Source organism: Arachis stenosperma, chromosome 6, assembly GCF_014773155.1.
Source record: "Arachis stenosperma cultivar V10309 chromosome 6, arast.V10309.gnm1.PFL2, whole genome shotgun sequence".
Lineage (NCBI taxonomy): Eukaryota > Viridiplantae > Streptophyta > Magnoliopsida > Fabales > Fabaceae > Arachis > Arachis stenosperma.
The window spans coordinates 140,653,071-140,725,159 of NC_080382.1; the positions used below are offsets into that span (position 1 = coordinate 140,653,071).

A 72,089-nucleotide genomic window follows, 5' to 3' on the forward strand; every position below is an offset into this window, starting at 1 on the left:
TCCGCAAGGCATCACTTTATCCTCGTGACCCCCTTAGAATTGCACCATGATAGTTATACCCAAACAATTGCAGTGTTGGAAACCCCATTGTTACATATTTTCTTACCGCAAAAATCTCATTTCCTTTGAACTAGCAGTGTTGGAGCTGGTGTCGAGCACTTTACACAGCATACTAATTTTGGTGGACTTAATGTAGCTGCCACTTTGTTTGTTGAATGCACCCTCAGAATGTTCAAATTTTCCTTTACTCACTAACCAGCAATTATCTCATGATAAATGGATCTGGATGCACTCTCACCAAGTATAACTATAAAAATTCAAAGAACAAAAGAAAATGTATTCGATTAAACCAAAGACTAATTTGTCGCAGATCGAAATGGTTTATTGTTGGCTAATGAATTGCTTCATACACAAAATAGGATTCGAATTACTCACACTTATTTAAGTGGACTAGTAAACTAACCATTAGATCCATCTAAATAGGGGTGTCCATGGATCGGATCTGATCCGCATATCAGCAGTGTTTATCCGAATCCGATCCGCAAGGCTTTTGGATCGGATTGGATCGGATCCGCACACTAATCGGATCGGATTGCGGATTTTGTGTTGGTATCCGCATATCCGCGTATCCGCAAAATTAAAGAAATAAATAAATAAATATTTTTTTATGTTTTATTTCAATTAATAATTATCATATATGTTATATTATTTTAATTTATTATTTAAGAAAAGTATGTTTAATATTATTTTAAGAGTAAACATATTTAAAAGAATAGAAAAAATAAATTTTATTGATATTTTTTTAATAAAAATAAACCTTTAAAAATATTTTTGTGTTTTGCGGATATATCCGATATCCGATCCGATTCGCAAATGTGCGGATCGGATCGGATCGGATCCAACCTTAAAAGCTACGGATATTGGATCCGATCCGATCCGATGATTTTAATGCGGATCGGATCGAATTTTTGGCCATATCCAATCTGATCCGATCCACAGACACCCTTACATCTGAATTGATCCTGGTGTGTCAATTTAGTCATTAATAACCTAACCACTGACACTTGTTTAAATTTTTTTCAGGGTTCAAAGAAGGTCTCCACACCTACAATAGTAAATTTGCCCGAGAACAAATATGATTAAATGTCAACTTTTCTAATATATTATATATAGGTGTTTGTACATGAATGAGATGTTATTAATTAATATCAAAACTACTTATCCTTCAAAACTAAGAAAGACACTCTATCTGACACGTAAGAATGACTTGTAATTTCCAAACCAAAGATATAAGAATCGCCAAAGGAAGACCCAACGCAGTTGGTTTGCTTGGTCTACAAAGTAATCCAAAATAATAATAAAGCCAAAGTAGCATCGCATTTTATCTGATATGAATTTAATTTTTATATCAATTTTGCATATTCAATTAGTTTTGACAAGAAAAGGTGTTAAATTGTATTGAAAAATTATTTATTAGGATCATTATTTTAATTTTTTCATATTGTTTTTATCTTTTTGAATATTTATTAGTTGATATTGCAAAGTTTTAAAATTTGTTTATATTATTAATATAAAAATTTTAAAGTGTACGTATGTATCTGCCAAATTAAAATAATAAAGTCTCTTGACACATATTGACACACGATGCTTTTAACTTTTTAAGTAGCCAAGCGAAAGAGTAAAATAAGCTATGCACATCTTGTTGAAAAATTTTCGTATCCATATGTTGGATATATTTCAGATATAATATTTATTGATATTTGTTCGGGATATGTATGTATTTTATGTTAAATTGTGTCTTAGTGAATTTTTTTTTCAAATATATTTAAAAACACTCAAATATGATTACCTATTCATGTATTTAATATCATTTGAGACGTATTTTTAAAATAAATTTAAAAATAAAATGTATTGTTAACAAAAAAACTATAATATTTTTAATATAAATAAAATATTAAAATATTATTATAATTTATTAATAATTTTATTTTATATATATAATATGTCATATCCACATATCTAACAAATCTTTGAAATTAACATGTCCATATGTCTCAAGTTATATCTTATGTGTTTTGCAGAAACCAACAACAATGTAAATGGAAGGGCTGAAAATGACAGTATAGTCTCTTATATGTAAATTGCGCATGATTTTGCTATGCACATATTCTCATTATTCATATTAGTTATGCTAAAGGGGTAAGAAATTTTGACAAATTGTTTGATCATTGATCAGTAATAATTTATTAATTTTAGCTCAATAATTATTCTTAGCGAGCTATCTGTATGTTGCTATAGGTGAAAATTTAGGTGCAGTCGACTTCACGAAGTTGATAGCTGAGAGCCGCCGTTAGATGAAAATTTAGTCAAATCAGTCAAATCATCTAATGACTCTCAATTATCAACTTTACGTAAAGTCGACTGCAACTGAGTTTCTACCTAAAAGCATTTGATGATACTAACATGCTATACGTTTTGATGACCTGGTACTTAAATTTTTCTCGGTGCGTAAAAAATTTTAATTAATTAGGATAATAAACTCCTCATATCATATGAAACAGTAGCAATGCTTATGATGTTCCCCTGTCGTTCCCCTAGGTTTTTAGATGTTCATATTATTATTTGTTATATGTGTATGGAATATTATTGTACACATTGATTATTAATTAGTGTTTGGTAGGGATGTATGAAGAGAGAAAAAGCATGGTACAGTGAGAAAACTATTGTTTCAAAAGCTACGAATAGGGAGAATATTTATTTGTTCAAATTAAAAGAATATGGCGTTCAGATTAATTGACACTTTAAAGTGATTTCTTTTCCCGTGTGTCTAAGATTTCCCAAACCCAAAAATATGGGTTAATTTTTAAATTAGTTTATAAAAGGTGGATATTTTTAAATTTATTTAAAAAAATTAATTAAATTGATCATTTAAATAGTATAAATTAATAAAATTTATTATTCTATCAATCTATTAATAATTTTCATCAATAATTAATGATATGAAATATTAATTAGGACTTTTAAATAGAACTGACTCATTTAGATTCGATTTGTTTAAACTTGTTTATTTTATTCACAGGTCATACATTTTTAATCCGAATAATTCGCTTGATGGGTTAAATGAATTGGCCCATCTACTCTTTTATTTTAGTTTTTAAAAAATATTTTGACAAAACTATTATTTTTAGGTTAAAAATCTTAAATAAACGGTATCTTTTTTAATTTGATGGGTTAGATTTTTGAATCAAATAAAAAAAACATTGGTTGAAAGTGTTAATTTTTTTTTAAGATTGTAAAAAAAATAAACAGCTTGCTCATTTAACATGTCATTTTTTTTAGTTAATCGAGTTTTGTCTATTTAATCCAAACTTTAAATAGGCTTAATTTTAAAGGTAAAATTTATCTATTTAAATGGATAAACGAACTGACAATGAATTCAGCTCATTTTAACGTTTTTAATGTTAACTGACAATATATATGACACCGAACATATTTAATTGGATGCTGATTAAATATATTTATGAAAAGTTATCAATTTAGTCTTTTTATTCTAATTACATAAACGCTAATTCTAATATAACCTAATGACACTAAATTGATAGATTTTTATAAACATATTTATTTAATGTTCAATTAAATTTGTTAAGTGTCATATATACTGTCGGTTAATATTTCATATCATTAATCGGTGACCAAAACTGTCAATAGAATAACAAAAAACAAAAATAATTAATTTATAATTTAAAAAAAACTAATTCAAAAAATAAATTAACTATTTTTTTACGAATTAATTTGATTATTATCTCCAAAAAATATATATCTTGTAAGTTATAACAATTCATGCTTTATGTGGGCATGTGGCTTGTGCTTTGACACATATTGACCGAAGCTTTTATTTGTGAAGATATTATTCAAAGCAAGAGAAATTAGATAAAGTACGTATGAGGCAATATGAATGCAATAAACACGGATGCATGTTCATGAATATGACATTAAATTATCTCGGGCTGGAAATTAAATAGAGTCAAATTTATTTATATTTATTAAAATTTTTCATAATCGAAAGATATGCACGCTCTTAAACTAGCTATAATTACGTTCAACATAAAAAATATTTATTTTTTTTAGATTTAAATCTAATATTTTCTATTATTACCTATTTATAAGTATCGTTTAACTATTTTTATGAATAAAATTTTGTTCTATATATATAAAAAAAGAAGAAGCAAACTTTAGCAAGTAAGCACTAAAGCACATACGGTATTGAACGAACCTCATCATAAAGTTTTAAAATTTTTTATACCGACATATAGATTGATAATTCATTTCAGTTACCTGCCAACAAGTGTGAAGCAAATTAAACTAACTTCCATATTAGATGTTCATATTGGTCTTTTTGCACATGTTTATATTATAGGAATGTGCATTAATATTAAGAGTAAAGTATCGTTTTTGTCCTCAAAGTTTGGGGTAAATCCTATTTGTGTTTCTAACGTTTAAATCGTCCTGTTTGTGAAGTGATTCAATATTATCTTGCCGTCAATTATACATCATGAACACTTTAGTTTGAGTTATAAAAATCTCTTCTTGAAGTTATAATACAAATGTCTGGGATAGAATCGATGATCCACTCCGAAAAATAGCTCATCAAAAGTTGAAACTAATTTCTACAACATTTATATAATTCACTTTTCTAGGGACATAATTGAATTTAAACACAAATAGTGGGTATAATATTAAAATCGAACACATTCAGGTGAGACCTAATTAACAATGAATACATGCAAGTGAGAATAATTAAAAAATATAATCTGATTTGTTACTATAATTGATAGTAGGATAACATTGAATCACTTTTATAAATATTAGGGATACAAATAGGACGATTTAAACGTTAGGGACACAAATAGAACTTACCCCAAACGTTGGGACAAAAACAACACTTTACTCTAATATTAATTAGCATAAAACTTATTCATGCAAAGCATGGCGAGAGAAACTGCTCAAAAAAGTGAAAAACTGCTGTGGCTTTTAGTTGTGCAAAACATGCTGAGAGAAACTGTGCACCATCAAAAGAGAATTGTTGTAAAAAAAAACCGTTAATAAAATTACTTATTTTCTCTTTTTTAATTAAGATTCTCCAAAGCCAAAAGTATATGAACAATTTAACTTTTTATTGTCTATATGAGCTGGATATATGTATTCACAGCCAATAACACTGTTGTTAGTTATAATTTTTTTAGTTAGAATTTAGAACTTCTTACACCGTTTAAAACATGAATTTAATTTTAATGTACCGTCATCGGTATAAAATAGTTTTATATGTGCATTTAATTACATAATGACATATCAGTAAAAATAACTATCTTTATTTTGATCACATGAATAGTCATCTAAAAAAATAAATGTAGTTACACAACTGTATAAAACGTTTTACACTATTAATGTATCAAAATTAAACTCTTAAAATATAGAGTGAAATAGTATCATTTCATATTTCTAAAAAGATCAAATTTGATAACAAATACATATATATTTGTAGAAAATAATCAACTTGAATTTTTTTTATGATATTTCCATATTAATTCAAGCCTATAAATTAATTATTTGTAGACAATTTTTTAAGATGTAAATTCAAGTTCAGTCAATTCCACACGAATTTGATAACTGAAAGTTGTTAGATAAAAATTTAATCAAAGTATTCAAATCATTTAACGACTCTTAACTATCAACTTCACGTAAAGTTGACTGCATTTGAGTTTTCACTATTTTTTTAATTATTACAATTTAAAATTTTGTGCCATCCATTGATTATTGGTCTGTGAAGTGCACATTTTGTAATTCTTATTTCTATCTAATTTTTTCCCTGTCCATTAAATAATCAACGTCGATCACAACTACACACTGCATGCATGATACTTTCATAGAAACGAAATTAAGTATCATTATATCATCAATCAAAAAAGAGATAATTTTGATATAAAAGAGCACAGTAATATAACTAAGGCAAATTCTTTGGTACCAAAATTTGCCAAATTTATTTTTTATGATAAATTTTAAATATTAAAAAATTATTTTTAATATATTTTTTAGTTTAAATATTAATTTTTATTTTTTTTTAATAAATTAGGTAAGTATATATAAACATCATATCATACCTCTATAACTAATATGGCTTATGTCAGCTTGATTAGGGGTGTTCGCGGTGCGGTTTGGATCGGTTTTGAGTCAAAAACTCATCCGATCCTAACACTAATTTTACTTGCGGTGCGGTTTGGATTGGATGATGTTTTAAAAAAAATCCGATCCGATCCGATCCAATTTCAAGCGGTTTGGATTGGATTGGATTTGCGGTTGGTAAATTAAAAAAATTAAATACATATAACAAGTCTTAACATCAAAATTTTAAATAATTAACAATGACATAATAAGTCTCAACAATATCTTAAAAAACTAACGATAACATAACATAAAAATAAAATTATAGGTTAGTTAAAATAAATAATAAATAACATTTTGAACATAAACTATTTATTAAATAATAATAATACATGAATAATATAAAAATATATAATAAATTAAACATGTTATAAGTATAATTATAAATATAATAATAAAATAATAATATTATAACACATTGTGCCGTTTGGATTGGATTGGATCGGTTTTAAAAAGTAGATCCGAAATCCGATCCGATCCGATCCAGCGGTTTGTAAAAAATAAAATCCAATCAGATCCAAATTAGTACGGTTTTAATCGGTTTCGGTTTGGATTGGATTGGATGAGCGATTTAATTTGGATCGGTTTGGATTTGAACACCCCTAAGCTTGATGACGTCAATCCATAATGTAAAAGAGATTATTATGATTTTATGCCTAGACTTGACTTTCCCTTGATTTTGAAAGATACTTTTGAATCTCTTGGAAAATTATTTTTGATTGACTATCTAAAACCACCACCAATTTATAGTCTTCCACGTACATTACTTTATGCAGCATCAAAGGTCCACAAACTTATGTATTATTATTATTATTATTATTTTGGGCTGGAAAATTTGTGTATCGCTATAAGTAGCTCCGTTATGTAACGGACACATTAAGAAAACACAATAAATAAATAAGGTGAAAATTCACGTGAAATCGACTTCACGTGAAGTTGATATCTGAGAGCCGTTGGATGAAAATTTAGTCAAATCATTTAAATCGTCTAATGGCTCTCATATATCAACTTCACGTAAAGTTGACTTCACCTGAATTTTCACCTTTTAATTATACCTCGGCATTAAGGAAATACACTTTATTATCCTTAAATTTGTCATCAAACTTTAGCCAAAAAAAAAGGAAGAAGAATTAACGTCAAAATTAAATTATTTAATGAAAATGATCAAAATAGAGGAAGCAATTTCCATGTAAGAAAAAAATAGGCGTACAAACTAAAAAGATAGAAGGGTTAGTTGGAAAGTTCAAAACAGTTGATTAAGTGGAATCATGTGGAAAAAGTGGAGAAATTGAAGACCAAATATAATGTTAGGTGATGACGTCATACAGTGACGTTGTGAATTTGAGGTCACTGATGAGCAAATTTTAATAAAAACAAGAACACACGAAGTGCACGTTTCAATCATAATCAAAATAATTAAACCAATCACATTATTATGACATGACAATGTATATGAAATTATGAATCACTTTCATGAAGGATTCAAAACCATGAATAGTAGTGTGCCCGGTCCATATGTAGCAATTAGGCCAAAGTTATAATAAGGACTAAACTAAACTTGACTTGAGAGCTTAGCTTGACTTGTATAGATATTTTAATAACCGTTTATTTGTTTCAGTCACCTTTAGTTTTATCAAAATTATTAATTCATTAAAGCTAACTAAGTAGCAAAGTATTTTTTGAATTTAGCAAAGTATTTTTTGAATCAAATTCAACTAAGTTTTTTTTTGGTCTACACACACAATTTTTTTCTGTCTTCTTTTATTATTATTATTATTATTATTTAAAAAATCAAAGCATGTACATTTTTGTATATAACACTCATGTATAACACAAAAAATTTAGTGTCCAACACAGAAATTTTTGAATAATCACATATCTAAAATATTGATATCTAACTAACAAAATGCACACAATATATAAATTTTAGTATATAATATTGAAATCTTAGTGTATGGTACAGAAATTTTGGTGTGCTGTATATAAATTTTTAGAGAATCACATATTTAAAACATTAACTCATTTAACTAATAAAATATATTTATAGTTATTATGTGCAAATATTTTTGTGCTATATCAATAAATTGTATACCATCTAACAAAAATTTCTATGCTATAGAACCCTAAAAATATAAAAGCGATGACGTATATGTGTATTCTCTTTTTTCTTAAACTTATATTAACTTAGTTAAACTTTATTATAAAAATGCTTGTATATCTGACATCTAATTAATCCTTTTTATACTCTTTTGATGATCTCAATATCTTCCAACCACACTCATTTAAAAAAAAAAAATAAAAATTAACACTAGTTAAATGAAATAAATTATTTTATATATTTTAAATTTTAAATTTTAAATAATAAAATATTAATTTTAAATCTTAAATTATAAATTTTAAAATAAAATTATTTAATATTAATTAATTAAAAATTAATTTTATATTTTATTTTATTTTGTTCGTTTCTTTTCAAAATAAAACATAGAGTGCGTTTGGGAAGTAGTAGAAACTACTTTTTTTTAGATTATGAAAAGTCACGATCTGCGTGTTTGGCACCATTTTAAAAAAAAGCTTCTAACTTTTCGAAAAGTTAACTTATAACTTTTTGAAGAAGTAGAAATATATAACTTCTCTACTTCTCAGTAAGTCATTCTACCACTTCCTTAAAAAAAATTAATTTCAAAACAAAAAAATCTACTTTCCTTCTTAATTCTGTGAAAAATACTGACCATTCATCACCATTTTCACTCAAGGTCTGCTAGAAGTACTGACCTTTTACCATCATTCCACCATCATTCTCACACAATGTTCCAAACCTCACCATTTTCAGGTAATGATTCATCTGATGGAAGTATTGATCCTCTACCACCAATATTACATCTGACTGCATATATTTCTTCTAAGTATTTTTTTATCATTTTATCACTCTATTTTTTATTATTAAATTTGTATTTAACTCTCGTATGAAATTTCAGTTTTAATTTTATTTTTTTCATAAGTGATTTTATAGCTTGCTATTATTTTCATAGTTAATTATAGCAAGTTCTTGACCTCAATAAAGGAGAAGGGAGTTCTAATAGGAGTAAAATAAAAAACAGCAACATAATATACATTGACACACATTTTATAGTTAGGTAAAATCAACATTCAATATTGGAAAGTATTTGTTATCATCGTTATTTTAATATTCATTATCTTCTGTAAAAAAAATTATTTTTTGAGTTATTTATCCAAACGCTACAACTTCAAAATAAATACTTTTACAACTAAAAATTCAAACACAGAATAACTTATTTATAAGCTGCTATTAATAAAAGTCATTATACTTTAAGTTCTTTTTTCAAAAGAACTTATTTAAGTTATTTACCCAAACTGGGCCATAGACAAATCATTTTACAAAAAAATGTTTGCATTGGAACGTAACATTTTATTTTAAGATAATCAATTTTAAGTTTTAACAGTTTATTAAAATAAAATTAACTATATAACAATCTAATTCGAAAAGATTAATATAACAGTTTTATATTACAAAAATAGTCTTTGAAAACTAATTGATAAAGTCATAAATTATAATTATGACAGAGAAATTTACACACACGCACAGCATGTATGTATAAACTAATGTATCTAAATAATCCAAATACTAAATTTATTTTGAATGTACTAAAAATTTCATAACAATTCTATTCTATACTTTTTATCTGAAATTCTAGCTTATATATCATATTCAATAGTATTTATCACGCTTAATATTTTTTTATATTAAAATCAATTACACCTTGCTTTAATCTATAAAAATGTTAAAATTGTTATAACACTGTTTCTCTTTTCACCACAAAAGTTGATTCACAATATTATCTTTAAAGTAGTATTTATTTTTAAAGATTGAAAATGAGACTCAGCATTGTATTTGGTGATAAAAAATTATTAGAACTAAAATTTTAATCTCGCAATACAAAATTTTAATCTTTTCAGTACTTTTAGGTGGCGTTTGGTAGAGAGATAGAGACAGAAAGACTGAGATTGAGAGACAGAGATTAAAATAAATTTCAGTATTCTGTTTAGTGTAAAATGAGAGACAGAAATTGAAACAAGAATGAAACTCTAATTTAATTTGCACAAAAGATAAAATTGAAATTAATTAATTGAAATGAGAGTATTTTATGTATAAAATGTTATTAAAGTTTCAGTCTCCATCTCTACAAATTTTAGTATCCTGTGTCTCCACTTTTTGAAGATACTGGAATACTAAAATTTTAGAGATAGAGACAGAAATTTTAGTAACAGTCTCAAAACAAATGCTACCTTAAAAAGTAGAGACATATCTTTTAAAAAAATACTTTTATTTAACTTTTTAAATTTTAAATTTATCTTTTAATTTTTATATTTGTCTTAAACTAAATATATAATACTAAGATATAATTCATCAGTATAATATATTTTATACTAAATACAATACAAAAATTTAATTTAGTCTTATTTTTTAATATCTATCTTCTAGTCACATCTCTCAATTTAAGTCTTTCTTCCAAATGCAGCATCAGGGTAATCCAATTTTTTGAACTCTTGTAGTTTCCAATAGTCCAAGTTCAAGTCAAGGTCTGTGTTTTAAGTCATCAAAAATTCAAAATCTCAGTAAATTATGTAGCAATTTTTTTTTTTCAATTTGCGCGTTGCAACTTTAATTTCATGATTCATCCCCCTCTAACTAAACGCACGACGGCACGAGTGTTTCTAGAGGGCACTTGAAAATTGTTTTTTTTTTATCATTTACTTATATTTTGGGTCCCTTTAAAAAACTTTAAAAATAATTTTTTTGAATTTTTTTATTTTTAAAAAATAGTAATATTAATATTTGATATAATTTTTAAAATTAAATTGTAATTTTTTAAAAAATTATTTAAGAATTTATAGAGAAGTTAAAAAAATGACTACTTCTCTCATAATATTACTACTTTTTATCACATTTCTATAAAATAAATACTTTTAGAACTAAAAACTCAAATACAAAATAACTTATTTATAAGCTACTTTTAATATAATCATTAATTGTTTAAGCTATTTTTTTAAAAATAGTTATTTAAGTTATTTATTCAAATTAGATCTTATGGTAACATTATTAGCAGGGAACGTTCTCATTTGTTTTTGTTTTCATAATTATTAGAGAAATACTTTATATTTTTTTATAGAAATAAATACTTATAATTATTTCATTTTCTGAGCTATTTAGTTATGTTTTGTAAGAAAATAAGTAAATTTTTTGTGTGTTTGTGTTTCTACTTGAGAAGCAGAAGCAGGATGAAGAGATAATATAAAAAATTGTTACCATCAATTCTTACAATAATTATTTTTTCAAATTTATCCTTAAGTAATCTTATTTTTAATAAGTTAATATATTTTAATCATGTAAGAATATAATATATATATATATATATATATTGATTCATAATTAATGGATCTTTTGAAATAATTATCTAATCCTAAGGTAGTAGTATAACTGCACATAAGGGTACGTACTATATTCATATTCGAGGAAATGTCCAAATTTGATTTTTGAAATTTTTACCAATCACTAGAATAGTCTATAACTTTTGAAAATAATTAAATTGGTTATTAAATTTTTAAATTATATTTTTTTGTTCTTAATTCAACTATTGTTAATATAGTATATATTGACATAGAGTATTAAAGTGTATGTTAGTGTAATATCATCAATAATAAAGTGTCTCAAATTATTTAATTGGACTCATTTTAATCTCTTTATCAATATAAAATTAATTAATTAAAATGAGTCCAATTAATTAATTTAGAATACATATTTAATCATACTGAAATTTTAATCATGTTATTTATTGTTGAAAATATTATGTTCATACTGAAAAATAAGATTTTTTTTTATTTTTATCTTTAAAGTATGATAATTTTATGCCAAATGACCTAAAACTTTTTAAAAAATAAAAAAATAAATTTTTTTGAACATTTATCTAAATGTTTATACAAAAAAAAATGTTTTGCCAAATATAAAATTTTCTACTGATAAAAAAAGTTTTTTTGTTATGTTTGTCAATTTTTTTTTTGTAGAGTTCATTTGTTATTTGCTTATTATAAGATTATTTTTGTGAATGATATAAATTTTTAATATTATTTTGATAATTTATCGTAAAATAAATAAAATAAAAAGATCTGTTTCAGACCTTAATTACATACAGACGTTAAGTCTATCAAGCTTGAAAATGGGAATCGGAATATTTTTTTTTTATATATATAAAGAGAATCTAAATGAAGACAATTATTATACAAGGTGTTTAAAGGCTCAAATAAATTGAAGTACACGGTCAACAAGAAATTAAAGAAAGACAAAGAAGATGCTTAATGCTTTGGCAGTTTAGCGTTCTCCTTATAAATAAGAAAAAAAGTAGAATATATTCTTAAGTCTTAAGGTGATGATCAAAGCCAATTACATAATTATATTAGTTGATAGAGAAACATCATAAATCACCATAAATCTTTTTCTAAGCCATCAAAAATTTATTAGCGCTTTGAATATTTAAGGTGAAAACTCAGATACAGTCAACTTCACGTAAAATTTGATAATTAAAAGTTATTGAATAATTTAATTAATTTAACTAAATTTTTATCTACCAATTTTATATAAAGTCGACTGCGTTTGAATTTTCACCATAAAATATATATAACGGCCCAATCATGTCTCCATATCCACACGTTTCTTCCCCCGATTTAGTTTGTTTATGTCGGGTGGGAAGGTTCGTTACGTGGACACATGTTAAAATATAATTAAATATTAATAAACTAAGATATTAAAAAGTTAAAAGCCTTAAGCATAATTAAATATTAATAATGACGAGAGTATGGTGACAAGAGCACAGCGAACGTTGCTGTTTCACACTAATTTCCAGCAACTTTCCTTCGCTTCCCTCTCTTCTATAATCAAACTTGTCACTTTCTTCCTCCTAATTAACCACCTTTGATTCTTTCTCTATATAATTCCCTTTCTGTTGCTCTCTCACTTCACTTCAAGGTTTTAGTAATCAAACCAATTAACAACCATTACTCAGCTTAATTAATTAAGCTTGTTCGCTACATGATCCAATCCCTTTGATTTCGTAGAATACAGACAGATTCAGATCAGCAAATTAAATGGATTCAACATGCGTTGATACTTCACTCAACCTCAATCTTTCTCCTTCTCCAACTCATATGAACCCTACTGTGGTTAGTTCTTTTTTTTTTTTAATTAAAGATTTAAACAGTCCCTATCTCAGTAGTAGAACATTCGAATGTATATTGTTGGTGAAAATTCATGTACAATTAATTTTATGTGAAATTGATAGTTAAAAGCTGTTAAATAATTTGAATTATTTGATGACAGCACCTGAGTTTCTACCTCTAACAATTGTTATAATTACGATTGTGACCTTGTGATTTTCAGGCAGAAGTAGTTTTGGTTGAAGAGCTACATCGTTTGAGTTGTGAGAACAAGAGGCTTACGGAAACGTTGACTCACATGTGCGTTAGCTATGAAGCTTTGCAGAAGCATTTGAACAAATTGATGAACACATCATCTGATTGTTATAATCATCATCAATCGAGGAAGAGAAAAGCTGAAAGCTATGAAAATTGTAACGATGAGGAGGAGTCATTATTACTCATTAAAAGGCCTAATAACATTGTTCATCATAATAATAATAATAAGGTTTCCAAGGTTCTTGTGAAGACAGATGCATCTGATTCTAGCTTGGTAAATTCCTCAACAACAATCTGTTTTTTTTTATAAATAATTTTATAACAATAATAATATTTTTACTATTGAATTTTAACGTATTAGTTAAGAGTTTAATTTTAATATATTAGTAATATAAAATATTTTATACAGTTATTTATTCGTATTTATTTTTTAAATGATTATTTGTAAGGTTAATATAAAATCTAATTTTTTTTATCTAACGATACGTAATTAAATGTACGTAAAAATTGTTTTACAAGTGATTTTTTTATTTTTTTATTTATAATATATTAAAAAAATTTATGTTTATTTTCAAGTAGTAAAGTTTTTGGATATTTAATGTAGTATGTGATGGATGGATATCAATGGAGGAAATATGGTCAAAAGGTGACTAGAGACAACCCTTCTCCAAGAGCGTACTTTCGTTGCTCCTTCGCCCCAAGTTGTCCAGTGAAAAAGAAGGTAAATAAATATCTAAAAGAATAATACTTTTGATTTTTCCATTTAATTTTCAATATTCTCATCTTTGTTTAATTATATGGATTATTAGGTGCAAAGAAGTGTTGAAGACCCAACAATACTTGTAGCAACATATGAAGGAGAGCACAACCATGGGCGTAGCCAAACTGAAATATCACTTGTCTCATCCCAAAGCCATTCAAGTGAAACACTAATCCCTTTAGTTTCTTCACCATCATCACGCATTACGTCATCTCCAACTACTCTTGACTTGGTCAAAAATTCAATAAGTTCCGTTGACATTAATCACAATGCTCAAAACAAGTCTTCTTCTTTTTCTTATATCCATAAGTTTTTGGTTCAAGAAATGGCCACTTCCTTGACAAGTGATCCTAACTTCACGGCAGTACTTGCCACTGCAATTTCAGGAAAAATTCTAGAACACACTTCTCTGGAAAAATTGTGATTATATCCGTTTTTATATTTTGTTTTTCTTTATTTAGAATTTTAGGGTAAATTAAAGGCCAAATTGAATTTGGATTATTTCAAATTAGTAATTAATGCTAGTTATTATATAATATATAAACACATACATAAAATGAGCATATAGGAGTAGAGACTTATATAGGGAAGAAAAAAAAACACTTTTTTATATATGGGGTAATGAGTCTAGGTAAAGATTCTGCACCTTTTTCTTTTAGATGGCATCATGTCTACTCTTTTGTTAATTTTGTAAGTGTAAATTATATATATAATATGAAAAAGTAAATATTTTGGAATTTTTGCTTATTTATGGACTCGTCGGCTGTATATTGATGATTATAATTACTATGGTATTCATATATAATATACTTTTAATTTGTGCTAATATATATATACGCAAAAATCAATTAAATATCTTTTTAAACAAAAAAACTTAACACAACAAAGTTGATCAAAAGAGAATAGAATAAAATAAAAAATAAAATTAAATAATAAATTTATTTCGTTATTTTTAATATTGTTATCAATAATAAAAGAGATCTATATTATTTTATTTTTTATAGTTCAGAAACGATCTATAGATTATTATCGCAACACCAAAAAATTCTCGTCAACCACTATTGTTGCGCACCACACCTGTCACAGCCAAACAAATAAGTGATGGATATTTTTAACATTTTTTTTACATAAGACAAATATTATTCCTCTGATCAAGAAGTCTTAGTTAGGGGTGTGTATGGTCTGGTCCGACTCGAAGATTTGGTCCGATTTTAAATATATTAGAAACTAATTTGGTGTGATTTTATTGGGTCTAAAATCGGGTAAGGATATCAAAAATAGATCCGGTCATTATTTCGAGTCGAGTTCAGACCACAGCTCGGGTCGCGCGAAATCGATCCAGTGGCCCGATCATTATACACAATTAATATTTTGTGTTATTAGTGATGGATGATGGCTATTCTTATGTGAAATTTAAGTATTGTAAACCTTAATATTTTGTGTTATTAGTTATTATAAGACTATAAGTTAATGTTTTATGTTTAAAATGCATAAGATTTTAGACTAATTAATGCATAATATTGTGTTATTTGTATTGATTTAAATATTTGGCGTTAGTAGACAATATTAGTATTGATTATGGTTATACTTTAATTTTAGAGAAGAATTGGTTCTAGTTATATTTTTCTAAGTGAATTTTACCATGTCAAATAATACTTAGAGTCTTGAAAATTTGGATATTTTCACATGCTAGTTTATAAGAAGGTATCAAGGTAATGTAATGTTGATGGCCCAATTTTCACCCAGTTTTTACCTGATATAATCGTTGGCCCGAAAATGTATAAGTTTCATCGGATCTAGGGTCGAATTCGGATCTCATAAATAAGCTCGGTATATATTTTGGGCCGAATTTAAGTCACATCAAACCCAGTTTTATCTGACCCATACACACTACTAATTTTAACGTACTCAATTTTTCTTTAATATTTATCTTGTCAACCAAGATAAACTAAGTAAATAATTTAACGGTTGACGAAATCAAAACTCTCCAAATAGTTCTACTTGAGCTAAAATTTATTATGTTCTCCGAAAAAATTTCAGCACGTAAAACATGCACAGAAAAAATACATATTTTTTTATTAAACTTTCACATAACTTTATTTTCCTTCTAGTTACATATAATTTTGGTTGTGTTATATTTTTCATTTTTGTGTCATAATTTCAATCTTTCCTTTTCTATAACTAATTATGAATATATAGTTAAAAATAAATTATTTGCGTGCTTTTTTTATTAATTTAAATTTTTATAATAAATAATTTTATAATATGATATAAAATCTTTTTTGACTAAAAATTTAGAGTTTAATTTTTATTATCTCAAACAAAAAAATTAACATAAGACAAACAATAAGACAAAAATATTAAAAATTGAGAAAAATATAGTAAGATAATTTATAAAAATTGAGAAAACAAAAATCAAACTCTATCTCTTTTCACTATAAAAACTTTCTTATATATAGTAAGATAATCTCTCCATAAAATTTAAACAAGTAAAAAAAAAGAAGACTAATAACTTACGTCGGCCAGTATTTATATATGGCTCAAAATTGTCTTCAAAGATTTCTGCTAGAATCGGGTAGGTTAAGAGTTCACGCATTCAGATTTCAGACTCCTATAATTTGTGTGTTATATTCAACAATGTATAAATGCATTTTTGGATCTCCATGGACACACTCACACAGAATCTGGTCACGTACGTGCGAGTAGGACTCTATGCTAAGAGTTGATTTGTTAAAGTTTTTACTTTTTAATAATAATTTATAAAAATTAATTTTTAAAAGATAAATTTTAAAAAATTATAGTATTTATGTCCACTAAATTAAATTAAAAATAATTTTTAATAAATATAAATAATAATAATTATATTAATAAAATAGTTTTTAAATTTTAAAAATATTATAATAAACATAAGTGTAAGAGTTAAATTTAAAAATTAATTAATATATGGAGTTATATTATATTTTTTAATTTTGATAAATATAAATTATTTTTTTGAAATTTACCTTAGATTATTTCAAAAACACTCCAATCTTTCAAGAATTACAAACATAAATACATAGACTTTTTAATTTACCAAACACAAAATAAATAAAGAATTTATATTTTTGAAAAATATAAGTGCCTCACTAGCTACTGCCAATTATTATTATTATTATTATTATTATTATTATTATTATTATTATTAATAAAGCCAATGATGATATAAACTATTAGGAGGAACTTTTATGTTTCATGAATAAGCTCTGTAGTTATTTCGGCTCTCATGTATCTTGGTTCATAAATTCTTTTGTCTCATGGTCCCTGGCTTCTAAAGTTCAAAGTAGTGTATGTAAACTGTGTAAAGTACATTTTATTTTCTTCAATCCTATATATATTATGGGAATCGGATTACTCACACGTTATGTCGGCATCTTTCTCAATCCATATAATTTGGAGATATGTTTATAACTTTTCTTCACTTTAATGTGAATAATTAAGCATGCTATTTTGAAAAGAGAAAGGAAAAAGAACAAAAACAAAAAACAAAAGCTTCATTTAGGTTTAGTTGTTTAGGAAATATTAAGCTGTAAGACAATCCATCCTAATTTAGTGTAAAAAAAAAAGGTTTTGGGAGGGAGCTTGGCAAATCAACCCTAGCCGCCAATCTCATCGGCCGACCTCTGTAAACTTTGAACCGGTTCTAGCCAGTCAATTTGATTTACTATTAGAAATATAATTATTCATATTGTCTCTTTTTATTAATTTAAACTGTTAGAAGAAGTGGTTTTGTGATATTTACAATTCAATTCGAAATCAACTAAATTCCAAAACCTTTTGTTTTCAAATAAGCTCTAAGGTTATAATTTATAAGTTAAATATAATAATATTATATCTACTATTATAATTATCAATAATATTAATGAGATAAAAAAATAATTAAAATTTATTTTAATTTTATTTAATATTTATTAATTATTATACTAATTAATAAATACTAAATAAAATATATTCTGACTATTTTGGCTAATTTTTTTTGCTGTCAAATATTTCTGATGATTATTCACTTAATTGAAGTATCCGCTACGGTGTTGTTCCTCCTTCAATCATAATCACATGGTGTGAGTATACCATGCGTGCTGACATATGGCTTGAATAACGGTGTAAGTAATGAAGCGTAAACATTATATTCCATTCTCTTATTCATATATCAATAACAACAAAAGTAAAGTAGTTCATTCTTTTTTTTTCTAAGACAGATATTATTTTATTAGAGCAATGCTAGGGGCCAGTAATATTTGTGATTGGTAGTCATTAATTAGCCATCAATGATAATTTGATGGTGTGAGATTGGTGTGAGATTTCATCCAATGGCTCACCTTTTTCTGCTGGTTACATGCTGGCTAAAATGCAATAAAATTGCTGGTCCCCTAAACTTTTCTATTTTACTATTATAAATAAAATAAAAGTGTTTTTATACAGAAGTATAAAAGAAAATGGATATTTTTAATTAGGAAAAGTATAGGGAGCCAATGGCTTAAACGTACAATGCGTACAATGGAGGTTTAGGAAGTATTAGAGATATAATCATTAGTGTTACATTGTTCTATCAGGTTACGCTTTTGGGATGAGTAGTTTCATGATATGACATTAGAGTTCTAGATCTGAAAGATTAGGGATTCGATCCTTGGTGAACCCCAAAATTAGCTTAAGTTTTTGGGATGAGTGGTTTTATATGGTTATTCTAGATAATATGGATAATGTTCATTCTATTCATGGATCAAAGATTTAGCCCATTATACACATTGTACACTTAAGTCATTGGCTCCCTAGCACTACTCTTTTAATTATCATTAAATGTGATTGGATGATAGCTAACTTAAAAGAAGTAAAGTAAGAGTAAAATGGAAATAACAGCAATCATTAGGTGTGTCTAATGCGTTTACGAACTAAATTGTTGGCCTCTTGAATTATTTCAGATGCTGGGCTTACAAGTTTTTCAAAGACACTTCAATTTCTCATCTTCCAAATGCTCCAGTACAGAGTCGCGATGAGGAGGATTTTTTGGCTACCTTCAAATTGAGCTACTGTCCAAGATAAGGTTCGTTGTCATCGATTGAAAAAGGTCTCTTCTTCTCTCTGTCATAGGTTAGGGATTATTGAGCTTAGTCTTCAGGTTATTGAAGACAAAGGATATTGGAACAAGGCATGAGAAATTGATTCATCTTTCAACATGCATTTTGGACAAATAGCAAGGGTGGATGTAAGTCGTCGATGAATTTGTTGTAATACCAGAAATTTTTCATGAAGACTCTTCCACAAAAAAACTTTAATCCTCATAATTTCAATTTTCAAATGCTATTTTATTATTTTGGAATAGGGTTGTTGTATTCCAATGGAAAGTGAAGTGTCGGTTCTTTTGGTGAACCACGTGAAAAGAAATGAGTTCGTGAAGGAGGTGTATAACTAGAATTTGAAGTGGCTATTCGCAAACTAAATAAAGGAAGGAAGGAGAGAGGTGGTGATATAATAAAACAAAATTAGTTAAAACATTATTGTATACTCGTTTTTTTGGAAAGTTTTATAACGAATTCAAACGAAATCAAGCATTTGAACTTCATTGCATAATAATAAGTGCAAAATAATTTTATATAATATAGTACAAGACATTAAAAAACATACATATAGTACAAAAAATTATCCAGTTAGGACCTTTTTAAAGTGTGACAAAAAAAAAATAGAATTTTCTGTTCCCATGATTTTTTAGTTGTCCACACACTTTGTAAAACTCACATATTCAATCGTGACTTGTTCTTCATCATGTTTTTGAAATATGTCAAAAAAATTCATGATATTAGATATTTTTTATGGTCTAATATATTACTAGGATAAAATAATAACAAAATATGACACCCATTATAGTAAAGAATCGTGGTATAAACTACTGTAGTTTATTGCTTTTTATTTTCATTTTAAATCTCATGTAAAAATTGCAGCGGTTTAAAATTGTTGGAATTGAAAAAATTTAAAAAAATTTAACGGTTTAAAACTGCCGCAATTTTGGTTTTTAGTAGTTTTGTGGCGCCTATTTAGTAGTTGGTAAAAATCGATGCTAAATCGCTGGATGGTACTAATACTGCAACGATTGAAAAATCGCCACAAAACCATTTTGTAACGATTCAAAATTGCCGCAAAATTCTCTTAGAACTATTGTACCTTGCACTTTTGGCGTAGTGTATATATCACCTTTAATTTAAAATCCGATAAATTAATCACCTCTCTAATTGTTATATAGTTTCGTCATAATAGCTAGCTTGATTATTCACCTCTCTAATTGTTGTATTCTTTCCCATACTACTTTCACATGCTAAATGTACAAATGTTTTTAGTAATTAAATCTATGTAAGTTTGCTCACTTATTAATTGACCTAACAAAAACTATCTACACCACTTTTCGGCTCGATCGTGAAAATCATGTATTTCTCTTCTTCTTTTGCTAACAATATGTTGCTGCTTCTAATCTCTTTCATTAAATATATTTTATTATTAATATAAAATAATTTCTATATTTTTTCTATTTCTCTTAAAAAATAGAGGATTTCATAAAAAAAAAATTAAGTTGAATTGTATTTAAACATAACAAAGAAAAACAAAAGAAAAAAAATAGAAATTTTGATTAAAAAATACAAAAGATATTTACAACTGTACAAATTTTTATGAATGATAAAAAATAATACCACGGAAATTTTAGTTAAGAATAAAACACCAAAATTTTAATTGAATAATACATTTTATATTCAATTGCGTAATTTTTTAGTTGAATAAGACAAAAGAAAAACCGATAAATTTTAGTTTAAAAACAAATATTTTAGTAAAAAACACAGACATTTATTTTAGTTGAATAATAAATATTATAACTTGAATAACATCGGAGTTATTTGTTTATTATTAATAAATTTCTGTATTTTATTATTATGTTTCTTTTCAAAAGATTGTACTTATCAGCATAAATTTTTTGTATTTATCGTCAATATTTTTTTTATTTTTTCCTTTATTTCTCTTTAAAAAATTATGTTTTTCTTTAAAAAATTTAAGCATTTATCATCCTACAATTTTGTATTTCTTTTCAATAAATTTTTATTCAAAAAATTGTATTTACCTTAACAAAATACATATATTTATCACTACAAAATTTTTGTGTTTACTTTTTCTTCCTATATTTCTATTTAAAAAAATTATATTTACCTTAAAAAGAACTTATCTATCATCATAAAATTTTTGTGTTTATATATCATCAATAAATTTATGTTTTTCTTTTTATTTATCTTTAAAAGGTTATGTCGTGTTTACCTTTAAAAAAAAAGTCCTATATTATTATCATCCATTTTTTGTTTTTTTTTCCCCAATGCTTTAAAAAATTTTATGACTTTCCTATTTATAATCATAAGATTTTTATATTTATCGTTAATAAATAATTTTTATTTTTTATTTATTTCTTTTTTTTCAAAAAATCGTGTTGTTCTTAAAAAAAATTATTTGCTTAGGTAACTATATATATATATATATATATATTATATATATATATATATATAATATATATATATATATATATATATATATATAATCTATTGGTTATACAAAATACTTCTATATTAATAGTGTACAAATCAATCTCTATGATAATATGATAATACAAAGAATTTACGCCTAGATCAGAATTTTTAACTAAACATTTTTTCCCCGATAAACTAAACTTATTTAACTTTTATATCTTATTATAACTATATATATTCCGTTTAAATGTGTGAATCCTCAAACCAATTCAACTTTATGTTAATCCATAGTGAGTCTAAATTTATAAAAAGGTGGGCATATACCTGCAACATTTTTAATGAAATCCTTCATGATAACTAATCACATGATGTTGTTTAATTGTGATGATAATTGATAGTATCAATAATTAAGAGAATAGATGTTAGTCAAAGATTATGACGTACACATTCAATGGTCTCAACACAACATAAAAGGTTTTTTTTTTTTTTTTGCTCATGTGTGCTCAAGGGTAACTAAATTGTACATATATAAAGCTGAAAAAGGCTAGGGTATATGCAATTTGAACATTTCCAGTATCAATAATAAAAGTGCTTAGATATAACCTAAGCTTTTTAGCTATAATTGAAAAAGCGAAGCTGTGCTAAAGCCTTTTAAATTTGAAATATATATGACTCTTAATAAATCATCTTAATTCTTTGGTTATAGATACATGAATACATAAATTTATTATATCTTAATATAAATTGTGTATAAGCGCATATACTACTTGTTCCTTCGTAATAAGCCGAGTTTGAGGTATAGCTCGTCTTATTCAGGGATTGATTTTTTCTTTGCGTGAAATAAAAGAGGTATATGTCGACTTTAAGAAAAATGACAGTAACAGACACTTGCAAAGGTATTCTGACGCTCAAGTTAGTAAGAATAGAAAATAAATATAATATTACTCAGAGTAAGTAGAGTACCTTTTACGTAGTTAAGATTTCGTATTTATAGAATTGTTATGCTATAGGCAGTTATTCGATAGACCTAGTATTAAAAAACTGTTGAGAATGTTAATCTGATTTTGTGGTAACTGTTCCTGAACGTTATACCAAAAAATCCGTTAAAAGGAAAAAATACGTACCTTTGATTTAGTACATTTTATTTATTTTATTCAAATTTTGATTTATAGGTATAACTGGGTTGGGTTATAACTAATGGATCACAACCCCCAAACTTGACTTGTGATATTTTTTAATAAGACAAGTTGAGTTTTCTACCTATAAATTGAAATCGTAGTAATAGTTGTTGTAACTCCCTCCAGAATGTCACGCTTCCGGCTGCTCCACTTTAATAGTTCAATTCGGATATTACAACGACTCAAAAATATATTTAACACTAGGATAAGAGCCTGACTAAAACTTAAAAACTGCATAACCCTTCAAAAGATTTTTAATTGAAAACATAAATACATACTCAAACCATATACAGCACATAACAAGAATATGTATAAATATTTATATATAATATTGACTTACAAACATTTCATAAAACAAATCCTATCTCTCTTACAAAAGTGTAAAGATAAAGGTAAGGGAACATATATCTAAAACAATACAATACATCATATAAACGGAAACGAAAATAAACTCTTCGAGACTTATTTGTCCGTATCCTAAAAAGGAAATACCTGTAGAGAAGTGAGAATATCGTCCTCGTTGGTTCTCACTATAGGGTTAGGAAAATGTTATAATAAGATATGTAAAATAAAACTATTTTCATAGTACAGTGATCGTTGTTCGCCTTATGTATCTTTCTTAAAAACCAAAGGTTTACACAAAAAATAAAAAAAATCCGAAATCCAATTTAAAAAAGAAATCTGTTTATTCTTCAAAATCCAAAACCTTTTGTATTAAATATGAAAAAAATAAAGACACAAACCAATCACAGTCTCCGTCCCATCACATAATCAATCACGGTCTCAGGTCTAAACAACTCAATCAACATCCAATTCATCACAATCCAATCGATTCCAGTTACAAACACAAGTAGAGAGATTCAAACACAAATAAGGCAGTTACATCAAGTATAGCAATTAGCAGTTAAACATAATTATTCATAGGCAAACCAATTACAATATGCACATCCAAACAATGCCACATAGATGCATATGATGAATGTCTATCCTATTTTGGCTCGTGATATCACTTGTCGGTTCAAAATGCCAACCCGAACATCTCTGGGATGTCGCCTTTCTGCCACGACCAGGGTTATAGTGCCATGCTCACTATTTCTAGTGCCCAGCACTTTATCTTGCGCCCCGTAAATTATAGTGCTCGGCACACTCTTTCGGGTTATAGTGCCTGAGTTCATTCTAGCAGCAGAAATGTTATGTGAGCGGGAGACTGCCTCGGCCCCTATGCTTGCACCGCTACCTCCGACAAGCGGGAGACTGCCATAGCCCTTACCAAAGGAGCATAGTGATCGACTTTCCAAATCAATGCATGTCACGTGAGTAGGAGACTGCCACAGCCCTCACATCCAAATATAGGCGGAAAACTGCCACAGTCCCTATGACGGTGGACAATGCATTTCACAACCACATACTCAAACTCATCATCAATTTCCAATTTCTCATAAATTTCTCTTTAAAATCAAAACCCATTCTTTTTGGTAACATTCTTTGAAAACGATGACATCTTCAAAATCATATCAATTATAAATCTCTTCCAAAAGTCATCGAAAATCATTCATTCTAAATCAGGATTTGGTAATAAAATCCCACGCCAGAGTCTCAAAACTTTAGGAGAGAACAACCTATCTCAATTCCTTAAATTCATTGAAAACTTTTTAAACCTTAGCTTCTTGATTTGAATAAATAAAATAGAATTTAAACTAAAACTAAGTCATGTATCCAAATATTCCGAACCAATTTCAAAACCAACTTACTTAAATCAAAACCAAATCATTTAAACCGAAAACGAATTTTAAGTTCATTCTTAAATCTGAAGCATTTTCAAAGGCTCGAAAATTGTTTTAGTTTTGCTAAATCAAAGTTTTTGAGAATACATCAAACTTTTCCTAAAACGTCGTCAAGTGAAATTAGTCAATCAAAATTTAAATTTCTTTTAAATCCACTAAAACTCCTTTAAATCTGCTTACCTAATCAAATTCCAAAACATAAGTATTTTCCTCTTCAAATCGACTTTAAAACATAATTCTTTTCTTAAATAAATTACATTCGAAATATAATAATTTTCTTAAGTAAGTTCAAACATAATCCATTTATCAGTAATTCAATTCAAAGCATAATTAAGTATTTTCAAAATAACGTTTCAAACAAAGTCTCGGATTTTATAGAAATTTTGACAACACCTCCCCTAAAACTTGGACTTTGCCACTCTTTTCGGGTCCCAACCAAACCATTTCCAAATCAAACCAATCCAAAATCGAATTGTCTTCAACAAATCAAACTCATTTCCAAAACTTTAAAGAAATAGATTCAAGAATTGTCCGTTCAACAAATCCAAACAATAATTCAATCAACCAAACAACCATAATCATCCAAAAACAGCCAGACAATACATAAGACTTATACAATCACTAAAAGGTGTATTTCTCACATCAATATCTATTTATAACAATTCCAAATTATAAAATAAGCTTTTTAGAAAAAATCCTTACCTCAATTGTCAAAACACGAAAACTCTAAAATGCGTCACAACTCATTTTTTCTCGGCCCACAACTGCGGCAACCGCAACCTAAGCTCCAAACCACTTTCTCAACAACCACAACGACTCTAATCGCAACGTATAATAATCAGGACTCGACCTGAAATAACAAAACGAAGCAGCTGCGACTCCGAATCGACTCAGCAATAGCTCCGACAATAACCCCCCAAGTGACAGCCACGAGTAAAAACCCCGGTGACGGCGACGACAGAGTTCTCGGCGACGACAACGAGGAATCGGACGGCAGAGGCGGTGTGAAGCTCTGGGGGTTCAGCAACAACGACGGTGGCTTCCTGTCTTCTCTTCTGTTCGCGTTCCCTCTCCCTCAGACCAGATCGGTGGTTGACCACCATCAATGGCAATGGAACACGTGATGGCGATGGCTGGGCTCGTAAACAACGACGGCGACGAAGGGGATCGGCGATGACGAAGATGGCACGGACAGCAGCAGTGGCGTGATGCTCCTCGCGACGCCTTCCTCCCTCATGCATCTCTGCTTCGGCAGTGGGCTGAACGGCGACGACGTGGGATCCATAGGACGGCGACCCCTCCTTCTCCTCGTGCGGTTCTGGTGGCAGCTCGTGGACGGACCGAACGGTGGCAGCGCAAGGACGGCGGCACAACTCCCTCTCGTCACGGTTCTGGCAGCGGCAGTGTAACACCCTAACTTTTAGCACCTCATGATTGCACTGAAAGTTCGAGCGCTACTTACCTCTATTCCTTTAATTATATATTATGTTTATTTAATATTGATCTTTTGTGAATACGAATTGAAACTTTAGTTAAGAAAACGGAAAGTTTTCACTTTAATTGCTTAATCACAAAGATATATATAGCATTATTTACATAGACTTATTTATAGATACTCAAATACAAGTCCTACGCCTTTAAAAATCAAAGATAATAAATGGCGAAGGGAAAGTCTAAAGCTAAACCAACTACAGAAAATACGGATACATATTTACATTCGAGGCTCCGCGCCAAGGATTCTTGAACCTGTTGCTGAAAAAAAAAATCTGTAGGGGGTGAGAACGTCGTCCTCGCATGTTCTCAGTAGGAAAGTGAATGTCGTAAAAAATACAGAATAAACTACAAATAGTTAATTCATGTCCCAAGACAGTCCTTAAAGTTTTTCCTAAGACTTACTTAAAACCGTTTAAATCCCTTTCTTTAAATTACTTTACTTTAATAAAGTGTCAGACACGTTAATAGTGCATCAGCCACAAATTGCATTCCTCAATTCATTACTAAGTTCGAAACATTAACAAAATATCCAATTAAGCACACAAGCAAGTCATCAAGGCAAACAACACAATCATAGGAAAATTAAATAAACATCCACAATCAAATGCAAATACGCAAATAATATGATGCATATATGTCCTAAGCAGGTCATGAGTTCACGCGTCGGTTGTCTATCCGCAACCCGACGTTACTCGAGGCGAACCCCGAATATGATTTTTTTACCGTGTCAGTTAGGCACAATTATCATCATGGGTATGTCAGTTAGGATATCTTGGCACTAGGGTAGAAACAGGCTATCAATTAGACAAACATTCCCACATTAGCAACCTTAGGCTATCCGTTAGGCGGGCACTTTTACATTAGCAATTTGGCACAAAGGCCCATTCAACATACCATATGCTATCAGTTAGGCGAAAACTTCTGCATTAGCAGTTTGGCACGAGGCCCATTCGACATACATTTTTCATGATTCATTATCCGTTCCAATTAGCTTTTTCATACATGACTTCTTATTTTCTTTCTTTTTATTATACATCCACATCACTAATTACATACACATACCTACGCATCACCTACATTATTAAACGTACTTCCGCATTCCTGCTTAATTACACATACCTCCGCATCACCAAATAATCAATCACTCTTTCCTCCACGTCAACTCATAGGTATACTTTCGGACTCAGCATTAAAACCTTTAATTTCCAAATACCCAAATTTCTTTAACGTTTAATTAAAGAAAAAATCATTTTCTTAATAAATGATCTCAAAACAAAAATGCTTTTCTCCGTAATTCAGAATCATAGCATAATTTATTATTTTCTTAACAAGTCAAAAACAAATAATATAGTTTTTAAATTCAACTTTCTTTTAAATAACGCTTTAAACAAGTCTCGGAGTTTTATAAAATTTTTGCAGCATTTTCTCTAAAATTTGGACTTTGCCACCCTTCAAGAGTCTCTACCAAACCATCATTAATTCTCAAAAACCATTCTTGAAAATTTAAACGAATCAAATTCAATACTTTAAATCCATTTTTAATTCTCAAAGATCACTTTCTATTTTAATAAAATTTAGCTCTTTTTTAGTTCTTTTGCTATTGAATCAATCCAATAATTATTAATACATCAAACCAATATTTTCTCAAACTCTTTCCAACGGTTTCAAACCCAAGTCACTCTTTAGTATAAATTTATAACTCAAACTTTGAATACAAAACTCTTTTTTCAATATACGTGAATATGCAACTAGATCATTTTCAACATAGGATAATTTTCTTAAAATAGGTTTATAAATCGGATTTCCAATAAAAAATTATTTTTTAATATAAATATATATAAAAATCAAGTTTTCAAAATAAAATCACTTTTTCATTTGTTTTTACAAAAATACGGGCAGAACCCCTCCTCAAAACTCGATTTTACCACCCTCACGGTCTCCCTCACTTTCATAACTTCTCGACAGTTTACCAGCCTTCTATAAGCACTTTTCAAACACAAGGTTCTCAATAATCGACATATGATTCCAATCCTAGTAAAATCATTTAATAGTAACACTAAAATCAATTACCATTCACTTTTTCAACCAAAAATTCAATCACAATCACAATCACAACCAATCATCCACAACAAAGAAATTCAAACTCAATAACATTATAATTACTAATATATTTACAATTATTTATTATACTTTTGAACATTTTTAAATTAAAAACGGTTAATTTTAAAATAAAACGTCCTACCTGTGTATGAAATCAAAATCAACAAAAGTTTTGGAAAAGCTTTCTAATCGAGCTACTGAAGAGGAAAGTGTCAGAAATCGTCTGTGCCTTCTAGAATTCTAATTGGCCGAACTCAAGAAAAAAATGAGCTATCTCACCGTCAACTTATATCGAAAAAAATAATGTCAACGTATAAAGAAATATATGAATATTTTTATCGGATTATATTTTTTATTAGAGTTACGAATCACAAGAAATTGAAGCGGGAAGTCTTGGTAAAGGTCACGGTTTCCTCAAGAAAAGCTTCGGTCTCTCTCTCTTTTTCTAAGGCTCGGTGAATGAAATGAAAGATAAGGTAAAAATAATGATTAGTGGTGATTAGAGAAAGGGCCGTGTGTCTTAGTTCATCAATGAAGGGCTATGTGTCACAAGCTTCCTCTCCTTTTCTTTCTCCAAAGTAATTCGGTCATGCATGAAGATCAAAATGAAATTGATAAATGTTAATGCGTGATCAAAGGTCATTAGTTATTAAATGAGAAAAGGCATGTGTCATGATTTTATATATAAACTTATGCATAAAAGCCACGTTTTAAAATTTTCTTTCTTTATTCAAGGCTGCGGCCAAATATTCTTTCTTTGTTTCTTACCAAAACTAAATAATAATAATAATAATAATAATAATATAATTCTTTTATTTTTTTTTAAAAGATCTCATTATTTAATTTTTAAAAAATTCGAGATGTTATAGGTAAGACAGCAGTACGAATGTCTCTCTTTTCTCCTTCCTCGACTCTCACTCTCCCTTATCGGTGCTACACGACGACGCAGCGACAGTGACGCCCGCCGGCGCTGTCCTCACTCTCCCCTCCCCTTCTTCCCATGGATTCCTCTTCTCTTTTTTTTTTTGTTTTTTTTCTTTCTTATTACAGCCGTTGCTGCTGCTTATTAGTGTGTCGTGTGTGTTGAGTGAGAAAGAGTGTGAGTGAAAAAATTAGGGTTAGGGTTTATTTTGGGTGAAAATAAGTATAAGGGTGTTTTATAATTTTAAATAAAAATAGAGATAATATAGTAATTAGAAGTAATTTTTAATCCAAGAATAATTATGTATAAAAATATTATTTGTTCATCAATTTTACAAATTATTTTCAATTAAACGTTCAAATCCAAGAATTAGAGATAATATAATGAATTTTTTTTCTAAAACATAAATGTTAAATTATAAAATATTAATTATTTAATCCAAATCATATAAAATTCTTATTATTTCATAACTATTAACTTTATAATTTAAAAATAAAAAATAATTTAATAATTATAAAATTGGATAAAAATCTTAATTTATCAAAACTTGCTTTAAATATTCTTTAATAAAGTAATTTCTGAAACTAAAGTTACAAATAAATAATTGGAATTTAAAATTAGTTTATAATAAACCTTTTCAAAAATTTTGGGTCTTACAGTTGTGAAAAATATTGGTAGTGAAAAAGTTATATTAAAAGATTGTGAATGATCAAATAGATGAGGTTGATAAACAAATAAATAAGTAAATAAATAAATAAATCAAGATGGATAAAAAAGATTAGAAATTAAGAGAATTATGTCTATCTATAAATTAGTTATGCAATGAATGATAGGTCCAAACTTAGTTGAGTTATATGTCAATACTTATTTAAAAAATAATTGAATGGCAAGAGTTATTTGATCAATAATACAATTACATGGAAAAAAAAAAATTTTTTTTGAGAATAATTTTTTATGGCATATATATAGCATTTGTTTGATGCAAACTGAAAAGTTCAGAAATATGTATTTGTTGACAGAATTAATTGTATGACGCGAGGATATAATGATAACTTATTTTGAAAAAAATTTTTATTCATAATAATTTATTGATAAATTTCTTACTCAAAATAATTAATTATTGAATATTGAGTAAATAATAAAGATGTTATAGCATAAATAACATATATGTTAAAAGTAAACATGCATAAATTATTATAAAATAAACAAAATAAAAAGAATGAGCCAATTACCCATATATCAAATTGTAACAGCTCAGACCACCCGCTATCACGATATTATCCGCTTTGGCACACAAAGCCTCACGATTTTGCCTTTGACGATAGAGATGATAGCAGAAACCCCCACTCACTCGTCAAAACAATCATGCTAGGGAGAGGTATCCACACCCTTATAAGGCATGCTTCGTTCCCCTCCCCAACCGATGTGGGACCTTACAATCCACCCCCCTAAGGGAGCCCAACGCTCTCGCTGGTAGGGGTGCACATGGGCCGGGTGAAGCCGGGTTTGATGTGACCCAGACCCGATCCGAAATATACACCGGGTCTATTTATTAGACCCGAACCCGGCCCTAGACCCGATGAAACCAATACACTTTCGGACCACAAATATACCGGGTGAAAACCAGGTAAAAACCGGGCCGTTAACATTACATTACGTTGATACCTTATTGTAAGCTAGCATGTAAAAATATCTAAATTTCTAAGACTCCAACCATTATTTAACATGGTAAAATTCACTTAGAAAAATATAACAAGAACCAACCCTTCTTCAAAATTAAAGCATAACCACAATCAATACTAATATTGTCTAATAATACCAAATATTTAAATCAATACAAATAGCACAATATTATGCATTAGTCTAAAGTCTTATGCATTCTAAACATAAAACATTAATTTATAGTCTTATAATGACTAATACAAAATATTAAGATTTACAATACTTAAATTCCACATAAGAACAGTCATGATCCATCACTAATAACACAAAATATTAATTGTGTATGATGACCGGGCCACCGGGCCGACTTCGGGTGACCCGAGCTATGGCCCGGACCCGACCCGAAATAATGACCGGGTCTATTTTTGAGACCCTTACCCGACCCTAGACCCGATGAAATCACACCAAATTAGCCCCAAAAGTGTTCGGGACCGGGCCGGACCTTCGGGCCGGGCCGGATCTGTGCACCCCTACTCGCTGGCACATCGATCCGGGCTCCGACTCTAATACCATCTGTAACTTCCAGACCACCCGCTAGCACGAAATTGTCCGCTTTGGCACACAAGACCTCACGATTTTGCCTTTGACGATAGGGATGATAGTCGAAACCCCCCACACTCACTTGTCAAAACGCGTCATGCTAGGGAGAGGTATCCACACCCTTATAAGGCATGCTTCGTTCTCCTCCCCAACCGATGTGGGACCTTACACAAGTAACAATAATTACTAACTGAATTTATTCTCATATTGATAAAAAAAATTAATTTTTTTATTGGTTAATAGCCAATTTTATTTTCAGATTAATTGATTGATTGATTTTGATATATGAAATGATAGATACATAAATAATATGAAGCAATTCAAGTATATAAAAAAGTATATACTTCATAAGAAGTTATGATGTATTGAAATTTGACATAAAAATTTTATATAAGCAAACTAAATTATGCATATATATGATTTTATTGAGGTAGAAATGACTTAATAATTTAATTTTTTGAGGTCATCTGCCTTTTGTTACATTTTGTCGCTGAACTAATAGGTTGACCGGACCTCGACTTATATTCACATGTTATAACTCGACCTGAGTTGGTGGAGGATGAGGTGGAGTTTGCTCATTAGATATTATCGAGATCCTAGAAAAAGAGGAATAATAAGTGGAAAAAAATGTAGGTTAATGTTAAGGTCGGTCATCTGTTGATTTTCAGTCCAAAGGGACTCATTAATAGCTAATAGCTCGATTTCAGTATGAGAAGGATTATTTTGTTTTTTCACCATTGATTATGTCCTGCAAAAAAGAGGTAAAAATAAGATAAAAGAAATGTTGATGGAATTAGTCTAAAATTTTGACTTTACAGTGGGCGCCAAATGTTCCTGCGTAATAAATCGAGTTTGAGGTATAGTTCGTTTTATTTAGGAATTAAACTCTTCTTTGTCTGAAGTGAAAGAGATATATATTGGTTTTAAAAGAAACGGCGACGTCGAACATCTGTAAAGATACTTCGACGTTCAAGTTAGTAAAAGTAAAAAATAAATATAATATTACTCAAAGTGAATAGCGTATTTTTTATATAATTAAAATTTTATATTTATAAAATTATTGTGCTATAGACAATTATTCGATGAGTTTAGTATTACAAAATTGTTAAAAATGTTGAATCTAATTTTGTGATAATTGTTTTTAATTAAATGATATTTGACCTTATTCTTATACTAAAAAAATCTGTTAAAAAAATATGTACCTTTAATTTAGCATGTTCTATTTTTTTATTTAAATTTTAGTTTATAAATATAATTAGTTCGAACTATAACTAAAGAATGGTTGTGCTGACTCAGTAACAAATGGAGACACAGCACACAATAGTATAATCTTTGTCCATATATTATTATATAGAGGAGTGTTAGGAAGCCACCAATTTTTATATTTTATAATTATTAATTAATCATTAATAATATTTTGAATAATATAAAATTAAATTTAATAATATAAGATTATTTAATTTTTTTTAATAATTAAATATTGGTTAATTTTTTAAAAAATTACTAACTCTCTAGATTTTTTCTATTATATATATATAAAAACCGTGGTGCGTGGGGACAATGGAAGTTATAATCAAAATGTGAGTTACGTGAATGGATTGTATTCTTCTACTTATTAAGCAGTGTACTGAATTCATATAGTAGTTACTAGTTAGAATATAAATTTATTTTAATATATTTTTAATGTAAAATAATTATATATATTTTTTATTATATAATTTTATATCAATAAAAATAATTATTTTTTATATTAATTATTTAAATGAATGAATATAATTATATAATTATATAAAATATTTTAAATTTTTAGTATATCAAAATTAAATTTTTAAATATTAATCTTAAAAAAAAAGTAATGAAAAACTAGTGCCGTTTAAACAGTACCCTTTTGGTTACTGACATTCAAGTAGCGTTGAATTTGCAGTGTAAACAAAGACTTTATGACTATTGCAGCTTGCGCTGTCTGCATGCATAGCCCACAGTGATAAACATTAAATTGACAATAATTGTGGAATAAGACTAGTATATTTAAAAAAAAATTGCGAAGTATTTATCTAAAAAAAATATGTCATAAAGTTATTTAATCAATAATTTAAATTGATAAATAAAAATACATAATATTATATATATAATTCGAACTCTTAAGCAATAGTTTTTTTTTATTTTGAAACGTGACTTTTGTATAATTTTATTTTTATTTTATGTTAATTTTTTATTTAATTTGAGATAACAAGAATTAAAATTTAAACATCTTAATCATAAAAATTTTAATAATATATTATAAAATTATTTATTTTAAAAATTTAATTAAATAAAAAATTAAAAATACACATACATATTTCATTAATTTTTTTTAAAAGTAAAAACTCAGATGCGATTTCACATAAAATTAATATTTAAAAACCGTTAAATAATTTCACTGATTTGATTAAATTTTCATCAAACAATTTTTAGATATCAATTTAATGTGAAATTGATTTCACCTAAAAATTTACCTCTTCTAAAGACATGTATGACATGTATCCACGTAGACGAGGACTACATGTGCATTGACTTGACGAAATTGAATAAAGACTTGAAAAGATGAGACATATATATCACATATCCAACGCTAACTAGTATTCTTCTTCCAAGTTCGATCATTTTTTCTACCTAAAAACAAACTTGTTAATATTACCGTTATTATTATCACTCCTAGAGATGGCAGAAAAAGTATTAAAAGTTAGAGTAATTTTTTATATTTAAATAATTTTATATTTAAATTTATTTATATAATTTGAGTTATGTGTTTTTTTTAAATTTTTTTTACGTTTTCTTTTTTTTTAATTTTGTTACCGTCATTATCAACACTATCTTTTTTTTTTTCTTCCTTTTCTTTCTATTAGAATTTTGTCTCTTCTTTTCTTTTCATCATTCTCTTCCATCATCATCATCATCGTTATCGTTATTATCTTTTTCTAATACGTATCATCGAATTTAAACTTATATAATGGACAATTTTTGGTTCATTTGGTATTATACAATGGTTTCGTTTTGAGCTAATTTTCAGTTCATTCGAGACGCAAGTGTTTATGAATTCGAATTTATATAATAGACAATTTTCGATTCATTTAGTATTATAAAATAGTTTCGTTTTGATCATATTTTCAGTTCATTCAAGACGCAGGTGTTTCTGAATTCGAATTTATATAATGGATTATTTTCGGTTCATTTGGTATTATACAATAATTTCGTTTTGATAATATTTTATTATTTTATTTTTGATTAATTCGATCACCAAAGAGAATCAAAATCAATAAAGATGTTAACAAAATGTTGGTGTTGCTGGCGATGACGATAATAATGATGGAAGAGGAAGAAGAAAAAAAAAGAGGAGATTAAAGAAATTTAAATAAAAAAGAAACAGGAAGAAGAGGAGAAGAAGGAGGAGGAGGAGATTGATGTGGTGGTATGGTAATGGTGACGATGACGATAATAAAAAAAAAGATGAAGAAAAAGGAGAAAGAGAAGAAGAAAAAAGAAGAAAAAGAAAAAACGAAATTTCGTAACGTAAACTAAATAATTTAAATAAATTTAAATATAAAATTATTTGAATGTATAACAGCACTCTATTTAATATTTGTTATATTATAAACACTAGCTAGTGTTTTTTCGCCTTATGTCCCAAAACATTTATAAGTGACTTAATATTATTATCACTTTTAATTACTCTTACATACATAGCTATGAAAACTTGATGATGATGATGCAAAATAGAAAAGAAAACCATAATATTCTAAATATTTGTGACAATTTCTCTTTATTTTCTATTTTTAATTTATTGTTTTAAACCTTTTTAAAATTTTTTAACAATATCAATATCATAGAAATTTAGAACACAAAATATTTGCTTAACTCACCACTTTCTAGTGGATTTTTATTGAGTCAACCAGATGACAATATTAAATAACTTTTAAAGCACTTAAAAAAACAAAACTTTTGGAGATTAATAATTTGATCGGCATAAATAAATTATTTTTAATAAATAAATTTTGTTAATTTATATATATAAATTTTAAAATATATAAATATAATCTGAATAAATATAAATTATTACTATTTAAATATTAATTAAAAATGATAATATTTTTTAATTATATAGCATATTATTAAAAAAAAGTAATTAGCTTCCTTTGTTTTTCCGTTAAAACCACATGTAAAAAAATTCTAACAATATTTAGGGAGAAAAATTCCTATGCATCCCATCCACATCCAGCCATTCGCCGCCTCCATCCCACGGGCCACGCGGGGGTCGGTATTTTCTGGTGGGACCCACTTTCTTAGATGTGTATGGCATCTTACTTTCTTGTTTTCTTGTCTCTATTCTATGCGTAATCAAAATTAAAAATAAACTAATAAATAATCAAAGACTTTAGTAGAGTCCATTAAATCTGAATTTAAATCCTTTAAAATAAAAAATTGATAAAATAAAAAATTATTTATTTTTAAATTAAAATAATAAAATATATATTTTATTATTTTAATTTAAAAATAATTAATTTCTTCTTCGATTTTAACAAATTTTAATCCTTAGCTTTCGATGATCCAAAGAACACGTTGTTGGTTGGTGGTGACATTTTCGCCAAAGAAAAAACAAAACTTTGCGTCTCATCTAAAACCCAATGCTTATGTAATTGGTGGTGACATCATGGTGCATACGCTCTAATATTTGTGGAAAATATTGTCCCCATCTTTCAACTGTTCAAAGAATTTATTCTTTCTTATATACTATTGTTTATATATATTCCAACTCTCTTAGAATTTTTTCTAACACATGGAGTTGAATTGAACAATTTTACTACTTGTTATAATTAAGAGAGAAGATTCTACATACTTTGCCATTAGCTTTCATTGTATTTGGTCCAGAACAATTATTATAGAGTAGCCACGTATATAAAGGAATTGAATTTCTATCATCTTACTCTTCAACTACGTATCCAATTCTTTATATATTTTTTTATTATTATATCACCTTTTTTGTGGAACATACACCATTACTATTACAATATATGTTCTTATTTTATGATTCATTTATAGATAGATCAATTCATCACTGAGTTGTGAGTAATTGAAGGCTGTTCAACTTCAACTTCAACCTACTATATCACAATAATGGATGAAAAGGTAAAACATCTGGGTTCCTTAATTTGGTTTTGCTTCTTATTCATCTTTTTCTTCTTCTTTTTTTTTAAACCATATGGATATGTATGAGTGAGCATACGTTCTGTATAATAATAACAATAAAATTTTATCCCACTATATAGAATCCACTATATGAATCAAACGATGCCATTATGTATATCATGTATCATCAAAATCTTTGGATAATTATATACACAATTAATTAACCATGTTCAATATAATTCATTTAATTTCATTTAGGTGGAAGCTCTTCAAGTGGAATTGCAACGTATGAAAGAGGAGAATAGTGCTCTAAGATTGATGTTTGAGGTTCTAAGCAACAAATTCAAAAGCCTTCAATCACAATTTCAAGATATAAACAAGGAATCAGAGCAAATAATAGGCTTCAATAATTCAATGCCTATTGTTGACTCAACAAATTACAAGAGACCAAGACTAGAGTTTCCGACAGCTAAAAGGCCATTGCAAATCTTTGTCAGAACCAACCCCAAGGATGATACTTTGGTTAGTAATTTATGCCCCATTATTATTATTATTATTATTGAATTTAATTTTGATGTAAAATATTTTACACAATCGTACAATAATCATATCCATCTTTTTAGATGACCATTTACGTGGTCAATAAAAATAATAGTTACTTTTGATAATGTAACATTATATGATTGGATCCACGTATAAAATTGTTTTACTCTGAAAATCCATCAAAATTAAATTCATATTAGTTCATTTACTATATCCTACAATTCTACAAAGAAACCTACCTTGCTGACACTTACAAAAATTGATATATTTAGACATTTTATATTTAGATACATTATTTTTTTAATATACTAATCATTAAAGTAACCGTTATTTGGTGGGTGCAGAGCATTGTTATATCAAATTATTCATTAAAACTCAAGTTTTTACCCTAAAGTTTCACAAGGTTTATTAATAAATTTGGAATTCCCTTTGGTGATATTAGATGATAAGAGATGGATACCAATGGAGGAAGTATGGACAGAAGGTTACCAAAGACAATGTTTCACCAAGAGCCTACTTCAGGTGTTCCATGGCCCCTAGTTGCCCAGCCAAGAAGAAGGTATATATATAATATAGAAAAGTTTTTAAATGTACTCGAAATACCAATGTTCTGATAATTTTAACCGATTTTAGTTAATATATAATATATATATTTTTTATAATTAAGATCAACGATTAAAATTATTAGAATACCAGTATACCTGATATACTTGAAATTCTTCTTATAATATAATACATTCAATATCTTACTTGCTAAATTTTATTCAATACTTATTATAATATAAACTTGTTTTTTATACTAAAGATTATTATACCATCCATCTATGTAGTCAACTCTACTAAGTCAACTTTTTTCTTTTGTTGAAATAATGCTTGGTTGTCTAATTGATTGTTAAACAATTCCCACTAAAATTGGCATATGGTTACTCAAATTAGAGAATTATAAGCAAACAAGAATGAAGATTTAGCTTCTGCAAACAATTATGAAGTGTAATTAATATGGATTTTTTCCCCCTCAATTAAAAGTAGACAGAAAGAGTATATTTCATGTGAATAAATTCAAGAAATTATGCTTGTGTGGAAATTATTAATTTTTTTTCACCAAATGAAATTATTGTGTTGATGAGTGATTTAGATACAAATTTTTGGTCTCATAGACTCTAACCTTGTTGCACTTATTATTACTCATTTATATGGTAGGTGCAAAAATGCATACATGACAAGTCTATATTAGTTGCAACTTATGATGGAGAGCACAACCATGCTGCAATTCAAGATTCTTCAATGCCTTCTTCATCCACTCCCAAAGGCTCAGTGGCTAATAAAAATAACAATAATAATAGTAAAAATAATAATGATTTACCTCTTCCAATCTTAGAAAATTATAAAAAATGGTCTCATCAAACAGATTCAATAAGACTATGTTGTGATGATGTTACTATGCAAAAAAGTAACATCAAAATTGAAGAATATGCAAATTCCTTAATCAAAGATCCTGAGTTCACTGCAGCATTGGCTGAAGCAGTTGCACGCACCATCACTGGTCAGAGTAAGGAACAAGACCTAAACCTCAATTTGGGGTTCCAGCGGGGTGATGAAAACTGAGATCAATTAATGCAATTGTATAGCGATTTTTTAAGGACTTCAATAGTAGCATAGTTTGTCAAATTAGGATGAATTATTAGTTTAGTTTGGTAAATTGCTGTATTCAAAACTATGTAAGTTTAATTAGTTTTAGCTCATGCAAAAATTATGTGATTGGTGTTAACTTCTCTACTTTGTGATTTTGTTCAATTATGAGACAGAAATTGAATACAAAGAGTGTAATAAAATAAATCAAATGTTAAATCAGAACTTCAAGAAAAATGGATAAGTACAATGAATAACTTTCATTCTAATCAATACCTTAATATTTACATAGCATTTATCTTCATCAGTGCACATAATTAAATAAAGTTGGAAACTCTCAGTATAGCTGCCTCTAAGTGCTCTAACATTAAAATAACAACTCAAATACTACCCTATCTTATCTGAGGGGAAAAATATATATATATTAACTGCATCACATTTACATGGCTACTGCTCAGTAGACAGAAAATTCAAGACTAACATGGTAAAACTAAGTCAAAATACCTTTTACACCAAAATAGTTCCTCATGCTGAGCACCACAAATCTGATTTTCTGCAAGAATTGAGAATGAAATTAAGTTTACATGATAAAAGATAAAAAGACTATTTTGCATAAAAATCTCAACATAGGGGAGGTTTCTGGAAAGCTTACTGCTTAAAATTATCCTAAGCTTGAGACTTTTTTCTGCAAGCTTCACAATTCTTGCATTATATAATTCAAGTATCATAGCATAAGTTATGGAAGTGTATACTTCATCCATCCACCCAACCAAATTGAAGCTCTAAGGCTGTGTAATGGCTATTTAGAAGCTCTGAGGCCTTAAAAAAATGCATCTGTTCAATTGATATCCGCACTTTTGATGGCCGGATGCATCACATTTTCTGACTCCTTATGAGTTATCTTCACCTTCTCGTTTTCTGCTTCCTTCTCCGCTTTCTTCTTATCGGATTCCATCTGCTTACAGTTTTCTTCATGCGCTTTGACGAACATCCTCACAAAGTTGAGCAGAGTAGATACAACTACAGCAAAATACAAAAAATTAAACCATTAGTAATAAGTACTCCATCATAGTTGCACTGAGTTCTTCCTAGTATCAAACCATTTCCATAACTAAGTTATGATGGAGTCCCCGAGATGAAGAGGAACAAAAATGATAACATAGACTGAATGATGGTAACTGGTTACCTTGTTCAAATGGGACACGTGCTGGATCTTCTCCGAAGTACAGAGCCAATGCATCTGCATTTCTACCCTGGTACATCCAGATTAGAAGTTTCAAACACATTCCTAAATCATCAAACTTAGAGTTCACAGTTTAAAGTAAACTAAAGAGAGTAGAACTAGATCCATACCACATTAGCATAAAGTTGAGCCAAAGCCCTCACTTCAGCTTCACCATTAGCAAGAAATTCCTTTAGTATCTGAACATAACCAAATGGAACAAACAATAAAATAAGCTAAATATTTTATCATAATTAGAATGTATGCAAAAATAGATCTGTGTTTAAGACCAGTTTCAGATCCCCTTACAAGGGTATCATCACTCATGATCCCATATAATGGTGTGTGTGCAAGTGTCAGTGCCTGCATGCCTGTGTGCATATATATGCATATGTACCTGGCAGAAGTTTACTGACACTGGCCCATCATTCTCTGATGCCGTCAATTCCTGAACTACTTTCTCCAGTCCTTTACTAATAGCTTGCATTTCCTCTGCCAAATATTTCAATTGTATCTGTATGGTATACTTGGTTAATAAACAGCCTATACCAATTTTCAAAAGAGTAAAATGAAACCACTTCTTATGATGATTATAACGGTACAATAAACGAAGAATGGTACCTTTGTTGAAGCCTCCAAATTCACTAGGTCTTGGGAGAATTCTAAAAGCTCTGGAAGCTTTTTAGAAATCACCTACAATTTCTCAACCATCAAAATAATTATTATCTCTATTATTCATTCAGACATAACAATTCACTAATATATTTGCATGGTCCAACAAGAGCCGCAAGCAAGAGTGTTGTATACTGGAAGAACAAACATTTGCTGTCAAATATCATAGAACAGTAGAACACCAATGAAATAGTGTTCATTTTCTTGAGCATCAAATCAGTTCTGAAGGTTAGTACGCAAAGTAACATGAAATTTCAATAACTCAATAAACATCACCATTATGCTAAACTAGACTACTAATAGATATCTTTTTCCTCAGGTTCATGCTTAGTTCTTTACTTTATGGATGAGAATGTGAGGAAAAAGAGTTAAGTAGCCAGCTTCAAATCTTCAATGATTCTCAAATAGTTAATAACCTTCAACTTTGTTGATGCATTCCACCAACCAATTCATGTGGAATAAAACACCAATGAATGTGTTTTACAAAAGGACAAGAAAATCATACCTATGGTTGTACACGAGACATAAGATTTGCAAGGAACAACAGGTTCCTGTAAGAAATTCAAGGTGAATAAACGTACCTTACAAAGATAATGCATAAGAGTCATCTTGTTGTTCCTGGCTCGTGTATCAGTGAGTTTAAGGAGACTATCCAATCGAAATCCAAGTGCAGAACCTGCATTAATCTTATAAATTAACAAGTAAGAAAGCAATCAAGACTGTGATGGCACTGTTTTCTTTTAAAATTTTAATCATGGATGAACAAAACTAAGGACATAGCCAAAAAGTCCAAGTTTGCTTGTTTGGCTTTCAAAAACATTTACCGTTTTTATTTTCAGTATTTTCTATTTTTAGAATTCTGTGAAGTTTTCAGTCTTTTTTTTCTTTTACAGAAACCATCGAGAATGGAAACAAAAAACATTTTCACAAACCGAACAAGCTAGTTTTTAATTTTTTTTTCTTGGTTATACTCCCTTTGACACAATTTAGACTGGTGAAGGCCAAAACTTTAGCTCACCTCTTGCAGTTCCGTGGTTCAAAGCATTGCCAAGAGAAAGAATGGTCTGCATGATTCTTTTCAACTTGACTGAACTCCTGATCTGAGACACACAACAACAGAAGCTGAATAGTGGTGGCTATGGAGTTAGACTATCTATTTATCTATCTATCTGTATTTATAAGAGAGCGTGTCATCATGTTAGTGGAATCATATGTACACAATTCTATGACAAAATACTCATAACTCGAATTTCATAACTCGAATTTCATAAATAATAGTATATTGTAAATCTAATGCTGAGATACTATCAACGAAAAATATTTTATAAAAAGGTTTAATTGTGTGTAAATGAATTAGTAAAAGTATTCGAGTTTTATACTGTTGCAAAAATTATGCAAATAATATCATATATAAATGTCTGTAAATTTTATTGCATTAATAGTATATTCAAATTGAAATCATATATTAGACCATTCTGTTAAAATTATTTCAATTTAGTATTTTTGCCAAATGTGTGCTTTTTTAACTTTGCACGGGTAAACATATCATTTTAAGAGACAAGTATACATGAGTAACCTCTTCAGATGCACTGTTCACAATATTCAAGTCTCTCTTGAGTTCTGAAACCTACAAGAATATGATACAGATGCCAAGAATTATAAAACAGAATAATATATATATATATATATATATATATATATATATATATATATATATATATATGAAAAAAAAAAGGATTGCATGATTTTCTTCTAACCTGAGAGTTGAATTGAATCTTAAAAGAGAAAACTCTTAGCTTGTTTTCCACTCTGGGTACTTTCATTAATTCCAAGAAGAACTATCATAAGATTCAAAAGCAAATTAGAGCAAATCAGGAAAAATTGAAAGGGGAAAAAACAAAAAAAATAAACTATACTAAAGAAATGTGGAAACTATTATCAAGAGACTAGGCTCAAGTTTACTATATAAGAAAGCTTCATCTCTAATGCAAATAAAATCTCAAATTAATTTAATGGGTCTAGTTTACATAATTCATAGCACTACCTTTTAACCTTTTTATTATACCATCAGTGCTAATAATCTTACCATAAGAAACTCCCTAGTTAAAGATAAGTAAAAGAAAAGAGTAGTTAGAAATAAGTAAAATCCACTCACCTGTTCACACCTTCCTAAGTGCTCCTTATCTCCAGTATAGTTCTGCATATAAAGTATGGCTACAGCTCAGCTAAACCAAGATTGTTGCAAACCAATGTTTTCTTAGCCTATGATATGAAGTTCGAGTTGAAGAAGAGAACAAAGTGTTTGATACCTTGAGCAGCTCCATCTCTTCCTTGGTTGGGCAGAACTTGATGAGGTTTTCAACCTGATCAATATCTAATGCTGATTCATCCAATGCTAGCACAGAGCTCTGAGAAATTGGTGTAAATAATGTGAAAAGACAATTTTATAAAACTTATGATTTCAAGTTAAACTCAAATGTTCATGACCATACCAATGTGGTGCCAAAAGAGATATATTCATAAGTGGACAACTAGGCTTAGGTTAATTCTAAGACAAATATATATTCAGATAATTTATTTTTATAGTGGAGTCTATGATGGCTATTATTACGGTGACTATACAACTTTCTTAAAAAGTGTTGCTAAAATTAAGATCATATTTTTTTTTACGTTCTTGCAACACTTTTTACTTCTTATTATCACAAATTAAAAATTGTTTTCAAATATTAAAAAAGTATTACTTTAATTTTAGCAGTACTTTTTAAGTGTTGCCACCATAATGATAACCACCATAACATGCACATTATTCCATAAGCATTTACTACTTAGGAATTTGAAAAAGTGTCAAAGAATGAACTTTCCCTAGGATCTAACATTAAATGTAAAATGCTCATAGCATCTTCATGCAAAAAAGATGACGCAAGGAATATCTCACCATTAGATCAGCCAAAGGTATTTTGACTTTTGAAAGCATGATCTCACAGTTATATGCACGCCTGAGTTCAATCTGCATGATAGCATGGATCCTTCATTAAGATCTCAAATTCTATAAAACAAAAGATTGACAATAATTTAACTGAAGAACTCAGGCCTTAATGAAAGGCATGACACAAGATTCAAGAGATGAATGAAAACTCCATAGGTGGAATACAATATATATCTTTAGCTATAAGAAAAATTAAAATAATTGTTTGGTGGTCAAAATAATTAAAGTGGAAAAGCAGTATACAAGTTACTTAAAAGTGATAAACTTTTAATAAATTAATTTTCATAATTAAAATTAAAGTCATAACTTTTATGAGTTTATTTAATGAACATCAGAATGGATAGATAATTATTTCTGGACCTATTGAAACAAGAGAAATGAGAATAAAGTTTTTTGAAGAGGTACTTATGCACACTTTGTATTCAGTAAATAAAAAGGTCATGTGCATGTGCTTTTAGTTTTGAAAAGCTAAGGATGTTTTTTAAAGCACATATGTAGATATGTTTCAAAGTTAGCTCGCACTTCTAAAATTAAAGAGTCTAATATAATTTTATATATTAATAAATATCTATATTTATTCTTATTTCTTATTATATTATGTCTATTAAAGCCATTTTAAATGTTAAAAGTAAATTTTACCAAATATAATTTTTGTAGTTTATGCTTATGAAAGTCATTTTTATTTTGATTTACCAAATATAGCTGTTGCGACTTTTGGAAAGCTCTATTTGAAAACCAAACTTTAAGCTACTTCTGAAAAATCAAAGTTTTACCAAATCAAACCTAAATAACTAGCCAGAACAGTACTACCAAAAGCAAAAAACATACCAGTTGGACTTTATCCACTTTCTGTCCAGAACGGAGAGTTGATTTTCCTTCTTGTGCATCAGAATTTGGAGCAGTTGCAGAGAAAAGAGACTCCAGTTCTGACATGTCAAATTCTGGAGTCCTAGCACCAAAAAGATTTTAAAAGAAAAATGATAAATAAATAATAATAAGAAAATTACATGATCTTTGAGTCACTCTCTTATAACACCAAAGAGAAGGCTTAACACACAAGTCATACCTTGAAGCTTCATCAAGTTTTTGTGTCTCAGCCCATAAACTTCCTTGCATGACCCTTGTTAACTTTAACCAATGGTAAGGTTTCAGATTGCTCTTTTTAGTACAGATACCTTTGGAATTTGCTCGCAACAGGCCACGTCCTTTCCCAGGCGGCCCAGGGGCTGCAGGCGGTCCAGGAACCCCAGGCGGTCCAGGAACCCCAGGCGGTCCGGGAACTGGAGGCGGTCCAGGAACTGGAGCCACATTAGCATTAGCTTGTGATGACAAAGAGCCAGATCTTGTCAATCCATTTGGAAGTGGAGGTGGGGGTACAGGTGGAACATTTGCAGATGCAGAAGCTGAGGGAGGAGGTGGAGGTGGAGCCAGTGATGTAGGAGGACTAGGTGTGGTGCCCAAAGGAACAGGAGGAGGTGGTGGGGCAGGGGGATGAGACATTGCAGAAGGAGGAAGTCCAGACATAGGAGGAGGAGGAGGAGGTATTGAAGATGATGACGTCTGTCCAGTTGACAGTGGAGGTGGGGGAGGTCGAATAGGCATAGCAGCAGCCTTGGTCATACTCAAGGGGCTATCAGCTGATGATAATGAGGACTGTCTAGTTAAAGATGGAGGTGGAGGAGGAGGAGGAGGAGGCAGATGACAGGGACTTTTAAATGAATCTTTGACAATGGAAGATGATGTTTCGGGAAGGGAAGGGGTTGCATGAGGAGGAGGAGGGGGAGGGGAAGGATGGAGGTTATGGATATCATTAGTTTGTATTGATTTTGCAAAAGGCTCACTTTGAGGTGGTGATGAAGGTGTAGATGGAGAACGGGAAGGAGAAACCACAGGAGCATTGAGCCCAAAAGTCTTCTCTATGGTCGCAACAGCATCCACCGAAGGTTTTACTGGTGATGTATGCAAAATATGTTCAGGACTATGCTCTGCCGATTTCGACACCTTTGAGTCCGGGGGAGACATACTACCGGACAGAGGAGATTTCACTGCATGTGTGACTTCTTCTTTCATATCCTTTGGTGCATCATCCTGCAACACAGACATTATTCCAAGAGCTGATGATGAACTCGGAAATCTTATGATAGCTGAAGGTGAACCTGGTGCTGGAGCTGGTCGAATTGCTTGATGCACCTGTGGAGATATGATTTTAGGAAACTGTAAAGGAACCTGCAATTCATTAGATTCAGTCATCTTTTTACTTGAGGTTGCATCGACTGGTGGCTCAAGTGAGGGACTATGTTGTTTCCTCTGATCTGTAAATGGGAGACTCTTAGTAACGGTTTCTGATAACGTCATTGACTCTCGGGCCTTGATTGAATTTACATCCTGGGATGGTTCAATCAAGGGAATAGACTGTTTCTCCTGAGCCATAGATGTCGAACTCTTTACATCACTTTTAATTGATGACTTTGATTCTAATGATTTAGTATCCTTCTTCTTTTCCATAGAATTAGCATCAGTAGATGGTTCAATCAACGGAATAGATTGTTTCTCCTGAGCCATAGATGTCGAGCTCTTGGTCTCACTTTTAAGTGACGCTGTCGACACTGATGATTCAGTATCCTTTACCATGGACTCTAATGGTCTAATCTTTTCCATAGAATTAGCATTGATAGATGGTTCAATCAATGAAATAGACTGTTTCTCCTGAGCCGATGTCAATATCTTGGCCTCATTTTTAAGCAATGCCTTCGATTCTAATGATTCAGTATTCTTCATCATTGACTCTAGTGGTTCAATCTTCTTTTCCATTGAATTAACATCCATACACGGTTCAATTGAGGGAATACACTGTTTCCCCTGAGCCATTGAAGCAGAAAACTTACTGCCAATGCGTGGTTCAGGTAAAGGACTATCTTGTTTCCTCCGAACTATGGATGTGAGACTCTTGGAATCAATATCTGACAACACCTTTGCTTCCAATTCCCTAACCTCCTCCTTGTTTGAGTTTGCAACCATGGATTTGGTTACATGAATAGACTGTTTCTCCTGAGCTATACATAGAGGATCCTTGGTATCGTTTTCAGACAACGCGTTTGTTTCTAATGATTTAACCTGTGCAATAGAAGAACTTGAATCTCTTGAGGGAGTGAGATGTGTCGTCGGACCCACTGAAGTGTGAGTCTTAATATCACTTGCCGGAACTGTGTGTGGTTCTGCCAGTGAATCTATCTTCTTTTGCATAGGAGCATTGATGCATGATTCAATTGATGAAGTAGGAATTGTCCCCTGAACTGCAGAAGTGGGTCTCTTCAAATCGCTTTCTGGCATCTTCTGTGGTTCAAGTTTAGATCTTCTATCATTTTCCAACAATGCCGGTGACTTTAATGATTCAGTATCCTTTTTGCTTGATTCCAACAGTGCTGAATTTGCATCAGTTGGTGTGGGAATAGATTGTATGCTTTGAGCCAAAGATATAGGATGCATGGTGTCATTTTCCAACTTTGCATTGGATTTTGCAACCGTAGATGGTCCGCTTAAGGGAGTTGATTGTTTCCCTTGAATCATAGATGTAGGAAACTCGGCGTTATTTTCCATTGATTCCTTTGATTTTACTGACTTCATTTCCTTCCAAGTAGAATCTGAATGTGCTGAGACTCCAATTGTGGGAATAGGTTGGTACCCCTGACCCATATGAGTAGGAGTCTTGATGTTATGTTCTTGCGACGCCATTGATTCAAATGCTTCTACCTTCTTTTCTACAGAAGCATCTCCAGATTTGAGTGAGGACATAGCAAGTTTCCCCTCAAATGTGGAGTCAGGACTCTTCACATCGACTTGTGTCTTGGAATCAAATTTAAATCCTCTAGGCGATGAATCCTTTCGCAAATGGCTCATTTTGGGAGAAGCTGCACCATCCAATTTTTCCAAAAAGATGTTTGATCCTGTGATTTGTTGTAGCACAGCTGCTACCTCAATATTTGTGTCAAGCCAGTCAACATGGCTGAAAATTTTTTTAGCCTTAGCAAATGCTTCAATCGGTAGGCCATCCTTCTCCTCAAGATAAGGCAGATCAATTGAAATAACAGAAGATTTTGTTTCCATATCCGAGAAAAGAATCTGCAGCGCAATATACAACATGCTCAGTAAAGATTTTAAGTTAATTTTGTCATTAATTGTTACTAAATAAAAGTAGAAGCAAAGAAAGATATAACTACCTCTACTCTAAAATCTTTTGGGAAGTCATCTTTAGTATCCCATAATATGTCAAGGTCATCACGGTTAAGCATCAAAATATTTGACCTTATGAATCCTGTATTAAACATCACACGAAACATCATTTTTTCACGATCCAAATCATTTTCTAGAGTAATACACTCAAGAACGACATCCCCTTGAACATGACAATGTATGTCAATCTTAACCAGTTCTGTATCAGCCTGCAACAAATACAAAACACAAAATAAACAAAATAATGTAGAATAAGAGTAAAATAGAACATAATAGATCTTTGTTTAAGAAGTCTACCTAAACATGATCAAATAAAGAAAATGAGGAAAAAATATGCTGCTATTTTAATCTGAGTTCAACAGTGCCAGTGGATCATATCCTATTGTGTATAAAGAGAAGAAGAAACAATTTTTAATTGCAACTAATAGAATTTTATGTTGACTCCAACCAGTTTTATATAAGCAAATCATAAGAATGAGACCCAATCAATAAAAGCAAATATTTGTTAAAATTCTGAGAGTTTTTTTGTCTTAAAATCGAATGGTGAAACAGCACAAGTGCATAACAATACAAAACAATTAGCACACTCTTAGGTATCCCCCTTTAAAGCACTACAGGTTTTCTAACATTCTGTTCATATTAAAGATAGTCCATTTCCTCAGATCCAAACAAAGACACCAGATGTAACCGTCATTGCGAATATAAAAACATTATTATAAATAATGAAAGGAATGAATATAGTTTAATTTAACTTGAGTTCATAATTTTGGGGTTGGAAAACTGCCTAGTTGTAGGAAAATAAAAAAGGAAATGATAATAAGGGAGATTAGGCCTATGTATTTATATATTGTCACCCTGTTTGTATGCAAGTATAAACTATTTCAATATAAGAAGCCCACAGCATGACATATGGTTTAGAATATTATACAGATTCTGGAATAAATATCTCAATACAAAATGCAAGAACAATACAAAGGGAGACAGTTTAATTGTCTTGAATCATAATTCATAAATCAGCATCAATTGTGGAAAAAATAATTTTTGAATAGAGGCAGGTGTCACCTGCTTGTAATGCCGAACAAATTTGCTCCTTTTTGGAGTCGAAAAAAGAACTTTGGGAGTCCGATCAGCTGCCATAAAAGGGTCCTGTCCATATATCCGAAATATAGGACGGCAACCACCCTCTCCATCCATATTAGGAATTATTCTTATAATTACACAGTCCAACGTAACTGCTCTATCTAGAGGAGGCCATTCTGAACCAACATTTCTTCTTGATATATATTGAAGATACCTCAGTTGTGAAGGCAATGGATTCAATGGTGACATCAATTGCAAAAGTTCCCTCGGAGCTTGCTTGTATATCATTTCTAATGTTTTCAGCTCTCCTGTAAATTGCTTTCTATAAATCAAGAAAGCGGCTAGCATAAATGCTAAAACGGGCCATCCACCTCGTTCACAGTGCATTAAGACAATATTTTGTAGCCCAAGCTGAAGCCAGTTTTCACATGATCTCAGGAAATGGTGGATCATCTCCATGGTGAGTATTGGGCAACCTTCATACTGTCGAGGATAGTCCATCACAGTCATATCATAATCATTCAAAATGTTAGAAATCTGGCTTTGATTTTCTCCCTCCCGCATGTTGAACACCATATATGAAGCTTCAGGGAAGTGATCACAAAGTTGCTCAATTGTCCCCCTTATATGCACTTTTTGTTCATCTTCATCCATAAGATCAGTCGTAAAGCAATAATCAAAGACTGCATACACAGCAAAAGAATAAAATAAATAATCACAAAGAGATATATAGATCCCTTTAAGATAATGAAATGAATAAATGACACATTACAACAACAACAACCATGTCATGTCCCATTAGGTGGGGTTGGCAACTATTATGGATCAAAGGATGCTATAGTGTATCATTGTCCGATAGAAAAGTAAAATCTATCTTTCTCAAAATGATTTTGGCTATAGCTTTCTAGGTTGCTTTCTACCTCCAGCTATCGAGATATCCTCAATCAGATATGCTCTTCTTCCTGGGGTTTCAATAGTTCATAACCAAACCACCTAAGACAAAATTCTACCACTTTTTTTCCAAAATAGGTGCTACTCCCATTCTCATTCTGATGCATTATTTCCTAAGTTTACCTTAATTGTCTACTTATCAGGCATATTCACATATCTGCAATGTTGAACTTATTTATTGTTGGTTTTTCTACTGCCGAAAAGTATATGACAACAACACATCTCTTGTAGCTGTGTAGTAAAATTCTTCCTTATGATCGACTAATTAAAAAAATGCCCACATTCTCAGAGACATACGAAAATGCATCTCCTTACCACATTCACCATTCACTAAAAATAATCAAAGGACAATATATTGTAAATTAAGAATACTGATTGCACAATGCACAAAGAAAATTTATACCTGTCCACATAGGTGGGAAATATCAGCGTTTCATATCAACTACCATTCAATACAGCATAAACAATACCATTGAACAGCTGGAATCACTTCAATGATCGCATATTTGTACAATAAAAATGTAAAAAATTCATGCAATTCCTACTGTTCACTCTAAAATCAACAAAATAAACTATACATACCACAATATTCCCCAGCCAAAAATAGCACAAAGATGAAACTCAACAGTATATTGTTTCACTTCCACAAGAGCCAATGAGCCAAAGCAGAGAGAACTTACCATAAACCCTCTCACTGATTTCTAGAAGCCCATCTGGGGGCTTCTTATAGAAGAACTTGCGGAACATTGCCATTGTTGCCTACAAGATCCAAAAGGGTATCTTCTCACCCCTAACTTGTAGGACCACCCCTATAAGTGCCACATATCAACCCACATTGCATCACACACACCCCACCAAATAAAATCAATAGCAATCATTATCGTATTGGTATTGGCATTGTAACAAGTATGTTGTGTGCATTCAGGAACAAACAATAGGGCATGGATTTTGCTGGGTCTTGAAGGAACACTTTCATCAGGGTATTGTCCTTGTCCTCTCACATGCAACTTTATCTCTTATCTGATGGAAAGAGAAAGAGAGAAAACTTAGCTTTCAATCAAGAAAGAGAAAGTGGGCATGGGGCAATCTTAATGCAAAGTTGAATCTTATTCATGGGGTATGAAGAAAAGAGTTGGAATAAGAACAGATATGGTAGCTGTGTCGTTGTGGTTAGATTAGGATAAGAATGAACATTTTGGATCCGAGGTTTCTCTCTCTAACGCAATCTCTGTCTGTGTGTGTGTGTCCGAATCTTAATGTGTTTGTTTATGTGAAAAAAAGAATAAAGAAAGAAATGGTGCGGTGATGATGTTGATGGTTTTGTTCATATTCCGCTTAAGGAAGGTTAAGGACCAAAAAAGGGAAGATAAGATCCGTACTAGGTTCTGGTCACGTGTGGGATTTTTCCCACTTCACATCACATCACACCTACTTACTAACTAAGCTAAGGTTGTAAAAAAAAAAATTAATTTTGATATATTTGAATATAAAATAATTTTACACGTATATTTAGATTTAATTTGGACAAATAGTTTAATTAAATTTTTTTTAAAAAAATAACTTAAATAATAAATAATTATATTAAAAATAGTTTATAAATAAATTATTTTGTATTTGAATTTTTAATTTTAAAAATGTTTATTTTAAAAAAATGTGATAAGAAGTAGTGATATTATGAGAAAAGATATTTTTTTAATTTCTCTATAAACTCCTAAATAACTTCTTAAAAAGCTGTAATTTGATTTTGAAAATTATACTAGATATTAATATTACTACTTTTTATAAGTCAAAAATTCAAAAAAATTACTTTTAAAACTTCTCAAATGGACCCTTAATTACGTAATATTATATCAGTAAAATAATTGTTTTTATATTAATCATATATATAAACATTTAAAAAAACATATATAATTATACGACTGTATAAAATACTTTATATTGTTAGGACATCAAAATTACATTTTAATAAAAATAACATCAAACATTTTCAAAAGTTCAAACTAAATTATTTTTATATAAATTTAATAATTAAAAATTATTAAATAATAATTTAATTAAATTTATTAAATTATTTAAAAGTTCTCAAATATAATTTTATATAAAAAATAATTGTATGTGAATTTTTATTATTTAATTCATATAGACTAATTATTTATTGTATTAGTCACCAAAAAATTTATTGGATTTTTTTTCTAGCAATTGTCCTTATGTTTGAATTTTATTTGTGAAAAAAAAAATAGAGAGAGAGAGAGGCAGAAATAGTAAGAAATAGTAAGGTAGTGACGAGTATTTTTTATTTTTATTTTTATTTTTATTTTTATTTTTAGTTTTAGACAGGCACAGAGAAAATAAGAATTAAATGCTATTTAAGTATTCTTTTGATGGGTTTTTTTTTTTGGGTGACAAAAGTTGATGGGTTTTATAGTGATTTTCTTTTTTTTTTTTTGGTGACTTGATGGGTTTTATAGTAAGATATGATTTTAAAGTTTTTAATGATATTAAATGCATAAAAAGGGAGTTACTTTTTCTATAATTAATGTTTTGTTTTCACTTTATATCGACTTAAATAAATTTATTTATATGGTCTGAATTTGACACGTGTTTTTTATAACTGCATTTTAATAAAAAAAAATTAACACATTTAAATACACTCTACAATACAATTATATATTGATATATCTAATTTTGTTCTTAGCCTATATTTTTTAAATAAATTTAAAAATAATATATATTATTAATACACAAAATTATCTAACATGATTTATATAATTAAAAAACATTAAAAATATTTAAAAAATTAGTTTGCGCATTAATATCATCAATAAAATATTAATATACGATTATAGTTTATTCAAAAAATTCTTTATATATATATATATATATATATATATATATATATATATATATATATATATATATATATATATATATGTGTGTGTGTGTGTGTGTTATTGTCTGTATTGTATTATGAGTGTTGTTCATACCATGGCCCAATAATAAGGGCCCAGGTCCAAATAAAAGGCCTGATCCGAAGAATTAAGCCTAGCTAAGCACCGACCTTCATATAAGAAGTCGGTGTTGACCACGACCTACTCTAAAGAAGTCGGGCACGAGATTAGTTGGCAGATAAACACTCATTCAAATGTGTAACCGCCCCTAAAATCTCTCTAACCGCTTCATAAAGCCATATCTTAACCTCCCTAAGATAATGGGACGGTTAACACCCTAAAGATATGGCACTACTTCAACGGTGGTTATTGGCTCACCACTATAAATACACTGACACCCCTCAGGTATCTCTAAGCCCAATACTCTCTAGACCTGCTCACACCCTTGCTAACTTAGGCATCGGAGTGTCTTTGCAGGTACCACCCCCCATTCATCTACGAGCACAAGTCGGAAGGAGGCTCCAACGTGCAAACTAGCTCGGAAGCCACCATCCGCGGACGATTGGGTCATCCAATTCCACCCAGTCCATCAATCTCCGGTTACCCACCGTAACATTGGCGCCGTTGCCGGGGACCTGAGAGATCATCCATCGATGGCGGATAGATCCCACGAAGAAGGCCATGTGGAGACAGATTCTGAACCAGAGAATCTGGACACAGGCAACAACGATGTGGATCTCACCCTCCACCAAGAAATCGATAATCCACACAGGGAAGGCACTTCCGGAATAAAGAATCCGAAGGTAAACTCCTCAGAAGGGCGCGAGTCAGAAAAAGAAGGACCACCCCATGTAACTGAACTCATGGGATTAGTCCACAGCCGCCTGGAACAATTAGAACAAGAGCGGGAGCGGCAAAAGGAAACTGAAAAGAACTTAAAAGAGGAGATGGAACGACGAAAAGAGTTGGAAAGAAAACTCTTAAAGTTAGAATCCTCCCTCAAAGGTCGTAACTCCCGTGATGAACAAGAAGAACTACCTTTAGGTGGGGAGGATCCTTTTAGCGAGGACATAATGAGAGCAAAAGTTCCGAGGAACTTTAAAAGCCCTGATATGGACCTCTACGATGGAACCACGGATCCAAAGCATCACCTGAGTAACTTCAAAAGTCGGATGTACCTGGCCGACGCTTCTGACGCTACGCGATGCAAAGCTTTTCCGACCACTCTATCAAAAGTAGCGATGAAGTGGTTCGACAGCCTCCCCCCGAGGTCGGTTACTAGCTTTGAAGACCTCTCAAGGAAATTTTTGATGAGGTTCTCAATCCAGAAAGACAAAGTGAAACATGCACCGAGCCTCCTGGGAATAAAATAGGAGATCGGAGAATCTTTGCGAGCCTATATGGAAAGATTCAACAAAGCATGTTTGGAGATTCAAGACCTGCCCACAGAGGCGGTCATAATGGGATTAGTCAATGGACTCAGAGAAGGTCCCTTCTCGCAGTCCATATCCAAAAGACATCCCGTTTCTCTAAGTGATGTACAGGAAAGAGCTGAAAAGTACATCAATATGGAGGAAAACGCCAAACTAAGAGACCTGAGTTGGCGACCTGGGCCCCCTCCCTCAACAAAAGAGAGGGAAAGGGAAACCAAGAAAAAGGAAGAACTCGGTCTCGAAAGGCCAAGAAAATATCACTCTTATACTCCTCTGAAAGTTTCTATAGTGGACGTATATAGAGAGATTTGTAACACTGAGAGATTGCCACCCCCTAGACCCATTAAAAATAAAAAAGGGGGAAGCCGCAACGATTACTGTGAGTACCATAAGATATATGGTCACTCCACAAACGACTGTTACGGCCTTAAAAATGTGATAGAAAAGCTGGCTAGAGAAGGTCGGCTTGATAGATATCTCATAGAAAGGTCGGACGGTCACGGAAAGAGAAAGCGAGACGACATGGATAGAAGAGACCCACCACCGCAGACTCCAGAGAGGCATATCCACATGATCTCAGGAGGGTTTGCAGGAGGGGGGCTTACCAAATCCTCTCGCAAAAGACATCTCAAAAGAGTCTACCAGGTCGGGGAGGAGACACCCGACCTTCCCACCATTTCATTCACAAAAGAAGATGGGCAAGGAATAATCTCTGGACATGATGATCCAGTAGTGATAACCATGATTCTAGCAAATGCCCATCTCCACAAAACCCTAGTAGACCAAGGAAGCTCGGCGGACATCCTTTTTAAGCCCGCTTTCGACAAACTAGGGTTAGATGAGAAAGAATTAAGAGCCTACCCCGACACCCTATACGGATTAGGGGACACGCCAATAAAACCACTAGGATTTTTGCCCCTTCACACCACTTTTGGAAAAGGGGAAAAATCAAAGACTCTGAGTATAGACTTCATAGTCATTGATGAGGGGTCAGCCTATAATGCCTTAATCGGCAGAACTACCCTTAATCGGCTCGAAGCAGTGGTATCCACTCATCACCTCTGCATGAAATTCCCGACCTCAGCGGGAATAGCAACGGTAAGGGGAGACCAAAAATTGGCGAGGAAATGCTACAATGAAAGCCTAAATCTGAGAGGAAAAGGCAGAGAAGTTCACACGATAGAGCTCGGTGGCGCAAGGGCCAGAAAAGAGCTGCGACCACAACCGGGAGGAAAAACCGAAGAGATACAGGTCGGTAAAGAGGAAGAAAAAAACACTCATGTAGGAGCCAACCTGGGGGAAACCCTAAAACAAAAATTGATCGAGCTCCTAAGAGATAATTCCGACCTCTTCGCCTGGAAGGCTTCTGACATGCCTGGGATTGACCCCGAGCTCATGTCCCACAAGCTCTCGGTTTATCCAGGGTCCCGACCTGTACAACAAAAAAGACGCAAGCTCGGCACAGAACGAGCCCTAATAGTAGAAGAGCAAGTACAGGCGCTCCTGGAAGCCGGCTTTATTAGAGAGGTCAAGTACCCAACATGGCTAGCCAATGTAGTGCTAGTCAAAAAACAGAATGGTAAATGGAGAATGTGTGTCGACTATACCGACCTAAATAAGGCATGTCCCAAGGACCCTTATCCCCTACCAAGTATTGATACCCTAGTGGATTCCAGCTCGGGGTACCAATACTTATCATTCATGGACGCCTACTCGGGATATAATCAAATCCCGATGTATGAGCCAGACCAGGAGAAAACATCATTCATCACACCCAGAGCTAACTTCTGCTACGTGGTCATGCCATTCGGACTAAAGAATGCGGGGGCCACATATCAAAGGTTGATGAATAAAGTGTTTTCCCCTCATCTGGGGAGCCTAATGGAGGTATACGTCGACGACATGTTGGTAAAAACAAAGAAAGAAGACGACCTCTTGACAGACCTCTCGCAAGTCTTTGATACTATAAGGCTGCACGGGATGAGACTAAACCCTGCAAAGTGCGCCTTCGCGGTGGAAGCAGGAAAATTTCTAGGGTTTATGCTAACACAAAGAGGGATCGAAGCTAACCCCGACAAGTGTAGAGCCATCATAGAAATGAAAAGTCCGACTTGTTTGAGAGAAGTCCAGCAGCTAAACGGCCGACTTGCAGCTCTCTCCAGATTTTTGGCAGGCTCGGCATTGAAATCCCTGCCACTATTCTCCTTATTAAGAAATGGATGCCAGTTCGAATGGACTCCTGAATGCGAGGAGGCATTCCAGGAGTTCAAAAAGTTTTTAAGCCAACCTCCTATTCTAACCCGACCAATACCTGGGAAAGACCTCGTCCTGTACTTATCCGTAGCAAACAAGGCTGTCTCATCAGCCCTGATAAAAGAAGACAAGGTCAGACAACATCCAGTCTACTTCAGCAGTAAAGTTCTACAAGGCCCTGAACTAAGGTACCACAAACTAGAAAAGTTTGTCTACTCCTTAGTAATAGCCTCACGAAGGCTACGACCCTACTTTCAGGCCCATACAATAAGAGTCCGTACGAACCAACCCATGAAGCAAATCCTCCAAAAGACGGATGTTGCAGGGAGAATGGTCCAATGTGCAATAGAGCTTTCCGAGTTCGACTTAAGATATGAAACTCGGACAGCGATCAAAGCTCAATGCCTCGCCGACTTCGTTGCAGAATACGCAGGGGATCAAGAGGAAAAACCAACTACATGGGAACTCTATGTAGATGGATCCTCCAACAAAACGGGAAGCGGTGCAGGCATAATATTGGTAGATGAAAGAGGAACCCAGATAGAGGTTTCTCTAAAATTTGAATTCCCAGCCTCAAATAATCAGGCAGAATATGAAGCCTTGATTGCCGGACTAAAACTAGCAGAAGAAGTCGGTGCTACAAAGGTGATGATATACAGCGACTCACAAGTGGTGACCTCCCAGATAAGTGGAAAATATCAGGCAAAAGACCCAAATATGAAGAGGTACTTGGAAAAAACTTTGGAGTACCTTGGGCGTTTTGAGGAAACCGAGGTCAAACACATAACTCGGGATCTAAACAGCAGAGCAGACGCCCTATCCAAGTTAGCAAGTACCAAACCAAGAGGGAACAACAGAAGCCTGATCCAAGAAACCCTCCAGGAACCCTCAGTAATAAAAGATAAACAAGAAGTACTTGAGGTAGTCGGTTTAAACCTCGGATGGATGAACCCCTTAGTTGAATACATGAAATTCGACATCCTCCCTAAAGAGGAGAAAGAAGCCAAAAAGATCCGAAGGGAAGCACAACATTACACCTTGGTGAGAAATATCCTCTACAGAAGGGGGATATCAACACCACTATTAAAGTGTGTACCGACCTCAAGAACTGACGAGGTGTTGGAGGAAGTACATAGTGGGATCTGCGGAAACCATCTCGGAGCAAGGTCACTAGCCAGGAAAGTAATCCGAGCTGGATTCTACTGGCCGACCTTGCAGAAAGATGCCACAGAATTTGTGAAAAAGTGTCAACCATGTCAGATGCATGCAAATTTCCACGTAGCTCCACCAGAAGAGCTCATCAGTATCACTTCTCCATGGCCTTTTGCAAAATGGGGAATGGATTTGTTAGGTCCTTTTCCCCAAGTGTCAGGACAAGTCAAATACCTGATCGTGGGGATAGATTACTTCACAAAGTGGATAGAAGCATAACCATTGGCCATTATCACCGCTCAAAGAAGTCGCAGGTTCCTCTACAAAAATATCATCACAAGATATGGGATACCTTATTCCATTACTACAGACAATGGAACCCAATTCACCGATGCCACCTTCAGAAGCTTAGTAGCCAGTATGAAAATCAAACATCAGTTCACCTCGGTAGAGCACCCACAAGCCAATGGGCAAGCCGAGGCAACCAACAAAGTCATACTGGCAGGGCTAAAAAGGAGATTGCAAGAAGCAAAAGGAACTTGGGCTGAAGAGCTTCCTCAAGTGCTATGGGCCTATAGGACAACCCCCCAATCCGCCACGGGAGAAACACCTTTCCGACTAGTTTATGGCGTAGAAGCCATGATACCAATAGAAATCAATGAGCAAAGCCCAAGGGTAACTCTCCATGACGAGGTCGGAAACATACGGGGGCACAAAGAGGAGCTCGACTTGCTCTCCGAAGTCCGAGAGGATGCCCAGATAAGAGAAGCAGCATTGAAACAAAGGATGACTACAAGGTACAACAAAAAAGTCATTCGAAGAACATTTGCCCCGGATGACTTGATCTTAATCAGAAACGACATTGGAGTCAACAAATCAGGAGAAGGAAAGCTCGCCGCAAATTGGAAGGGACCATACAAAGTCAATGAAGTTTTAGAAAAAGGTTATTACAAAGTAACTGACCTGAACGGCACTAAGTTACCAAGGTCGTGGCATGCTTGTAATATGAAAAGGTACTACAGTTAAAAGCGAACTCTACTCCCTGATGTACTCTTTTCCCAACTTCATGATTTTTTCCCAAAATTAAAGGGTTTTTTCTGAAGAAGGGTTTTTAACGAGGCATCATAGTAGAGGCTAAGGGAAAATAGGCTATTAAAACCCTTAGTAGCAAGAAGGTACCTACCCAATAAATAAAGATCCTTTTCATCTACAATATCTCTTATAAAATCCTTTTTATTTTTTATTTTTCTAAGTCTTTCTACGAAACGCGCCGACTTAAGCTCGACAAAACGTAAAAATCTCATGAATCGACCTAAGTGGTCGTCAGGATAAAACGACGAGGTACAAGTCGGTGTAAAGAGGTTATATGAGTCGATCGTAAAAACTCGGGAACAAATCCGACTCATAAGTCGAAACGAGATCCCGAGTAGGAAAGCTCGGGAACACTTCGATCCATAAATCGGAGTGTAGAACCGAGTAGAAGAAAAACGCATCGCAAAAATAACCTAAGTCATAAGAACTCGCTAAAACAAAGTTGAGTATGAGGGATAGCGAAAAGAGATAGGAAAACCTAGGAAGAAGTTTAAAGGCTGTCCCAAAAGTCCTTAAACAAAAAGCTCAGAAAAACAAACAAAGCCAAAAAGAAAGGTTTTCAAGAAAAGGTCAAGGGGAATTCAGAAAATCAAAAAGGCATACGCGCATAAGGTAACTTAAACCCTTATCCAAAAAAGGGTATTTATCTTGTTAAGTTAAAACCCTTATTAAAAAAGGGTACTTATAAAATATTTTGTTTACGGCCTTAAAAGGCCAAAAGAAATTGTTCAACCAACCAACAAGAAATAAAAGAGTTTAAAAAAGGGGGGACTCACAGGCCGAGCCCCCATATAGCCATAAAAAGTTATTTTTTCAGAGGAGTAGACGGATCACCACCACCAAAGTCAGGAAGAGCGCCATCAGGACCAGGAAGAGAAGCACCCACAGGAGAGGAAGAGGAAGTCGGAGGAATAACTGAAGAACTCGGAGCGTCCTTAGAACGAGGAGGGGACTCAATGATCCTCTGCCCCCGAGTCTTTAATTCTGACTCGGAAACAATCACGGGGACAGGAGGATCCACGATAGCACCATCAATGACAACTTTATCAGGATGTAAGGGAGAAAGATCCAAGTCGGGAGCGATAACTCTGACTTGCTCCAGGAAAATCCTCCAAGACTCCTCGGCACCATCAGCGATAGAGTCCTCCAACTCGGCATACGCATTCCGAGAATTCAGCAAATTCTTCTTCACAGATACAAGATCTTGAAATAAACTCTGATAACTCTCCTGTGCTGTCTTCCTCAAGTTCGCCTCCATGTTGCATTGGGCCCGCAGCTTGCTCTCCTTCTCCCGAAGGCTATCTCTCTCCGCCCTCAGTTTAGCTACCTCCTCCTTCAACTCCCTCTCGTGGTCCTGGTAAGAAAGAAGCCTCCCCTCAAACTCTTTAACCTTCGAGGTTACCCCCAAAGAGCTGAGAGGAGTCTTCTAAAAAATGTCCAAAAGCTTCCCACAAACACTCACCGCCCTAAAACTCTCCTCAGCCAGAGCGGTGAGGTGGTTTCGAACAGAAACATCATCCATACTTATATGAGGATAGATGTTCTTTCGGACGAATGCGAAAGCATCCGCCTTAACCCCACCATCAAAAGAAGAGCCAGACTCTAAAGTCTTGCGCTTCTTCTTCTCCGGCTCAGGAAGAAGTCGGGCGGAAGGGAGTGGCCGAGACAAAGTTGAAGAAATCACAATAGGCTGAAAGGGAGTCCCCACGTTTTGGGGAGGAAGAGGAGGAGGAGGAGGAGAGATGATCGCCCTGGCACCACCTGTCCTGGCCCGGGACTTTACCTTAGCCTCCTGAACTCTCTGGTAAGATTCCTGAGCATTCTTCCTTGCCATGTCTGCAAAAGAAACAAATAGCAAAGATTACAAGTCGGCAAACCGAAAGTCGGCAGATACAAGTCGGAAATAAGGAATACATATACTACCTAGTTGCGACTGAACAAAGGTCGGCGATCCCTGGAGGAATTTCCTAGTGTCCAAGTATGGGGCCCTTCCCCACACTTCTCGGAAAAACCCCACAATGGCCGCCTCCACCTCGTCCAGATCGTCTAGGCTGTACTTCTCACAAGGAGAAGCCTCCAGCCAGTATAAAGGAAAGCGAGGAGAGGAGTTGTCGTCCAGAAAAAAGGGGTGGTGACCCTCTACAGCTTGCATTTTGAAAAAGTAATTTTTAAAGTCATGGAAGGACTCGTCAAAAAGGGTAAAAATTCTCCGACCTTGTATGGCTCGGAAGGAAACCCATTGTTGTTTATTATTTAGCCCACTAAAGGGCTTAGTCATGTGAAAAAGAAAGAAGAAAATCCTCAAAGAGGTCGGAAAGTCCAAAGCATGGCTAATAAACTGATAAATTTTCAAGAAACCCCAAGAGTTGGGGTGAAGTTGGGTAGGGGCAACTCGACAGTGGTGTAAAACAGATATTTCAAAATCTGAAAAAGGAAGAAAAACACCCAAACGGGTGATCATACATTCATACATAAAGAAAAAATGAGGGGCCGCCTCATTGGCCCTCCCAAAACAAACCCGGTCTTCCGGACCTGGGATTACCAACTCATATTTTGGCTCGTCCTCCTCCGAAGTACAAACCCTGTGGTGAGTACGAAGATGAGTAATAAACTCAGCATCGACCAAGGGTTCCTCCCCCAGGACCGTAACATCAACCCACTGAGAAAGAACATCTACGGAAGCCATTTTCTTTTTCTTATAAAAGGTGACAGAAACCTACAAAAAGAAAAAAGAAAAGAAAAATAAAAAAACACGGTCTCTAAAGGGAGGAGACACGAAGCCAAAATCTACAAACCAACCTATCTACCCGCAAAATAAAAGCATGCAAACACAAGGCGTATCATAAAAGAAGAAAAGCTAACATTTATCTGAAAAGGTGGAGGTTGAAAGAAGCAGAAGACTTCAAACACAAGAATGCAGCACGAACAAAGAAAGAAGAAATTTGAAAGATTGCAGAAACGGAAAAATGAAAGAAAGGAAAAGTATTTATAAAACATGCTAATGGTAAAAACGGAGCAGTCATTAATGAGAGTGCACCGTTACCAAAGCCATCAATCCCTAAGTGCATCCCTAACGGACACGACGCTTGAATAGACGTAACTGTCAGAAACAAAAGGTCGCGAAAATCACGTCGGTTTAAAAACCCGTGTTTCCTCCGAGAAAGTCGGCTACGAACCCGAGTTAAATACTTGAACCCAAGCCCTAAAGGAATCTTGGACTCAAGTAGGGGCACTGTTCATACCATGGCCCAATAATAAGGGCCCAAGTCCAAATAAAAGGCCTGATCCGAAGAATTAAGCCTAGCTAAGCACTGACCTTCATATAAGAAGTCGGTGTTGACCACGACCTACTCTAAAAAAGTCGGGCACGAGATTAGTTGGCAGATAAACACTCATTCAAATGTGTAACTGCCCCTAAAATCTCTCTAACCGCTTCATAAAGCCATATCTTAATCTCCCTAAGATAATGGGACGGTTAACACCCTAAAGATATGGCACTACTCCAACGGTGGTTATTGGCTCACCACTATAAATACACTGACACCCCTCAGGTATCTCTAAGCCCAATACTCTCTAGACCTGCTCACACCCTTGCTAACTTAGGCATCGGAGTATCTTTGCAGGTACCACCCCCCATTCATCTACGAGCACAAGTCGGAAGGAGGCTCCAACGTGCAAACTAGCTCGGAAGCCACCATCCGCGGACGATTGGGTCATCCAATTCCACCCAGTCCATCAATCTCCGGTTACCCACCGTAACAAGTGTATTGTCTTATGTTGTACCTTATGGTTTTATTATTGACGGTAAAAATAATGATAAAATTTCTTACTCATCCATCAAAATATTTCACCCAAAAAAAAATTTGTATCCTTATAAGAGGTATTTATTTATCTTTTCAACTCAGATACAGGGTGTTTATGAGTCGGGTGAAATTGAGTTTGATGTGATATAATTTCGACTTGAAATATATACCAAATCTATTTGTTAGACCTGAACCTGATCTTAGACCTGATGAAACTTATACACTTTCGAGCCACGATTATACCGAGTAAAAACCAGGTCGTTAACATTACATTACATTGATACCTTCTTATAAGCTAGTATGTGAAAATATTCAAATTTCCAAGACTCCAACCATTATTTGATATAGTAAAATTCACTTAACAAAATATAACAAGAATCAAGTCTTCTCTAAAATTAAAACATAACCATAATCAATACTAATATTGTCTAATAACACCTAATATTTAAATTAATACAAATAACACAATATTATGCATTAGTCTAAAATTTTATACATTTTAAACATAAAACATTAACTTATAGTCTTATAATGACTAATAACACAAAATATTAAAATTTACAATACTTAAATTCCAAAAATAAGAATAGCCATCACCCATCACTAATAACATAAAATATTAATTGTGTATGATAACCGAGTCACTGAACCGAGTTCGGGTGACCTGAATTATGGACCGGACCCAACCTAAAATAATAATTAGGTCTATTTTTGAGACTCTTACTCAACTCTAAACTCAATAAAATTACATCAAATTAATTTCTAAAATATTTGGAGTCAGACCAAATCTTTAAATTGGATCGAACCATGCACACTAGTAAGATAGAATCTTACGTTAAAATCTTTTAAATAATATAATTCAACCCTAACTACCAAGGAAAAATAATACAAAGGGGGCCAAGTTAAATTGTAAAGAAAACACTTAAATTGCAAATGAAGTCAACATGATAATTAAAAAAGTTATAATTGTGAGACATTTTAAAATGAGATCAGATATTATTATATAAGTATTTCTTATTCTATAAATAACTCAGGAAAATTGAGAAAGTAAAGAACAACCTAGTAAGTAGTCTATATGGGGTGTGAACTACAAGAACTTATTAATTGTTAAATTATTTTGAGTAGAAAGACATGGAACATTTGGAATGCATGAAGAGCAAATCCCTTGTACATTTTTGCAGGATGCACGTGTCTTCTCCCCATTGGTCGATGTTATATCAATTCCTTCCAAGTTAATGTTGGTGCATCCAATGGCATCACAATTAAGTTGAACCGGATCTTCAGAAGTTGAGGTCCCTCTCACTTTGAGAAATGTAACATCACTCACTTTTACCGCTTTATCATCCTTCACGTTTTTCACTTTGATATCATCCGTTTTATATTGTTGGTCAATAATTACAGGGATATCCACTGCATCCATTATAATATTATCAAATATAATATTTTTAGCATATCCAGATCCTCCCTGATTAGAAAAAAGAAGGGAAACAAATTATATTGATATTTATTTCATAAGTTAAGAAAAAATTCTTGCATCTTCTTACATGATAGTTAATTACATATAATTTAAAGAAATTCTTTTCAAATTAATTAATTTGCTTATATATAGACAACTAATTAAAGTGGATACTTATGTATGTTATTACTTATTACCTTCCATGTCTTAATTCTTGCCCCATTTGTAGTTCTACTGAAGTTGCAATTTTGTACACGTATCTCTTGTGCTGTTTCATAGGCTCCATTTTTTCCAAGGCTTCCAATACTAAAATCACAAAAAAAAAAAAATTCTTTTTTTAATATATGTAACTATAAGATAAGATGTTTTTATTATATGAAAAATAATATACATAATTATTATCTTAAACAATTTAATAAAAAATATTAATTTATCTAACCATTTTTTATTATCATCTTTACATAAAAACATCCTTATACGAGTATAACTCTCTTTTAACATATATACATATTAGACAAATTAATAAAAGAACATATAGATAATTAGTTTAGATAAACATATACCTGATTCCATGGCCAGGTCCACAATGAATAGAAGACACATTAATGAAAGAGGAACCACCATTAATCGCAATGCAGTCATCACCTACATAACAAATCAAATTACAAATAAAATTGATTATGTGTTTAACTCCATAATAAGCATATGGGTATAATAAATATTTATTTTTACAATAATAATAAAGAAAAAGAATATAAAACAAAAGATGTTATTTAAAGATTATTATCTTTGAAAATAAAATGGATTTTTTTTAAAAAATTAAAATAGTGTAAATGCATTGTTAATAATGCCTAATTGATTTCTTCATTAAATAGAAATAAAAATTCCGTGAATTAATATTTAAAAAAAGGAAAAAAAAAGTATAAGTATTTTGTGTGTTACCCGTTGTTATAGTAGATGCTGTAATAAGAATATTGGAGGAGGCCGAAATATCAATTCCATCAGTGTTAGGGCTTTCCTTTGGTGCACTAATTCGAAGATTAGAGATTTTTGAGTGATTACATTGGTTTATACTTATGTGACTTCTTGGACTATTGATATGATTCAATGAATTAAGATCTAAGTTTCCACACCCATGAAAACGCAAAGCCTGCAAAATTTAAGTTCCAACAAAATAATGTACTCAATTAATATGTGATAATTTGAAACAATAAAGTTATCTAAATTGAATTTGCTAATAATAAGGGTTATTATTCTCACTTGAAAATAAAATAAAAAATAAGATAAAAACTCAGATGCAGTCGACTTCACGTGAAGTTGATAGTTGAAAACTGTTAGATGAAAATTTAGTCAAATTAGTCAAATTATCTAACGACTCTCAACTATCAACTTCACGTAAAGTCGACTACACCTGAGTTTCCACCTCAAAGTAAATGTTGATTAAATGAATCACGTACCGTTGGTCGGTTACATTTTTTACAACCCCACCATGAAGCACCTTGGCCATCAAATTTTCCACCTCCATTGATAACAAGACCCCTTATGTTTGAGAACGTGATCCATGCATCTTTCTCATTATCATCACTTGACCATTTCCATCCATCAAGTTTTTTGGGGGCAATCACATTTCCTTCAAGCTATATATCACATCAAATTTTTTAATTCATTACTTCTTCAAAAATAAAAAATAAAAAGACAACTTAGTGTAATTATTAAGGCGAAAACTCAGGTGTAGTCAACTTTACGTGGAGTTGATAGTTGAGAGCTGTTAGATGAAAATTTAGTCAAATTAGTCAAATCATCTAACGACTCTCAATTATCAATTTCACGTTAAGTCAACTGTACTTGAGTTTTCACCTATTATTAATTAGTGGGATTGAGGATGTAGTGTAAAGGATCAATTTGGACAATTTAATTACCTTAATGTTAATTTTGGTAGGTTTGCAAGGACCTTGAAATGAAATTGGTTGCAACATGAAGGTTTTTCCTTTTGGTATGACTAGTGTTGCCGCATTTTCACTTGCATCACACACCGATTTCCATGCTTTCAAAAAAGCCTTGTAAATCACACACTCATAAAATTAATTAATTAATTAATTAAATATAAAAACTGTTACATTATATTAGACAACGTTGTACTATATGTTAACATTTCAAAATATATAAATTTAAAAATTAAATAAATAAATATATTAGACAACGTTATACATTACTTTTGAATCATCAATTTGACTATTCCCATGGGCACCATAGTCAACAACATTGAAGCTGCTAAAACTTGCATAAGATGATGATGATGATATTCGAGCACACAAGGAACAGGGTAAAACAACAGTGGACACTATTAAAAAGGCAAAAATTTGTGATTTCATCATATTTGAGATGTATAAAAGAATATCATGAATCGTAGTATTCTAGTTTAATACATACGATAAACTACAACTAAAGACTATGAGAGATAGAACCTAGTCTTTGTGATGTGAACAGTAGAAAAAATATGACAATTTATAAAATTTCAAATTTAATAACTTACGGTGGAAATTAAATTGTTAGATTAATTATAATTAGTGGCAAAACGTATGTTACAACTACGGGACTAAATAAACATTAGGAACTATATATACGTTAGCTATTTACTAGAATCTCAACTTAGGTTACATATATAATATAATATATACTTGCAGCATTAATTATATTAGTGGATATTAAGTACTGTTATAAGATATATACTAGTGATATTAATTAATTGTTAGAAAAGGAAGAGGGAGTAATAGAAAAAATATTTGTGAGTATTTAAATTGTTTAGAATGATATAATATAAAAGAGAATTTATAGGTGGTAAGAGAATCAAAATAATAAAGACATAATATCATATAATAAATATTCGTATATGTTAATTGATCTAATTAATCATAATTATACTCTAATATCTCTCCTCAAACTTAAGTGATTGAAATTTATTTGAAACAACTAAATAAAATTCATAAACTGATAGAATGGGTGCAGATGGAACTGCCTGAAAAAAGCGCAGATAGAATTGTCAGAAGGAAGCGCAGGCGAAACTGCCGGAAAGAAACGCCGATGAAACTGCCACAAGGAAGCGCAGACGGAACTGTCACAAGAAAATGCAGACGGAACTATCGGAAGGAAGTGCAGACGAAACTGCTGGAAGATAACGCAAACAGAACTGCCGCAAGAGTGGCCAACTGCCAAAAAACTGCTGAAAAGATGGTAAACTGTCGGAAAACTGTTGAAAAGTGACAAAGTGTAAAGAGATAATAAACTATCGAAAAGTGACGAAAAACATATAGTTTCTCCATGAGAATAAATAAGTAGTGGATGAGCTAATTGGTGAGGTGAGAAAAGCATCAAAGCATTGACAAAATAGAAGAAAAAAATAGCATAGAAAAAAGTATGAAAATTATGATACTTTTACCAAAAGAAAATTAATTTATCCTCCTCACAGAGGATACAATGACTCTGATACCATGTTAAAAATAGAAGAGAAAATAATAAAAAAATATTTGTGAGTATTTAAATTGTGTAAAATAATACAATATAAAAAAAGATTTATAAATATTAAAATAATTGAAATAATAAAATCGTAATATTTTATAATAAATATTCAAATATATTAAATAATGCTAATTAATCTAATTGATTATAATTATACTCCGACATTAATAACTAGTGGGAATTGAAGCTGCATGTAACATCTTTCAACTTTTTTTTAATTGTTTTTAACTCTCAATTTTTAAGGGGAGAAAAATCATAAGTTTACATGGACAATACAGCACCATAAAGCAGAAACACAATACATAGAGTCAACAAAAAAAAATATATTTTCAATGTTATATAATATGAGAAATATTAGTAGACTAATAGAATTTATTATTTTTAATCAATAATTATTTTAATATTTAAAAATATAAATTAAAAATATATTATTAAAATTTTAGACTAAAAATAATAATAAATAATAAATTTTATTAATCTTTTAGTATTTTTTATATAATATATTAGATTTTCACTTTTTATTCATATGTATTTTTCTTCTTTAAAAAATGATAAAATTAGTCAAACACGCGAAACCAAAAAAAAAGACACGCACAAAAAAAAAAGGATTCAATACCCTCCTTAACTAGTCAAATAGAATTTTATGATTTATTTAACTTAATGTATCTAAAAAAATATTATGGCAATACTTTTAATTGAATATTCAAACCTACAATAAAATTTTAATTATTGGTTGCAAATTTACCCCATTTTTATTACTAAATCATTCCATTCTCCAAAAATTTTACATCAACTAACTCATCGATCATATCAATATTATTCAATTCCATTCTGTAATTTAAATTAAATATTAAAATGAAAGACTGATCTCTCTCTATCTCTTTTGACAAACCCTAACCTTCATATCTCTTAATTACCTTTCTTGGATATATGCGTCTAATTTCCGATGCTTATTTGGCCATCAAATGGTGGGTAGTTATAGATCATTATTGTTCCTCCTTTCTCATTTTCCATTTTCCATTTCCATCACTACAATGAATAACTGTGTATTAATAAGCGCACAAACTTCTTATTTGACTACCAATAACCTTTATTAATGCCGTAATGGTGTGAGTGTGATGACATAACTCAAGCACCATATAATAGAATTCCGGGGAAAAAAGCATCAATGTATTAAGAAATTCAATTATCCCTAAAATTTTATATATTTAAGGTGAGTGTGAGTTCTTCTAACTAAGAAGTTTAAATAATGTTTAATCACATTAAGAAAAACGTTGATAATACTTTACATGATATAAAGAAATAGTGATGGCTATAATAACATACACACGCACCTTCAATATAATTCTCATCCATTAGACAATAAACCAATTAAAACCATCATCACTTCTTCCAAAGCTAGCATAATATATGTGTTAATTATTTTACTTCTGATTAGATTATGCCATTTTGAGTGTCATGCATGATCATAATAATGCTTTAAGAACAATTGTTTTTCTAAAAAATGAATAGATTATTAATTATATAAGAAATTGAGATTTTTCAATGCATTGAATTCTTTGAAAACTGAAAGAATATATTTCATGCATGAAACCTTTTTTTTTAACCTGACTAATGCTAATAATAGGTTATAACTAGTCTGATAATTAATAAATTAAAGACCAAACTTACACAACTATATATAACTCCTCTCTCTAAAATATTACTAGTTTTGTATAACACCATCAATAATATAGCACTAACTACATATCAATTATCGTTCATAAACTCTTTGAGGGTGGTTAGATATCTACATTTTGGAGTTAACTTGAATCTTTTGTTTTGTTTTTCTATTGATGAGATCTGATCTACTTTGATGTGCATTATTAATCCAAAAAAAAAATTTAATTATACCATCATCCAATTATAATTCTATTTATAAAAAATTAATAGACATACATTCTCACTTTGTAATATGCTTAAATTATAATATTTAAAGCTTACTCTTTAAGTAGAAACTGATATAATCACAAATACGGATATGCTTTTTTTTTTATACAGAATTATGCTTTTTTTTTTCCTGAGGATTTTTTTCTTCCTCTTTTTATCAAAATACATTAAGAGAAAAAACTCAAAAAGAGAGTAGCTACGTTAAACATAAAACTTTCGATCTTTGTTGACTTTTAAAGAATTTTAAATTTTCAAGATAAAATAAATAACCACTACAAGAAAATAAAGGATTTTTAATAAAAATTTTGTTTCAAATTTACAATTCTTACAAAAAATTAATTTTTTGTAATAATAATTGGTGATTGTTACAGAATAATAATGTTTAATAACAAAAATATAAGTCGTTATAAAATGTGCTAATATTTTGTAATAATTTGATTATTTTTGTTATAAATTATATTGGCTTTTATAATAAATGGTGTTTTGTTGCAAATTTTTATCATATTTTATAACAAAAGATGAAATAATTGCAAAAAATTAAAATTTTTTGTAACAAAAATATCTTTTTGTTTAAAAAAATTAAATTATTTTGTAACAAAATATTAATGTTACAAAATTTAATATTTTTTATAATGAAAAAAAATATTTCAAAATGTTAAAATTTTTAAGAATAAAAAAATTTATATAATTTTATTTTATTTCAAATATTTTTTTTTAATATTGTTTATATTCATTAATTATTTTTTATAAAAGATTTATATGACTGTGTCTTTATAATTTTTGTTTCAATAAACAAACACTATACATATAAAAAAAGATTTATATGACTGTGTCTTTTATAATTTTTGTTTCAATAAACAAACACTATACATATATCCCGTATCTATGTTTTAATTGACATGTATACCAAAAACGAATGCGGCCGTATACATGTATGTAGGTCCAAAAATAAAAAAGAAAGAGACACGGGATGTTTATGCTTCTAAGATCCTGCTAACACAGCAAGCAATCAATTAAACAAGTTTAAAACTTTAAGTCAAAAGTTATTGTTAGAGGTCATTAACGGTAAAATTCTAATAAGTTCAAGGAAACCTATTCCAAATGGCTACCACAACAACAACTAAGCTACATTCTTCCCTTCAATGTCTTCGTCTCCAACAGCAAACCTGTTCAGAGAGTTAAAAGTAGGAAAGTTCAATGGATAGGTTTTGAGACAGTATAATATAAGCAAAGAAGATAGAGAAAGGCTCATGCTCACATGTGGAGTTGGGTATAAGGACCAAGTTTTAAATCACCCTTGGATTCAACCTTGGCAGAAAAAATACCATCAGTTTGGAGCTTTACTCTTGCATAATGAATAAAGTTAGGATGATTATAGATATCGTCATCCTGTTCCATGAAGATATAGATCAGACTTTCTTTCCGGGTGCAATGACAACAGAAAACATGCAACACCAGCCAAGTATCATCAAGACCACCTATATGCAGAGCTGCCAAGACCATCTTCTTAGACAAGTCGTACACGTACCAAGGAGTGGCGAAATCAATAATGAGTAGATAATCAGTGGATCCCAAGCGAAGGAGTTTCCTAAGAAAGTGCAGATCATCACGAATTGGCGGAAACTGGCACTCAATGGGTTTCCAGCTGTTTGCTTCAACATCATATGACATGAGTGATTGTTGCCCATCATTAAAAAAATACAAGAAAAGGAGGGTCTTGTGATTCTTAGTGCTGTTGTCCTTCCACAAAAAATAACATTGAAGACCCATGTATCCTTGAAAAGAGTCCTTATAAGTCACTTCCCTTCTATCCCAGTAATCTGATTTTGGGTCGTAGATCTCAACCCAATCAGCCCCAAAGATTAACAACTTGCCATCGTATGGGACTACTAAAATTCCGCTCTTGAATGTGTTACCACGTATTCTCGAAATCCAAGTAGAGCCATCATTCTCGAGGCACCACAAATTTTTGGGGTAATAAACCTCCGAGCCTACCTGATATTTTTCTGGAAGAATCCAATGCACCATACCACCTGCGAAGTACAAGACACCACCAACGGAACAGAATCCTAGATACATTGGTAACCTTTCATCAACTCTGATACTTTTGGCAAGAGGCCATTGAGGAGCAACAGGATCTGCTTCTTCAAGATCAACAGAGCCATTCTTCATCAAGTTTGCCTCACTGACAGTTAACATCCTGCGTGTGTAGGTCCTATATGCCCCTTCCTCAACATTTTGTACAAAAACATAGAATCGCTGCGGCATCAGTAGCTTTGGATCGGAACAAGAAACATCCTGGAATTTGGGAAACAACTATATTATCCAAGATAAAATTAAATCAAGAATTAGTTTAGA

General features: G+C 31.2%; 5 protein-coding genes across 5 annotated transcripts in view; 3 read left to right on the forward strand and 2 right to left on the reverse strand.

Moving 5' to 3' along the window:
• Nucleotides 1-247, forward strand: part of LOC130935969 (aspartate--tRNA ligase 2, cytoplasmic) — a 4,966-nt gene extending 4,719 nt beyond the window's left edge. Inside the window, exon 10 of the mRNA XM_057865914.1 lies at nt 1-247. This exon is cut by the window's left edge and continues 77 nt beyond it. Within this exon, the coding sequence (XP_057721897.1) occupies nt 1-50 (50 nt within the window). The 3' untranslated portion in view covers nt 51-247.
• Nucleotides 248-13,215: 12,968 nt separating this feature from the next.
• Nucleotides 13,216-15,211, forward strand: LOC130936517 (probable WRKY transcription factor 40). The gene is made up of 4 exons (XM_057866602.1): nt 13,216-13,452; nt 13,670-13,978; nt 14,309-14,425; nt 14,514-15,211. Exons 1-4 carry the CDS (start codon nt 13,378-13,380, stop codon nt 14,886-14,888), a joined length of 876 nt encoding a protein of 291 aa, XP_057722585.1. The 5' UTR covers nt 13,216-13,377; the 3' UTR covers nt 14,889-15,211.
• A 21,311-nt stretch (nt 15,212-36,522) lies between these two features.
• Nucleotides 36,523-39,258, forward strand: LOC130932849 (probable WRKY transcription factor 40). The gene is made up of 4 exons (XM_057862286.1): nt 36,523-36,896; nt 37,155-37,418; nt 37,882-37,998; nt 38,640-39,258. The coding sequence occupies exons 1-4, from the start codon at nt 36,885-36,887 to the stop codon at nt 39,042-39,044; spliced, it is 798 nt and encodes a 265-aa protein (XP_057718269.1). The 5' UTR covers nt 36,523-36,884; the 3' UTR covers nt 39,045-39,258.
• Nucleotides 39,259-39,558: 300 nt separating this feature from the next.
• On the reverse strand, nt 39,559-51,487 carry LOC130934837 (formin-like protein 18). The gene is made up of 18 exons (XM_057864363.1): nt 50,890-51,487; nt 49,241-49,941; nt 48,166-48,387; nt 45,015-48,067; nt 44,777-44,897; nt 43,898-43,969; nt 43,272-43,370; nt 43,118-43,159; nt 42,720-42,800; nt 42,539-42,589; nt 41,981-42,062; nt 41,544-41,638; nt 40,912-40,983; nt 40,688-40,804; nt 40,422-40,490; nt 40,255-40,321; nt 39,721-40,088; nt 39,559-39,621 (listed from the first exon to the last, which is right to left on the reverse strand). The coding sequence occupies exons 1-17, from the start codon at nt 50,960-50,962 to the stop codon at nt 39,907-39,909; spliced, it is 5,199 nt and encodes a 1,732-aa protein (XP_057720346.1). The 5' UTR covers nt 50,963-51,487; the 3' UTR covers nt 39,559-39,621; nt 39,721-39,906.
• A 12,430-nt stretch (nt 51,488-63,917) lies between these two features.
• On the reverse strand, nt 63,918-66,661 carry LOC130934838 (probable polygalacturonase At3g15720). Its single transcript, XM_057864365.1, has 7 exons — nt 66,500-66,661; nt 66,206-66,343; nt 65,744-65,923; nt 65,229-65,436; nt 64,850-64,931; nt 64,484-64,592; nt 63,918-64,295 (listed from the first exon to the last, which is right to left on the reverse strand). Exons 1-7 carry the CDS (start codon nt 66,659-66,661, stop codon nt 63,918-63,920), a joined length of 1,257 nt encoding a protein of 418 aa, XP_057720348.1.
• Nucleotides 66,662-72,089: the final 5,428 nt, after the last annotated feature.

What these genes read in the sequence shown, in the direction of transcription:
- LOC130934837 (XM_057864363.1), bottom strand. Translation starts at nt 50,962, where the DNA reads ATGGCAATGTTCCGCAAGTTCTTCTATAAGAAGCCCCCAGATGGGCTT. An exon ending in CAAAAGATTTTAGAGTAGAG is followed by an intron (nt 48,068 to 48,165) that starts GTAGTTATATCT and finishes ATTGCGCTGCAG; the next exon opens with ATTCTTTTCTCGGATATGGA. An exon ending in TGTCAGTAAACTTCTGCCAG is followed by an intron (nt 40,491 to 40,687) that starts GTACATATGCAT and finishes GGTTATGTTCAG; the next exon opens with ATACTAAAGGAATTTCTTGC.
- LOC130936517 (XM_057866602.1), top strand. Translation starts at nt 13,378, where the DNA reads ATGGATTCAACATGCGTTGATACTTCACTCAACCTCAATCTTTCTCCT. An exon ending in CTCATATGAACCCTACTGTG is followed by an intron (nt 13,453 to 13,669) that starts GTTAGTTCTTTT and finishes TGTGATTTTCAG; the next exon opens with GCAGAAGTAGTTTTGGTTGA. An exon ending in GTTGTCCAGTGAAAAAGAAG is followed by an intron (nt 14,426 to 14,513) that starts GTAAATAAATAT and finishes ATGGATTATTAG; the next exon opens with GTGCAAAGAAGTGTTGAAGA.
- LOC130934838 (XM_057864365.1), bottom strand. Translation starts at nt 66,661, where the DNA reads ATGATGAAATCACAAATTTTTGCCTTTTTAATAGTGTCCACTGTTGTT. An exon ending in GTCAAATTGATGATTCAAAA is followed by an intron (nt 66,344 to 66,499) that starts GTAATGTATAAC and finishes GTGATTTACAAG; the next exon opens with GCTTTTTTGAAAGCATGGAA. An exon ending in AAAAATGTAACCGACCAACG is followed by an intron (nt 65,437 to 65,743) that starts GTACGTGATTCA and finishes TAAATTTTGCAG; the next exon opens with GCTTTGCGTTTTCATGGGTG.
- LOC130932849 (XM_057862286.1), top strand. An exon ending in ACCCCAAGGATGATACTTTG is followed by an intron (nt 37,419 to 37,881) that starts GTTAGTAATTTA and finishes TGGTGATATTAG; the next exon opens with ATGATAAGAGATGGATACCA. An exon ending in GTTGCCCAGCCAAGAAGAAG is followed by an intron (nt 37,999 to 38,639) that starts GTATATATATAA and finishes TTTATATGGTAG; the next exon opens with GTGCAAAAATGCATACATGA.